The 70,074-nt window shown below is 46.4% G+C and overlaps 5 protein-coding genes and 1 long non-coding RNA gene across 12 annotated transcripts in view; 2 read left to right on the forward strand and 4 right to left on the reverse strand.

Annotated features, from left to right (window-relative positions):
• Positions 1–2,248: 2,248 nt before the first annotated feature.
• On the reverse strand, positions 2,249–4,152 carry ascl1b (achaete-scute family bHLH transcription factor 1b). Its single transcript, XM_035396413.1, has 2 exons — positions 3,263–4,152; positions 2,249–3,097 (listed from the first exon to the last, which is right to left on the reverse strand). The coding sequence occupies exon 1, from the start codon at positions 3,864–3,866 to the stop codon at positions 3,267–3,269; it is 600 nt and encodes a 199-aa protein (XP_035252304.1). The 5' UTR covers positions 3,867–4,152; the 3' UTR covers positions 2,249–3,097; positions 3,263–3,266.
• Positions 4,153–15,524: 11,372 nt separating this feature from the next.
• On the forward strand, positions 15,525–22,411 carry irf7 (interferon regulatory factor 7). The gene is made up of 9 exons (XM_035396683.1): positions 15,525–15,676; positions 16,998–17,154; positions 17,666–17,834; positions 18,740–18,831; positions 19,463–19,517; positions 19,822–19,962; positions 20,412–20,795; positions 20,932–21,047; positions 21,386–22,411. Exons 1-9 carry the CDS (start codon positions 15,669–15,671, stop codon positions 21,530–21,532), a joined length of 1,269 nt encoding a protein of 422 aa, XP_035252574.1. The 5' UTR covers positions 15,525–15,668; the 3' UTR covers positions 21,533–22,411.
• A 3,353-nt stretch (positions 22,412–25,764) lies between these two features.
• Positions 25,765–38,037, reverse strand: LOC118215181 (malignant fibrous histiocytoma-amplified sequence 1 homolog). The gene is made up of 11 exons (XM_035395664.1): positions 35,976–38,037; positions 33,113–33,983; positions 32,455–32,743; positions 31,466–31,652; positions 31,000–31,178; positions 30,297–30,805; positions 29,773–29,927; positions 28,141–28,318; positions 27,114–27,181; positions 26,943–27,020; positions 25,765–26,498 (listed from the first exon to the last, which is right to left on the reverse strand). Exons 1-11 carry the CDS (start codon positions 35,989–35,991, stop codon positions 26,485–26,487), a joined length of 2,544 nt encoding a protein of 847 aa, XP_035251555.1. The 5' UTR covers positions 35,992–38,037; the 3' UTR covers positions 25,765–26,484.
• A 185-nt stretch (positions 38,038–38,222) lies between these two features.
• On the reverse strand, positions 38,223–57,982 carry phrf1 (PHD and ring finger domains 1). 5 transcript variants are annotated; one of them, XM_035395660.1, is made up of 19 exons: positions 55,371–55,459; positions 53,718–53,978; positions 52,877–52,996; positions 52,114–52,275; positions 51,777–51,979; positions 51,052–51,135; positions 50,548–50,675; positions 49,423–49,514; positions 48,244–48,404; positions 47,522–47,642; positions 46,487–46,632; positions 45,806–45,996; positions 45,032–45,148; positions 44,606–44,760; positions 40,714–43,950; positions 40,422–40,507; positions 39,556–39,735; positions 39,052–39,180; positions 38,223–38,889 (listed from the first exon to the last, which is right to left on the reverse strand). In XM_035395660.1, exons 3-19 carry the CDS (start codon positions 52,968–52,970, stop codon positions 38,734–38,736), a joined length of 5,442 nt encoding a protein of 1,813 aa, XP_035251551.1. In that variant the 5' UTR covers positions 52,971–52,996; positions 53,718–53,978; positions 55,371–55,459; the 3' UTR covers positions 38,223–38,733. The 5 variants fall into 5 exon arrangements, with proteins under 5 accessions (XP_035251551.1, XP_035251553.1, XP_035251554.1 ...); XM_035395662.1 differs by lacking the exons at positions 53,718–53,978; positions 55,371–55,459 and adding an exon at positions 57,847–57,982; XM_035395663.1 differs by lacking the exon at positions 53,718–53,978 and having other exon boundaries at positions 48,262–48,404; positions 55,371–55,481.
• Positions 57,983–58,457: 475 nt separating this feature from the next.
• Positions 58,458–59,808, forward strand: LOC118215518. Its single transcript, XR_004762834.1, has 2 exons — positions 58,458–58,629; positions 59,151–59,808. It is a non-coding gene; the product is annotated as an uncharacterized LOC118215518 (long non-coding RNA).
• Positions 59,809–63,885: 4,077 nt separating this feature from the next.
• Positions 63,886–70,074, reverse strand: part of rassf7a (Ras association domain family member 7a) — a 39,046-nt gene continuing 32,857 nt past the window's right edge. For all 3 annotated transcript variants that reach the window (XM_035396584.1, XM_035396582.1, XM_035396583.1), the window contains 4 exons: positions 69,635–70,074; positions 65,944–66,106; positions 65,648–65,755; positions 63,886–64,102 (listed from right to left, as the gene is read on the reverse strand). The exon at positions 69,635–70,074 is cut by the window's right edge and continues 435 nt beyond it. In XM_035396584.1, coding sequence (XP_035252475.1) covers positions 64,071–64,102; positions 65,648–65,755; positions 65,944–66,106; positions 69,635–70,074 — 743 coding nt within the window. In that variant the 3' untranslated portion in view covers positions 63,886–64,070. The remainder of the gene's footprint in view (positions 64,103–65,647; positions 65,756–65,943; positions 66,107–69,634) is intronic.

Genomic DNA, 70,074 nt, shown 5'->3' on the forward strand with positions numbered 1-70,074 from the left:
AGTTCTGTTTCTTTTTGCGAGCAATACCGATGTAAACAGCCCCACGGCACGTCAGCTGATCATTCCTTACAGAGAACAAGAGGTTAACCTCTTACTCTCCGCTTTTAAGGTCATCCTCACCAATTTTGCATCAGGTTATTTATGGTAAATTCACGGTCAGGAAATTGAAACGTCTGAACATACATCAAAGGTCCGTGCATGAAAATGTCGTTGTCTGAATAGGCTGCACGTGATTGATTAGTCAGTATTTGATTACCCTAAAATGAACATTACCCTTTGCATTGTGAGATGGAATATCATCCCACCGGTTAAATGGCATGAATAAATCTTTTTAAGGGACCCCTTGTAAATTGCACGAGCGTCATCAGGACGCCGATCAAACGGTCGCGCGTGCATTTTTACATACATATGTCGCCTTTGCTTGACAAGAAAGGACAATGCAAAAATAGAATTTCACGCAAGCAATAATGGGGTAGCGGTTCCTTTCTGCGGCGGGTTTCTATTGACTCCGTGGGATATCGGTGGTTATATAAAGACATGAGTAATTGCTGTCATTAATCACTTGTTTGAATTTGTTTGGCTCGGTCGACGGGGCTTATATATACTGTGTGAACGCGAGCCGTCAGCCAATGAGCTGGAGCGCTTGTTTTCCTTTGAGTGCAGGCGCGTGGCTCACACCTGCACGGAAACCCCAAAAGCGGGTGGGTGGCGGTGCACTCAGTAAAAAGGGTATGGACTATGTACACTTATCGGGAAGCCAATAAACGCTACCTCCAGCTTCACAATAATGGCGGGACAACAATGAGTAACTTTTGAGAAGTTAGGCAATTTCTCGTCTACTGTCATTTTGGCAGAATTGGTAGAACTGGATCGTAACAAATTTACGCGCCTGATTTGCGAATAAAATAAACAAATTATACAATATTAAATATCACTAATGTACAATGTCACCGTGTAAACAAGACAACCATGATCAGTAAGAATGTACTTTCAACCAGCAGACTGAACTGAAACTTCAAGAAATAAAACTTCGTGTTGGCCTTGAAGCTCTCAGAGCGTTCAGCCTCTTTGAACAAAATAATTTATTCTGTTCTAATCCTTTATAGGGCACTGGTCGTAAAGTAATCCCCGTCTCGTATAAATGGGTCATCAATCGCTGAATGTCTTTCTTAAATAGAAATCGCAGGGCCAGTGCCGCGCGTATTTTCCTGCCCGGTCGTCATTAATGTGAGGTCCTGGCTTTTGAGAATGAGTCTATTCTACTTCCACAGCTAAAGCTGCAGGTGAAATTCAGTTCGGTTTTCCCCTCCTCCTTCTTTTTATGCTTCGTTTGGCAACGATGTTTATTTACAATAAAAGGGAGGGAATAATGCGCATAATGAGCCGCAGAGACGCGTACAATAGCGCTTACAACGGGGTGTTGTGGTCCCCATTTCGGAGCTATTGGATTGGGGTGCGTGCGCGAGCTGAAAAACGCAGTTGGGATGCAAGTTAGCCGCCAGCACGGGGTGTGTTTAAGATTGATCTTAATCGTGCGATTGGAATTTTGACCCGTTCCATTCTTCTGAGCTGCCCGTCACAGAAGCCGTGTCATTCAAGAAACCATCGCCCCTGTCCTTTAAATTATTGGGTAAAGATAAAAAAGAAACAAATGCGTCCTGCGAAACGTGATGTTAATCTCCTTGTTCACTATGGTAACCAAGTGCGAGCACTGCACTCTTTTAATGGAAGGTGTGTCTGCAGTCTAAGTTCTGCGCAGCTGCGGCGTTTTAATTATCTAGAACGTCGCAAAATCCACCATATACTCCAGAAATGGCCCCGGGCATCCTTGGAGAATATTTTCTGTAGACACACGCTCGCTGATATCAAGTGTTTTTCAGTTTGCGGCCCTTTCTGTTATGCGCTCGAGATCTATTATCGTTACTTTCACTGCACTGCACTGAAAGCGGTTGGACGGGTAGATGCCCAAGTGTGCCACTAATACAAAACGAATACAAGACTTACAAGTGCTCGTGCAGAATGAGTTCGCACAGGTCACAGAGGCCCGCGCTGTAAGAAGAGCCCTCTCGATCAGTGCTCGTGTCTGGTCGGCTGTATTCCATTGGTCAATAGCTTGTTTCAGTTCACCATATGAAAAATGATGTGAAATTACAATAGTTTACCACGTTTTACAACCTTTGTCAAATTAATAATCAGATACAGTACAAAATATAGTATAAATAGAGTGATCTTTATTTATAAAGCCTATTTTACATAAAATATGATAAATCTGTTAAAAAAATTGCATATGTACATTTTAGTATGAAAAACATGGAACACAAGTGCATCCTTTAAAAAAAATCTTCCATACATAAAACACTTCAATCATTCTTGGGAACAAATAGTTTGCCATGATACCAATTCAGGACAAATCGACTATACAAAACACAATAAATCCAGCGGTCTGAACAGCAGGTTAAGACTTAGCCTATCTATACAGAACGGTTCTCGCAGGCGTCACCCTGTACCTCAACACACACACTCGCGCTCGCGGAAGGTGGCAGTGGCAGTTCTTCCAGAGTAAATATCGCTCGCTTTGCGTTTATTTGTTCGTGTGTAAAAAAAAACTTCATATAACTCGATGCGATGTATGTTACAAAAAAAGAGAAGAAAATATACATCAATTGAAATACGAAAGAAAATTGAGTATCACGTTGCTGCCGATTCCCCAATATTGGGAACTGGATAAGCTGTAGTCCGATACTGCTCTCTGTCTCGCGCTTCACTGCGCACCTTCACCTGGCGAACTGGCATCGATTACTAAACTCTCCTGGTACCACGTCACTGTGGAGATACTGACTAGTCCGCACGGTTCCAAATATAATTAATTGCACTTAGTTTAACAATAATAACATTCCCTCCACAGTTTTGGTGGCATCCCTTTGTGTCTCGACGCATTATCCGGCAGGACCGGACGAACTGGTTCCCCCCTCCCACCCCCAAGTTATTCAAAGAGGCGCAGGGGACCCCCGTAATCCTCTTCTCCCGTAGCATGGCAACGGCGATCAGAAGTACCCCGGCTGATTTCCTCTCCAGCTTCAACTTTGCACCTGCGACACTTTTAAAGAAGAGGACAGTTAGTACCAAAGGCAGCGGCTTCCGAAGATTGTCGAATAAATCGAATTATACCAGAGTCAAATGCCAGCTAAAATAACTACTCGGTTTAACATCTGACAGCTGGGCCGTGGGTGGCGAATACACGCGTGCGGGAGATGTCATTTACCTCGTCAGTATCTGTCGAACCAGGTGGTGAAATCCAGCAGTTCCTGCTCCTCCGAACTCAGGTGCTCGTAGCTCCCTTCGTCCGAGGAGTAGCTGGATCGAGGCGATTCTGGATCGGCCGAGTAGGTGTTGGAAATAGTTGGGGACGGCACCCCGCACTGAAACGCAGCTGACACTGCATCGTGTTCGTCCAGGAGCTGCTGCAGGGCGCGTATATATTCTACCGCCGACCGCAGCGTCTCCACCTTGCTCATCTTCTTGTTGGCTGCGCCGTTGGGCACGTGTTGGCGCAGCGTCTGGAAACCCATGTTGACCTGCTTGACCCGGTTCCTCTCTCGCTCGTTGCGCCTGGCGACCGCGACCGGCTGCTGCTGCGGGATACTGTAGCCAAGTCCGTTGAAACTGAGCCTCCTCTTGCACCTGAGGAGTTCCGGCGAGCTTGAGCGCTGTCTTTTCAGCACTTTGTTTTTGCTCTGGTGACTCGAGTTGGAGATGCCACACTCCTGGGCAGAGGCTTGCAACGTGAGGGTCGCACACGCCTCCGAAAGTCCGAAAGAATAAGCACCTTGAGTGATTTGCGTTGTCGTGATGGTGGTGCTGTCCATTTTGCAGAAAAGGAAATGTTGCCTTTTGAAGACGGGATGCACGAACGCACCCTCACGCACGGAAAAAAAAACAAAACAAACGAAAGAGCTGGCAATTGTGCTTCCCGTGGGGCGTGTGGCTGGAGCGCACAGTGGACTTGGATCCAAACCCGAATAGCACCTACTCCACTGGCTGATCTGATGCAAACTTTGGCAGCACTCCTCTTTTTCAACACGCGCCCTACACCCCACCCCTTAAGAGATGCACGCTTCCCTGGAAGGCCCCGCCCCGCTGTGTGATTCTTCTGCTCACCGGCTTCGCGAGCCAGGCGCGTGGCTCGGGGAGCTCAATAAACAATCTAGCGCTTTCACAGCACCAGGAGCACGCGCTGTGCTCATTTACATTCCAATATACCTAGCTTGAAAGCCTATTGGCTGATTCAAACGGTCTGCAACCGGGTGAAAAAGAGTGAAAGAAAGAAAGAAAAATAGGGGAGAAAAGTGAATGGTTTGGTTCTCTGAAATGTCTTTTGAATTTGACAATGTACCCCTGGCAAGACTTCAAATTATCACTGTCTGTCCAATCCCCCAGCCTCCTCTCAGCCTTTTAAATATAAAATACCAAAGACGTTCTCTGGGGTATCCCGGTTACTGCCGGGGAAAAGGAAATAACGGGCAAGCGTGTTTCTCTATAGAATAACTGCTCCTTATAGACCTCGCTTTAATTTAAAGGTAAATATCCTATTAGTGGCGTTTGTCACAAACCACAGCGGGCTATCACACCTCTCCCTTTTCCAAGCAGCCAAGGTGCAAGCGGTGTACGCGCGCATTCACGGCTGAGAGAAAAAACAATGCACGGGCGCATGCAAAATATGCTCAGAGTTAAGTCCTGGCAGGCAAGTTTTTGCATCAAATTCTCTAACGAGCATCGTTGCTCTATATTAGCACATAAAAATAGGAAACTTTTATGGTAATTCTATAGTGGTATTTTCTAAATAACAGGATATAATAAATAATGTCAGGGTTTATCTTTATGAAGTTGAATTTTTCATATTTTGCATTCACAAGTCTCTCCTCCCTATATGCTTAATTAAATAACAACATTCACAGTAAAACGTTCATTGTTAAATCATTGTTATTATTGTTGTCGTCCATTGTTAAAATAATAATAATAATAATAATAATAACTTATTTTGTATAGCCCCTTTCATACAGACTGCAGCTCAAAGTGCTTAACAGGAAAAATAAAAACAAAAGGCAAAAACGGGGAAAAGCACAGCAAACATAATCAGTCACAAGGGTTCAAAACATAGAAGAACAAAACAGTTCAATTGGAAAACATATTGAAATTGAAACACGAATAAAATAAAATATTTACTATGAAAGAGTCAATGAGTAATGAGTAAAATAAATGAGTAAAATAAAAGATAAAAATAATAATAAAAATTTTAGAAAACAAGAATTAAAAATATAAATAAGTATCAATGGGCAGAAAATAAAGTAAAATAATATACATATAATAGAGTAAAATAAAAGATAACAATACAAATTTTATAAAACAAGAAATAAAAATATGAATAAGTATCAATGGACAGAATGAAAATTAATTAAAAGCCAAATTAAAAAGGAAGGTTTTGAGCTGCTTTTTAAAATTGCCAACTAAGTCTACTGTTCTAATGTTTTGTGGGAGAGTGTTCCAGAGTTTTGGTGCATAATAGCAGAAAGCACTTTCACCTTTTTTCCTGTTTAACCACAAGTGCATTAAGTAAGCCCGCTGTGGATGAGCGAAGTGCTCGAGTTGGTACATAAGGTGGTAGGCTATCTTTGATATAAAAAGGTGCTAGGTCATTTAAAGCTTTTTATACAAGTAACAAGACTTTAAAATCAGTTCTAAAAGAAACTGGAAGCCAGTGCAGAGCAGCAAGGACGGGTGTAATATGTTCTCTCTTCTTGGTTTTTGTTAGGATTCTAGCAGCCACATTCTGGATAACTTGGAGTTTATCAATAGACTTCTTGGGCAGGCCGGTAAAAAGTGCATTACAGTAATCCAAGCGGCTAGAGATAAAAGCGTGTATCAGTTCTTCAGCATCTTGGTAAGTTAAAAAGGGTCTTACTTTGGCTATGTTTCTGAGGTGAAAAAATGCAGTCTTGGTCACCTTGTCTCTGTGAGATTTAAAGTTGAGGTCAGCATCCAAGATCACTCCCAGGTTTCTGGCCTCAGTCTGTTGAGCCAGGGTTCCCATCTTTGCTTGCAGCTTGTACTGTGTGGTTGAATTAATGCTGGATATGCTGAATACATGACGGCAGGTGAGGAGGAAGACATAACGAGGCCGCGTTTTTATAATGTGATCATTATAAAACTGTCTAGGTCATATAACGTAGGGCCAGGTCTCGAGCGTGTTTTCTGTAGATATGGGGTTCACCTCCTAGCTGCACAGAGGCGTCTTTAAATAAACACTGTGGTGAATCATAACTTTACCGTGACTAGAGTTTATAATGCATGATAAAATATTGCATTATAAACTGCCTTGTCTATCCAGACGCAGGTAGAAACTATATTATAAAATGATGTTTTGGCAGCTGTCCTAAACCGTTCTTCTGGTATTTTCAATCCGCAAGGCGAAATTGCCATGGTTCAAAGACCATGGTCTTTCTGTGTTTACCACTCCGTTCCTTAGGTAACAACTGAAAGGGCTCTTGACTATTTTGTGTAGCAAATTTCACACAAGGACTGTATATGCAAAGTATTGCTTTGCACGTCACAGCCAATGTAAGTATGTAATTGAAATGGACACGTGACTCCGTGAATCATTGTTTATTTAAGAGCATTTAGACATGCAGACGCTCATTTCCATATCGGCATGCTAAGGTGTACGCGTGCAGTTTTAGGCAAATAGCGGAGAACATGCCAAATCATTAGCGTCATAACACATAACAGTAGTCGACTCGCATAAACCTACAACCTCACGTTAAGAGGTTCTGTAGTTGCAAGATTGAGACAGACGAAGTTGTGCTTACGCAACACAAGAGTCCGAGGGTATAGTGTTCAGTGTGTCCTGGATATTGGCAGACCCACAACAAATGCTCAGAGTATGTTGAGTTAAGATGCCGTGTAAACAGATGTGTTAGTGTGCGGAAGAAGATAGTCGCTCGGATGACTGTAGCGGGTAGCACATCCACCACTATAGGAAAGAGGCTTTAAAAGGGGTTTAATCCCATTTACCATGTGAATGTTACTCAGTAGCCTGTGTGTAATTACTCAACATGAATGTGTTCTTCTAACCTTTACTTTCACAACTGGCTCTCTGTCATATTCAACGAGTTTGTTTTGCCATAATGGAAACTAAATCGTAAATGTATTGCATGTGAACATTTATTTTTGTTTATATAAGTGAAACCACGAGGCAGTGACATGGCCTACACCTACTTTTGTACCGAATGAAAAAAAAAAAACTTTACTATACTTTCGAATATTTGTATTTAATTGAGGGTAGTAGAAAATAGACTTACAGTGACCTCTAGCGGTCATTCGGTCCCGTCTACCAGACTGTTTAGAGATGTTGATTTGCACGGCATTTAAACGCCAAGAACGGTCATTTTGTATTCCATGGATGAAGTGGAAATATTTGTGGTAGATTACTAAAGAAACAGACTCCCCAATTGTCAGTAATCATTAAGTCTTTTTGTTTCGACTGCTTAGGCCCACCACTTCATCATTGATCAGTGGGCGGCTGGGCCTATAACAGCAACAGGTTACCAAATCATCATGAGACCATGATGACCATGACTCGGACGAAATGGCAACATTCGGCAATGAACATCTAAATTAATCTCCGAAAAGTAAAAGAGTCAACTGGCAAAGTGAGGTATAGGTTATCACGAAGCTTTCGTGCGATTTCGTGTGTCAGGGCCTCAATGACTTCGTCGCCACATATATGCATTAGGATGACAAAAATCGGTATCCTCCCCCGAAACAAGTACAGAATTTAAGTTTTCAAAGAATTATGTGGAAATGTTCAAAAGCAATATAATGAACAATCACTCGTTTGCCTTGTACACGTTTCGAAGCTGTTAACTGAAGACTGCTAACCTAACAGGACACATTTATAAACTAATTTGGAAAAGCTATTCAACTACGAAATACGAATTAACCATCTCCTTGCAGTGGCCCATTGAAAGACCTGAGAGAAACGAGCTAATTTGCATGGCCTCCTATATCGCGGTGGTAAGCTCCAGTGAAGGCTATGGGCCGACAGTCCAAACTGATTATCTGTTATCAGTGATTACCTCGCAGGACGGACAACCGTCAGCTTTAAATTTGCCAGACTTACACCCCCGGGAGAACGTGCGAATTGTTATTTGTCCAGTGGGCGATTCTTCAGATTGTACATTTGAAACGTAGGCCTAAGTGCTTGTCCTGATCAAACGCTGTGTACTCAGTCATTTTAAACTTCAACCGGTAGGTGGCAGTCGTAGACAACGCAAGGTAAGCGTACTGCAATGACGTTCAACCACTAAATGAAATTTGTATTAGGTGTTATTTCTTTCGTGTTATTCATTTCTTATTTATGGGTGGAATTGACAGGAAAAACAAAACGTGAGGAGCAGAGCATAAAGAATGACGCATACCTGGTTCCCATTGATAAGACTAAGCAAATAAAACTAGAAGGCATACCTTTTTGACAACCACATCCTTACACACCCCGGAGGGTGATGTAATAATATTAACCGCTGAGTAAGGAGGGGCTGGAGCGGTGGTGATGTTCACTGAATTGTTTGGGTTTCCCCAGCAAAAACCCCTACAGTTTGGGTTATATTCTTTCAGTGTGTGACAGCAGACAAAAGCCCCCAGTCTGTGTGTGTGTGTGTGAGTGCGTGTGTGTGTGAGTGCACGTGTGTGTGTGTGTCAGTGCGCGTGCATATGCATGTGTGTGTGGTGTGTGTGTGTGTGTGTACACGCATGTGTAAGCATGTGTAACCCTTTCTGTACCGTGATCCCATCTCGATCTATACCCCTCTGTGTTTCCCTTGTATAACGGTGAGAAGGGTCATAAGGAAGCTGGTTCGTCTCTCCTTAATGGGCAGACGGTCCTTAAGGTCGAAGGGTGCGGCTGGCTTTCCCTGACGTCTTACTGGGAGAGCAGAGGGAAGTGAAAGCGGCTGAAACGCAGCATTAGCCTGTGCTCAGGCCTCTGCTGGGGGGGGAGAGAGACAGAAGAGTGGGGGCCCCCGTGAGCAGGGAAGAGAGAAGCGTTCCCCTGAGTGAAGCCGCACTTCCTCATTCACACCCCTCCGTTACGTTTGGGACGCCTTCCGCATGCCTGTCCTGTCTCATGCCTGGCCCCCCCACCCCTCCACCCCTCCACCCCCCACCCCAGACCAGCTTACATACTTATGGATGTGTAGAAACACTACCAGCAGTTATGCTCAGTCCTCTTGATGGTATTTATATCCACAGATGGTCTTTTTATGATCTTTGGAAAAATAAGTGGAAGTTTTGCGCTGCCAGCCGGTGGGAAAGCTGCATAATTAGGAGCAGGAAGTGCCCTCTTAATAGGAGCTATCAACTGGACAGCAGCAATTGTTGTTTTTATTCTTCCAGAGAACTCTGGTAGGTATTCTGACATTCTCTTTCAGCAGTATGAATGAAGGCCGGCTCATTGAGGAACTGGCTGCTCTGTATCGCTGTGGTGGTGTGTGAATCACCCAGACACCATCAGCACCTCCACCTGCATTTCTGAAAAGCCCCATCCTCCTGCTTCAGGAGAACAAGTTCCAGTGCTGTGCTCTTGGAGGGGGGGGGGCATATTTAGCCCTTTGAAGAGCAGGTTTTTGGAATGTTTTTTTTTTTTCAAAATTCCATGTCAGTGTTCTAGAACTCTGCTTTCAGTCACCAGCAGTGATTGTGACATCAGTATTAGAATGTTCAGTTAAGAACATTCTAATCACATATTTGTGATCTTGTACCATAAAAAGGTTAAAAGGGTCACTTTCTAGGTAGTTTTTAAATATATTTGAGGTATTTTTTGTTTGAAATTTGGTGTCCAATGCGGGGCTGAGTATATCAAAATCCACCCCAATTTGTAATGTCCAATCGTATGCAACCACGGACGCGTTCATGCTGCAAAGCCCACTGGTGATTCAGGAGAGTGCGATAGTTCAGGTTTAATGCATGTTTTTCGGTTGGCCCAGGCAGTTCATATTATTCTCTTACTTTGCTGGTATTCTCCAAGGTGCATGCAGTTTCAGACTTCTGTAAATATATGAATCTTAGACACAAACTGGGCCAATGAAAAACCTACACCACTGGAACTGAAATACTGTGATAGAAAACCCCAGAACCATCCCTTTAAAATGAAGAAAATGGGCCCTCATGCTGAGCCAATCCGAGGCGAGCTCCTGGCGATCAGCAGCCCACAGCAGACCTGATGTACTAAGAGCTCTCCATACAGCAGTTACATTCCTGCAGCCAATTTTAAGATAAACATTTTTTCCTCTCATTTTAAGAACTAAATTATCTCATAGTATTGTTCATTTTTGGGTTAGTAATATATTTTGCTGAAATCTTTTTTTGTTAACATTTTTACCAGCACCTGACAAGTTAGTATTTCAAATGCACGTTGGACCCAGGTCTGGTCTATAGACCCACCACACAAACAGTAAATTAAGTTAAACTAAGTATGCAACATATGTACGCAGCATGAAACATGCTCTTTGCATCCACTCTTGCCTTAGTGGTGCTGTGGAGTAATTCAGTATATTATTCAGTAAAGTTGAATATTTAGTGATTTAATAAAACAGGTGGGGTTAGGGACATAAGCACATCTGTTTCGTCCCACACATTACTGGTCCAGAGCAGCCTGATATGCCACTACATCGTTTCACCCCGCGGCACTTCTGGTGAAAAAAAGAGAAGGAGAAATGATGAGGGGTTTGAGATGACTGATCTGATGCTAAATGTGTGACATCACTGAACCCCCCGCCCTCAGTGAGGAATTCCTCAGAGTGTTCTGTGGTTCCCCCCCTTCCACTTTCAACCACGGCAAAACTGCAGTGCACGACCAAGCCTGCGTCACCACACCTGGTCTCAGTTCCAAGTGAGCAGAAACCAGGAAACCAGTGCTACCGCTCAGCCTTCATCTGGCCCTAACCTGGCCCTGATATGGCACTGATCTGGCCCCAATATGGCACTGATCTGGCCCTGATATGGCCCTGATCTGGCCCTGATATGGCATTGATCTGGCCCTGATATGGTCCTGATATGGCCCCAATCTGGCCCAGTGCTAATCACTGCAGTCTGCTTCTACTTTGAGTTTATTCACTGTAAGCAGCCAGTGACTCACCGCTGCTGGACTCAGCTTATCATTTACCTTTCTCTTCACTGTCAACCTCTTTCAGATCCTGAGATGAAAAACATGATATTATTATTATTATTATTGTTATTATTATTATTATTATTACTTGTAGTATTAGTAGTAGTAGCAGTAGAAGCAGCAGCAGTTATGACAGCAGTAAGTACTTGATCAGTACCTAAGGCTATATTCCCTCGCTTTCACATTAGCAGGTGAACAGTTGAACATTAACTTCGCTAAAAACCCGATTGTAAATGCCATTGTGGGAAGTCCATAGTCTCTTCTATATCTTGCTTAAGATCTGGGAAACACAAGTTCCATATCTAAGGAATGACAGACTTTGACAGAAACTTCTGTAACGTGTAACAAAAGGAATGTTTTTCCCACCCTTTGGGAAAATCCCTGATTAAAAAACAGTGCCCACAGTGGAGTTTAAGATTAGGATGAGGATTTAGCGCCTGGAAAAGATTCAGCACCTCAGGCAGTCAGATAATGGCCCCCCAGGGTAATACTGACCCTGCTGAAAATTAAACTAGCCTAAGCTGTTTAAGCTCATTCAAGCTGTGTTTTCAACACTTCCAGCTAGTCCACCAGTTGACCAGCCAACCGTCAGCTAATCTACCAGTTTGACCACCAGCGTACTCTATCACTTTAACCAGCTTTGTAACCAGCACTCTTATCAGCTTAACCAGCTTTACTAGCTTTGACCAGCCACGGGCCACCTATGAACAATAAGTGCTGATAACACAGCTTCAGCTATCTTAGAATCCCAGCTGATTTTAGCTGCGATGTTCAGCAAGTTGACTCAGTGAAGTTTAGGAAGATTGGCTCCACAGACTTTGATATCGTGGGTATTCATGTGATTAAGCCCAAGCAAAGCAGTGACTTTTGTATTACAAAACAAAGGGGGATTCTGGTAAAAAACCAAAGCTAACTGCAGTTGTTGTCACGGCAATACGCCCACACTGAGCGTGTGTGCTGAAACAGGTTTGTCCACAGAGCTGCTCATGTCTTTATGTGAGGGGACAGCTGCTGCAGGAAAAGCAGGACTTTCCCTTTTCGCTCGAACGAGAGACTCCGGGAGGAAGAATGAGGAGTGTTCGGTTGGTGGTGAAGGTGAGGAGTGTTTGGATGGTGGTGAAGGTAAGGAGTGTTTGGTTGGTGGTGAAGGTAAGGAGTGTTTGGATGGTGGTGAAGGTTAGGAGTGTTTGGATGGTGGTGAAGGTGAGGAGTGTTTGGTTGGTGGTGAAGGTGAGGAGTGTTTGGATGGTGGTGAAGGTGAGGAGTGTTTGGTTGGTGGTGAAGGTGAGGAGTGTTTGGTTGGTGGTGAAGGTGAGGAGTGTTTGGATGGTGGTGAAGGTGAGGAGTGTTTGGTTGGTGGTGAAGGTGAGGAGTGTTTGGATGGTGGTGAAGGTGAGGAGTGTTCGGTTGGTGGTGAAGGTGAGGAGTGTTTGGTTGGTGGTGAAGGTGTGGTTCATGTAATCATGGTCAGACTAACAGTGTCACTTTGTCCTGTAGTACAGCAGCTGTTCCACGCACCAGCAAACCCTACTGCCCATTTTAATCAGGGAAACTAGAACTGTTTTGCCTGCACTTGTAACGCAAACACACAAGAAGGTTTGTGTCATCTCAACAACAACAAGGAAACAAAAGAGATAAGTTAATGGGACAGGATTTGCAGTCCTGATAAGGAGCAAACGTGAGTTTGCCTCAAGTGCTCCAAAGCAGCCTGGCTTGTTGTCAGATAGAAGGCCCTTCTGCGCTCCCGTATCAGGTGATAAGAGCAGTATCACCTCACTCCTACACACATTCTCAGAAACAAGCCAACGTGTGCGACATTTGAACCCTCATGTACTGAGCGTTCTCTAGCACTGCGTAGTGCAGCCTTGGGCTCATTCATCAGCAGAGAGGAGATTCAAGAGTCATTCATTAGATCAACAAATTAGTATCAAATGGTCACATGGAAACAAATCCTACTGGTCTGTGTCCCCACAGGAGTGTCAAAACCTGACACACACACACACACACACGCTCACACATACACGCAAACGCTCACACACACACGCACACACCTCTTTTCTCTTCATCTCTCATTGTCAGTCCCCCTATCCTTTGGGCGGCTCGTTTAACTGCACTGGCCGTAGTTGCCACTGGCGTGGGCACAAAGTAAAATTTCCAGCGTTGATTCAACCCTAACGCAGGGTACACACACATTATATAAATGACTGTCAAAATAAAAACCTACTCTCAGCTATTGGTTTAATTATACAGGAATTTGGGACAAACCATGATCTGCATCACACATGTAGCAGAAGGAGTCCCCCCCCCCCCCCCCCCCCCCCCCACACCAAGCCCCTACAAGCTTATTTAATGATGCTGTTCAAATGAAGCTCTTTACTCAAGGGTTGGACCTCAGTGCCCTGCCCAGGAATTTGGCTCCAGACTCGCAGTTCTGAGCGTGTCGCGCAGCGGGACAGCTCGCAGGCAGGGGGCGGGTGTTTCCCGTAAACGCGCCTAACCGCCACCAAGAATAATGGAAGCCACTTAGATGCAACACACTGTGACATACAGTATATCAATATATGGGCTTTGTAAACTGAAACCCCATTCAAAAGCATTATTATATGCACTGAAACCCCATTCAAAAGCATTATTATACGCACTGATACCCCATTCAAAAGCATTATTATATGCACTGAAACCCCATTCAAAAGCATTAATATATGCATTATGTATGCACACCCTATTTAGTTGAAGTTCTGAGCTGGAGGCTCCATGATAAATTAAAGTAAATCTTGGAGCACTCATACATGGTGACACAGAGCTCTGTTATGTATTAACATGTATTTCAGTTCTTGTTCGTTTGTCAGATCTTATAAATTCTAAGGGGTCCTACAGTCACTGTATCGGCCTACAAGGAAAGGAGGGTTCTGGTCAGCAGGATAGTCCCTGCCTCACTGTCCAGCAGTGAGCTCCGTGGTGGACCGAGGTGGCAGCGGAGTCCCACAGCAGGTGCTGTCTCCTAGCAACATTGCCCCGCGTCAGCTGGAGGACTCTGAGCTGAAAAACAGGACAAACAGTAAGATGACAGGAAGCTTGTGTTTGTAAACGCACACTGGAATCGATTGTAGAGGTGCTACGGGATAGGTCAACACAGAGCTGCCCTTTTCTCTGATCTGTTTCATGAACCAATGAAATCCAGCCCTGTTCTTACACTAGCCCAGAGGATGATGTAATAATATTTACTGCCTGAGTAAGGGGCCAGAGAGGAGTTTTACCAAGTGTGAAAGGGTCCTGGAGTTTCGGGGTGGCACAGAGGGACTGAATTTCTTCATTTCTGCTTTTCGAAAACGACGGTGAAGAGCAAGACTGCACATGTAAGAACTGCAGGCCTTCTGTGTTGACTGGAAAGTTAAAGCCTGTCGTTGGGCCTTCTGTGTTGACTGGAAAGTTAAAGCCTGTCGTTGACTATCACATATATTCTGACAAAGACAGCTGCCATATCATATTCCTAGTCGGCATTGTTTGGATGATCATAATGGGGTTTTCCAAACAATTAACACAACCTCCACTAATGCACTAATTGTTTGGAGAACCCCATTAAGATCATACAAAATGATCCTGGCTGGAAATGATACCAGCTGTCTTTGTGAGAATATATGTGTCAACGATTTTAGCTGCTATGGACCTCTTTTTAAGATGAGTCTTAAATAAAGTTGAAATGAAAATGAATGATGTGATAGGCTAGGGCCCACCTTATTTCTATTGAATTTGGAGATGTATGTAATTCTGGTACTTCATTCGGATTTTCTGCGAAGTCAGTACTTGCTACTAACTCGGAAGGCTGTGTGAGCTGGAACGAGCGTAACTGGGTGCATGTATAACCCTGTAAAATGGAATGCTTTTTTATTTGCACACGATAATTATGAATGACCGGTCGTCGGTGTTTATGGTACCGTATTCCCTACATATGATTTCTCTAAAACAATATATCGACGTTGATTCGCAAAATCTGCACACGATAAATATGAATTAAAGAATGGCGGTATTTATGGTAGCCAACCATATTTCCAACATACGTTTTCTCATAAGTTAGTATATCAACGTTGATTTGCAAAATGCTTTGTGTTTCATCACCAAACACAAAATATAGCCTACCGATTATGCAACACAGTGTAAACGAGGTTACTAAGATACCTCCGGTGCAAAACCGCGTCAACTTTCAGTTTCGGCACGTGGTTTCTCGGGAAAAGCTTCTGCTCGCAGGTAAAAACATTTTATGTCCGAGATTGTGATACAAAAAAGGAGATAAGGCGGAACCGGAAAAGACGGTCTGCCCATTAAGGGGTGGATGTATGTTGGCGTCACAATCGGTATAAAGTGTTCGCCTGTACACAACAATTGTGACTTTAAATGACGGCGCGTAAGCCTTGTACAACGCGGTAGTCTACGTCCTGGAAACTGACCAACGATGCAGAGGTTTGTTTATATCTGTTTAGATGAAGGCTATTGTATGTGCAAATATCAGCGTGTACTGCTCGATTTATTGTGCAAATGTCAAACCCTTGCAGTTACTGTGCATAATATTGACATTTCAGTCAAGCACATAGGTTACGAGGTAGCTATCGGATAGATATGCTATTTTTGATCATTCCAACAAAGCATATTCCCACAACAGCGTGAATTTAACAAGTTCTGTGTTGCTCGTCTAAAAATGTCTAGGGGAAAAAAGAAGTCGTGTCGCTGAAAGGTTTGATGTTTAAGTAGGCTAAGTAAGCCAGCTACGCCTGTGTATAATATCCCTTACTGGGACAGCGTTTGTAAAATAATTTTGTCGACAGTTTTTAGATGTTTGACGTCATTATCTACATTATAGTAAGTGGACTTTATGCAGGAACTGTGCAGATTATGCGATTCGCTTTTCTGAGTTTGTTTGCGTTCAGCCCATTAAAGACGATATGCAAACCTGTAATTGTGGAGATGTGACAGGAGCCAGCATTGAACTAACTATAATTTACTTGTTTTTATTAATAATTTTTAGTTTTTATTTATAAGATTTAGGCATCGTGAAATAGGCTGCATTTTTAGAAACCAGCGCCTTATAAGCGCCTGTTCTGTTGCCGCACTTTGACAGTTGTACAGACAAGCAAAGCACAGACTTTTGATCTTATCTTTCAAAGCTCTCGTCCGGACGCCGATACAGATCTATAACAATGAAGACCTCCCGTTTTTAAAGAACTATTCACTTCCTGTTTATGTGTTAGTGCACTGAACTCTCTGCTAACGCTTCTACCGCACCTCGCGCTTTAGGTTGTATCGCATAGCCTAGCCGGTATATAATGTATTTTATGAGTCCGTGGCTGTGTATCATGTATTGTGTGATGCTGTGATTGGGTCTGTGTAATATACGAAGCCGGAGTTTAATCGATAATGCTGCACAATAAGCAATTCCCATTGGGTCTGAACCAGATCTGGAACTGATCCAGCAACCTACTGGCTACAAATACCATCACCAGAACAAGTACAAGTACCCATGGTGGATGCTGACGAGGACATAGATCTCATTTGAACTCTTCGGGGTGGGGGGGGGGGGGGGAGGGGAGGGGAATGTTCTTCAGAGGGGTTGAGTACCACCCAATACAACATTATAATAATTGGGGGGAGGGAGGGTGTGTCCCCCCTGGGATGTATGTCCATGGATGCTACCATATCCCCGTCCCTTGTATGCATGTCTTTTCCATGTGAACAGATGTGAACCATTTTGGTTTTTCCATCCTCCTGCTCTGCCTTTCTGCATCAGCTCCAGCAGTAAGCCGCAGTTTGGCCAATGGCTGATTGACCAGGTCTGCAGCGGCCAGTACGAGGGGCTCAACTGGGTCGATAACAACAAGTTTCGAGTTCCTTGGAAGCACAACTCCAGGAGGGACATTAGCGACGAGGACAGCAAAATATTCAAGGTGGGCGGAAACAGTGGACACACGCACCAGAATTGGATAATAATGGCAGAATTTACACATCAGTGGCGCCAACTGCTAGTTCAGGAGATGATGTGAACTTGTAGGATTAGGTAATGTGACAAGAAGGGGTAGTGGTAGAGGGGCAAGAGTAGTAACAGTATTATTATTATTATTATTATTATTATTATTATTGTAGTAGTAGTTGTTGTAGTAGTATTAGCTGCAGCAGCAGTCATTTATGTGCGACTAACACAATAAATGAAGTAAGCTTGTGGTTGTAGCAGTAGTAAATGGTGTAGATGTGTGGTAATGCATAAGGAGGCTCAAAGCAGTTGTACTGGTGCTGGTAGCGTTAGCATTTCAGCAGGCTGAGTGAGCTTGTTGATGTCGCTATAGTAACTGCTGTAGAGCAGCGCAGAAGGTGTGCGCTGGCAGTAGAGGGAGCAGCGGGAGCAGCAGTAATGGCGCTCCAGGAGTCACAGGCACTGAATTCCCCTTCCCTGTCTTTCAGGCTTGGGCTGAGGCCAGCGGGAAAATCAGAGAGAATCCGAACGACAAGGCCAAGTGGAAGACCAACTTCCGCTGCGCGCTGCACAGCCTGAAGCGGTTCTGCCTGGTGGAGGACCGGTCCAAGGACTCGGACGACCCCCACAAGGTGTACCAGGTCCTCAGCTTTGAATGTAAGCTCCCAAACCCTAACCAGAGACTGTTTCTAAGAGACCCACGTTCCATTCCTACTCCTCTTTAAAAAAGAAAGCGAGTGCAGGACAGAGCATACGCCCCGGAGAGGGGAGGAGGGGCCAGGCGGGGAAGCCTAGGAAGTAATGGGAAACTGCCTCTACTGCACATGCTGAGGGCAGAAGCACTTGCTGCCCATTGATTTCACTGTAGAAATCCAAGGTTATTTAACAACAAAAGAAAACCTCACTGGTCCATTTTTTGTGATCATAAACTTCATTATTTGCAGCATTTTGTGAAACAATGGTTGTTTTGCTCCAGAAGGTTTGGAAAAATATTTAGTAAAATGAACATATTTCATTACGTATTACGTATTTTCACAATCTGCTGTTCACATGAAACGTAACAATTGTTAATCAAGTTTAAAAATACCATCGGGGAAGTTTTATTTTTCCTCCAGAAGGCTGATATTCCCCAGTGACTTGTGTTCCCTCAGCACTCGCAGTACAGGCTGGTTCCAGGGGCTTCACCAGCTTCGGTTAGCTGAAGGCGTGCTGCCTGTCTAGTTAAACATGCACGTCTGTGAACCAGACAGGGATTTCCCCCCCCCCCCCCCCCCGGAAACCCGTCCCACTACCCCCGAAGGGCCTCAGAAGCCATCCCTGCTGCGGGAAAGAGCACATGGGGGGAGGGGGGCGGTTCCAATCTTTTCAGACTTTTCATTGGTTGTTTTATTTTAATATATGCCACTGTATAGTCTATAACCACAACTGTGAATAAATACCAACACAGCATCACAGCGTAGAGGCCATCTTTAGAGTAATCAGGCTGGACCCCCACTAGTCCAGACTGCCCAGCCCAAGCTGCACCATCACACTTCACTGCGTTTGATTTCGTTGTTCAACAGACAATTACGAAGAGCCACCAGCAAGGGACCTGGGCTCCAGCTGCCCCTTCATCGAAGATGCCTATGCCACAGACCGTCCCTTAGACATGCAGGTAGAGTATGTTTCTCATGCTCCAGGCGTCTGATTGGTGCTCATAGGCTTCTGACATGCTGGCACTTCTTTCCTGGTCTTTTACCCGCACAAATTTGCACAGATTTTACAAACTTTACAGGCTGGGTTTTCAGCAGGTGGGTCTGTGAAGGTACTGCAGGGGGTCCACGATTGCAGTCTCAAGCCCTCTGGTCTGCGATCGCAATCGGAACAGTTTCAGCTTAAACAACGGCAGAGGCAGTACTTTTATTTATAAACACCCTGACTCGCATATCTGGCTTTAGTTATAAGCACCCTGACTCGCATATCTGGCTTTAGTTATAAGCACCCTGACTCGCATATCTGGCTTTAGTTATAAGCACTCTGACTCGCATATCTGGCTTTAGTTATAAGCACCCTGACTCGCATATCTGGCTTTAGTTATGAGCACCCTGACTCGCATATCTGGCTTTAGTTATGAGCACCCTGACTCGCATATCTGGCTGGCAGGTTGAATGTCTGTGATCGTACCCTAAGGCATCAGCGTGACCTGTGTTCTCATTGCCTCTGGAAAAGACAACACTGTCCCCTTAAATGGGAAAGAGGAACCAATTCACAATAGATGATTATTTCTTTTTCTTTTTACCTCCTAGCACGAAGAGTTACTAAATCACATGGATGGCTTGACTCTCAACAACCAACAGCAAGGTATTACTCCATAACAATGCTCTGGTTATGATTTTTTAAGCATATGTTTATGTAAATGTTATTATTATATTTATATTATTATTTAATTATTTGATTATTGGAAAGTGATTTTATGGGATGCACTAAACTTTAGATATTGGATGACTTTTGGCCCACTCTTGAATATGGTATTTTTTCTACTGTATTGTGCAGAGCTGATTCACTGATCAGGTCCATGTGTCTGAATGTGAGACGGGTTGCATTGCCGTGCAGCTCCTGTAGATTCGTACATTGGCTCTCATATTGTTTTTCTTTGCCCCACCAGATAACCATATTTGGGATGATCCTTTTGCCTGCAATATACCTGCTGTACAGAACCTCTACCCTGATCAGCCAATAGGAGTGGAGCCCCAGCTAATGGGGCAGAACGGCTTGGCCGCTCCAGTGCTTCAGCCGTACAACCCAGGTAAAGAGCACTCGATTCACGGCCATGTTGTGCAGGGGGTAGAGGACCGGAGTCACGGCCATGTTGTGCAGGGGGTAGAGGACCTGAGTCACGGCCATGTTGTGCAGGGCGTAGAGGACTGGAGTCACGGCCATGTTGTGCAGGGGATAGAAGACTGGAGTCATGGTCGCATGGACCACACAGCTGATCAGGAGTGTGTGTAGACGACTGTTTCACAAGTGCACCTGCCAATGTGGCAAGCAGTGCATTATGTTGCGCTTTTTACTGCTAATTCACAGGTAGTTTATAAGAAGGCAATTCATAATAAATTGGTATTGTTTCAATTTGCATGTAATGTTCACTATTCCTGCTGATCTCATCAATGACGTATCTTTTGAACGTAGTCGGTCAGCTTTGTGAAGAAAAAAAGCATCAGCTCACGGGGCAGTATGTGTGCTTTTTGGGAACAGGGTATTCGGGTGTGGACACCCCCCTGCTGGAGATCAGCATTCACTACAGGAGCAAGGAGGTTCTGCGGACGTCGCTGTCCTGCCCGCGCGTGCAGCTGCACTACCAGGCCGAGGACCCGGGCCTGCAGGCCTATCCCGTCTGCTTCCCCGACACCCAGCTGCTGCTGGACCACAAGCAGGTGGAGTACACGCAGCGCATCCTGGCCAGCGTGCAGCGCGGGCTCCTGCTGGAGGTGCGCGGGACCGGTGTGTACGCCATCCGTCAGGACAAGTGTCACGTCTTTGCCAGCACCAGCCCCTTCCCCGAGGGGCCGCACCCCCACCCCACCAAGCTGCCCCAGAAGGAGGAGGTGGAGCTGTTCAACTTTGAGAAGTACTTAAGCGGTAAGATCACTGTCAGATCTGACCCCTGACCCCCGGTTTCACTGTCAGATCTGACCCCTGGTTTCACTGCCAGGTCTGACACGTTTTCATCTGTCTGCCACATCACTTGATTTTTACCCTGAGTTTCTCTGTTCAGATCTGAGGGACTTCGAGAACAACAGGCAGAGGTCCCCTGGGCACACCATCTATCTGTGCTTCGGAGAGAAGTTTCCAGATGCGAAACCGCGTGAGAAGAAGCTGATCACGGTGCAGGTAGGCCCTGAACCCTGCAGCTAAAGATCTATGACACCTGTAAACTTGCAGGTAATGCACAAAGCAGTGACTTTGCCCCTAAATATGCTGTACAGTAATTAATGAAATCTTTTTTTCCTCTCCCCCATTCTCCCTCTCATCCCTTCCTTGTCCCTCATCTTTATCATCTTTTCATTCTCTCGATCACTCTGTCTTCCTCCCTCTCACTCTCACTTTCTGTTGTGGTCTTGTGGTTTGTTCTCTCTCGTTTTCTATCACTGTCTCTCCCCCTTCCTCTCTCCCCCCTCTCTCTCTTTCTCTCTCTTGTTTTCTGTCACTCTCTCTCCCCCCCCCTGCAGGTGGTGCCCCTGGTGTGTCGTTACCTCCTTGAGAAGGCTCAGCAAGAAGGAGCTTCCTCCCTCCACAGCGGGAGCATCAGTCTGCAGATCTCTCATAACAGCCTGTTTGACCTGATCGAGTCTCTCTGTAACATGCCCTCTGTGTAGAGCACTGGCTGCTGGACCTCCCAGTCCTCCACAGGCCTGGGCCTGTCTGAAATACATTGCACGAACGCCACTCTCCCTCTCTTTCCGTCTGTCCCTCTCTCTATCTCTCTCTCTCTCTCTCTCTGTCTGTCCATCTCTCTCTGTCTCTGTCCCTCTCTGTGTCTCTTTCTCTCTGTCTCTATCTGTCTCTCTGTTTCTGACTTTCTCTCTTGGTATCTCTGTCTGTCTGTCTCTCTCTCTGTCTCTCTCATATTACTGTGCAGTTTTTTCTCAGGTAAAGATCAGAATATGTGCCTATCATTTCTAAGAACAGCCAACGCTGGAAAAAATCAGAAAAAGAAATGTCTGTTTTTGAATATCATAACCGGACTCTGAAAGTGTTACCAGATTAAAGAAATATTTCGAATCAAGAATTTCTTTAAGTGTTTGGTAAAAGTTATGCACCAAAGGAGCTTGTTGTGTTTGATATGTGTGTTTGTGTTCAGAGATGACAGAGTAAGCTAGAAGGATGCGTTTCTTCACAACTTGCCTTATTGGTACAGATCTTATGGATAGGAATAGCTCAAAGGTCAAAGGCATTGCACTCCACTTTGAAACGTAACGGCATGTGGTATATGAGTGGTATATGAGTGGTATAGCACTCATTGTGTTTTCTCTTCTTGTGAAGATCAGTCCCTGGATTCTGCCCTGCGGGTTAAATTGGGAAAGTAGGCGGCTGCTCCTCACACACTGTGTGTGAAGGCTTTGATTCATTGTTCTTGCCAGGTCTGCTGTCTCTTTTCTAAAACTGTACTGTCAGTTCTGGAACTATTGTGATAAGTTGTCATAATGTGCAATGTGTCCCTGTATAAATGAATAAAACCTGTGTTTAACATGTAAGATTGGAAAAAGTTTCCTTGGATCTCTGGGCACATACTGGGTCAGTGTTGCATGACTGTTTTAAACAGGGAAAGTGTTTATCCTCTGGCATCATGTCTGCTGTGGCATGTTCACGTATTGCTGGAAGAATGCCTTCCGGGCTCACAAGTGGCCACTGAGCCTCCAGTGTAAATTTGTTACATTATTTACCACTGCTAATGAATAAAACCACACTCTCACTAATTATCCTACAGTTTATTTCCAATGTGACAACTGCTCATTCTAGAGCTCTTCAACCTTACAATTGATGCGGGATATTTAAAATATTGCCTGAAGCAATCACACCAAAGTTTTTTCATAAATTTGGGAGTTATGGGACTTAAGCTACTGTCCCATAGTGAAGGGAAGTAGAAATAGATATGTAGAGTTAAATAAGCTTGCATATATACTGTACTCCCTCCGTTGACAATCTATACCTTTTGAACAGTGTATCCACAGAGAAAGTCAGGCAATTAATTCAAGCTCTCCGGGATCCTGCAGGAATGGGCAAGCCTTTTTCCAACTTGATTGGTAAAGGGGTGGGGCGTTTATGTGTTAATCCGATAGCCTGAACATAACCTGCCCTGGACCAAATTAGCCTTACTGCATAAGTTACCATGGCGATATACCCTGATTTAACAGAGTCAGCTTTTTCCATTCTTCCCTTTGTTTGATGCCCACCCATACAGATGGCACCCTAAGTAACTGCCTATATTGCCTATGCCTAGAGACAGCAATGCTTGTGCGGGCCAAGGCATTACACTTATAAGATGCTTAATTTTAAATATTATGAAGGGCTTAATTCTAAATAATCGAATTACTCGGAACATTTCAGTGACTGTAGCACCTCTGCAAATCCATGTAACTTCTGAAAACATAAATTCCATTAAGAGGAAAACGGACTTTACATAACATAGCCTACAACCTAAACACCTTCGTTTTAACCATTACTATTAATCACAGTAAATGCAGCGTTTGAGATTTTGTTTTAATGTATGTGATTTGACAATGTCTGCAATGTGTAATGCCTCCCCTCCCGTCCCCCTGTTTGCTGTTCCTGGTGGTTTTAACCTCCGTCCGCTTGACCTCCGGGTCTGAGGGAGCTTAGTGAAGTAGCGGGAAACTGTTCAGCACTCGAGGCAACCGAGAACAGGTTCGCGAGCAGAGTATGTTGGAGGCTAATTACGGAGTTGTGTGTTACGGATAATACGGATTTTGTTTTATAGCTGTAGTCTGGGGGAAGTCCCGCTGTAGTGATATATTTTGTGTTTTCAACGCTTCTTTAAACAACTTCCGTCTGTTTGGGAATGAGGAAACGGCACGCCGACAGAAACCTAACTCTCAGCTGGCGGGGAGCGATCATCTCGCGGCTGCTGCTAGGTTTACCCACCATCCACAGGTGAGTCCGTCTGGTTTCCGTTTCAGTGGGTCTGGGGAGTTGGGGACCACCGCTTTAGTCCCCTTCCCAGCCTTTCAGTTCAGTTAAACAAGGGTTCAATACTACACCGCGGCGTTATATAGCCTATTGAACAAACATATTCTGTGTGTGTTGGTTTTTTTTTTTTTTTTTTTTTTTGTGGAAGCAGCGCTTGGTGACATTTCATTGCGTGGTTGAACACCCTAATATTAACCTGAATAGCCTTGTAAAGTACAGCTGGTGCCAGGCTCAGAGTTTCGGCCTGATTGCAGCACCCTAAAGATGTAGAAGCTCTCCAAAACCCAACCGGCACACGTAGGCCTACAGACGGAGCTTCGTTTCCAGTCCATTTAGAAACTGCACATGCTGCTTGCTTATTCCTCTAAACTCTATGCAAAGACGAATTGGAAAAACGCAACCATTACGTGCAAACATTGTCCGGAATTGTTTTCCCAGTTAATGGGCTAGCCGAAATCACGTAATTGCAGCTGCCAGCTTCTTCTTGTTAGCTTTTTACGGCGGTTGGAATCCAGTATTGTTGCATTACCGCCACATAGTGTCTGTGAAGTGTCTGTGAAGTATCTGTGCTGCGACACTTCCCCTCCCCGACACCCTACCCCCTACCATATGTGCAAGTCTTCGAGTTTTGTTGTAATGTTTGTAATGTTTGTATGATGTTGCTATGTGCTGAGGTCTTTCTTCGATTCAATGAAACGAGTGCCCTCTCGTTTCATTGAAAGGACTGTTTTTTTTCCTCCTCCTTCCTCCTGTTCTCTCATTTCTCATCTAATAAGATGGCGCCGCAGATGGCTGCCTCGGTGTGTTGACCAAAACAAATTCCTCGTATGTGCAAACGTACTTGGCAATAAAATACGATTCTGATTCATATTGTGTGTCTCTGAACATTTATTTAAGTCCTTTCCCATAGTCCAATTTTCTTTATGAAATTAAACATGATCCTTCTTCCTGTGCTGTTCTCTACTGCCTTAAGTATCTTCTTAAAAGTCATATCCTCTATCCCCACCTCTCTCAGCTCCTCCATCATACTCCCCCTTTCCCTTTGGTACCTACTACAATTGATTAAAGCATGTTCCACAATCTCCTCTACCTGGCAGTAATCACACACACCTGTAGGGTGCTTCCCAACAACTAAATAATGTTTTATTTAATGAACTATATCCCAGTCTTAACCTTGTAATGATGACCTCCTCTCTCTTGTTTCTAATAATGCTTCTTCTTTTTGCATCAACTTGATTCTGAATTTGGTATAGATGCCTACCTATCACGTCTCTATCCCACCACTGCTGCCATTTCTGTATCCCTTTCTTCCACATTACACCTTTTGCTTCTGCTTTACTTATTTGAATTGCTACCTGTGTCTCCTCTTTTGCTAAAGCCTCCTTGGCCAATATATCCACAGCTTCATTTCCCTCAGCTGCCAGCTGACAGATTCCACTCAATTTGAGCAGTTTTCTACGGTCTTGCCGCTACGTCATACGCGCATGCAAATGAGCGCCCCTCGAGATACGCGAGAACTGGAGAAAACTTCCGCTTTCCGGTTCCATGGATTCCAATGGGAGATTCCAATCAAAAGATTTGGTTCTCCACAGCAAAAAACAGTTATTGGTTGGAAATCAGTTTAAATTTGTTGAAATCAGTGAGTCACTGATAGCGTGTCATTTTTGTTCTATATTCACCTTTCAATAGTTTTATCTGTGACCCCCTATTCCCCCATATAAATGAATGTTTGCATATTTACAATAGAATGTGCATGTCGGTGACTTTTTAAATTTTTTATTTAACCATTATTTAACCAGGAAAACCCCATTGAGATTGAAATCTATTTTGCAAGGGGGACCTGACATGAAACACAAAGTTACCCAACAGGACTTGCACCTAACAAAATGTACAAATATAAAATGTGGAATGAGACAGAGGTGTAACAATAATTAAAAGTAGAGAAGAGGTTAAAAGAGGTTAAAAGCAGGAGCATACTTCGGTCACAGAGTCATACATTGCATGTTTAAAGTCCACAATTGAAGTTAATTTGTCAAGTTTAAAATTCTTTTGCAGATTGTTCCAGCTGTAAGGTGCAAAATATCTGAAACCCATCTTACCGAATTCAGTATTGGGACGAGGGACTTTAAGGAGTATCAGGTCCCTAGAGCGGACGTGATAACTGTGAATTTCTAATTAGCAGACAGCTGAGGTAGGAAGGGTGTAGACCAATTATTGTTTTGTAGATGAATATGTACCAGTGGGTCAATCTGTGCAGATGTAAAGGAGTAAACCCAGACCATTCATATAGGAGACAATGATGGGTTAAAAATTTTGCACCTGTAATGAAACGTAAAGCGTTGTGGTAAACCATATCCAAGGCATGTAAAGCAGAAGAGGAAGCATGCATATAAAGTATGTCTCCAAAATCTAAAACAGGTTAAAAAGTAGCTGTGATGAGTCTCCTCTTAACTTTGTGACTAAAACAAGATGACAGATATTGGGACCTGTCAGAATCTGACGGTAGCTGACTTCATTATTGTGAGCTGTGAGAACTGAGTTCCGATTGGTCAGAAGTGCTCATGGTTCCGCCTCCTGTTTTCAGCTCAACATGCAGGGCATTCACAGACCTCAGTGGCCTTCAGGGGGAGACGACTGCAAGACAAATGAGTTGTAATGATTACTGCGCGATAGCCCAGTGAAAATCTCACTGCTCCTGTGCTTTCAGGTACTGTTTGTGTGTGGCCCTGTCTGCTCGATGGCGGGTAAAACCTTCCGGAACTCACTATCTAAGTCAGTGGTTTCCAAACGTTCTGAGCACCATACCAACTTAATGTGCAAATATCTTTCTGTGATCCACTTAAAATGTGGCCAAACATAGACACCTGTGGAGAAATATTACAGTAAAACATTGCACATGTATATGTCAGAACACTGATTGTGCACTGTAACTAGTGTTGCACAAGCAGAAAGTATATTTGATTTGACTTGTGTAGACATCATTGTAAAGTTGGTAAGTTACAAGATCATTTTTTATCTCCCAAGCATACCTCATCCCCCCTGAATCTCAACAGTTTGGAGACCACTATAGGAACTTACCATGCACGATCATGTGATCTGTAGTGATGTTCTGATTGGTGACAAGCTGTGCGCTGTCAGTTTTTGGATCATTTGGGACTGTGAACAATAAATGCAGATGTATTACATAACCACTACAAAAAGCAAAAATAGTTGTAATAATACTAATAATAATTATTATTATTTTAATACCTTTTGGGAAAAGTAATTCAGTTCGGCAGGTATGGCCATTATTGCACACTAGTTTTTCTTCCTTCACGCTGGATAAAATGGAAAAATCAACAATATTACAGGAAAGACCTAATTTTCTTCAATCAATGAATAAAGCAATTCTTTGCAGTGCTATTCCAACCTCTAGATATTTAAGGTTAGTAAAAGATTTTCTTCGGTTACAGGACAATTTGGCAGTGCAGCGTTTTTGTTGTGACTCAGCCCGTGGAAAATGATAAAGTTAGCTCAAAGTGTACATTACATTTCAGCCTGAATAAAATTTTTAAAAATTAGTATTGCTGGGCCAGTTGTCTGGCAGCAAGCTGTAAAGCGATGGTTCCCAAGCAGTGGAGAGGTTGAGGTGGGTAGTGAGATGGCACATGTTATGTTTAGGCCTGAAGCAGTTCCCATTTAAATATCTCAGTCAAATTAAACACCACCTGTTACTTACAGATCGTACAGCGTACATGCTTCTGTTAACACCTTAAAAAAATACTATCTCTACATTTCAATGTATATATAGCTGCCCTTTAATATGGAGCAGGCCACATAAAATGTCTTCACTTATTAAGGGGGTTGTGGGTGCAGAATGTTTGGGGACCACTGCCCTAAAAGGAAATTTCACTGTTAAATCAGATTTTAATATAGAGCTGAGCTGTCTACTGATTGTATGCTGCAAAAAAAGGCAATTGCATTAAACAATCTTGCAGATATCCATCCCCCATCATGGAAGAATCTGCCCGATTGACACCGTGTGCAGCCCAGGGAAATCCTTCCCTCTCTGTGCAGTGGCACAGTGGCAATCAAAAGAAGCGCATTTAGATTAGTGTTTCAGGTGCATGCAGTTAGGCTGGAAGGATAGGGTCCCCAGTAAGTCACTGCTAAATGCCGAAAAGGAACTCAAGAGACAAGAACAGGAAAAGTATGAAGAAAAGTAAGAATTAAAGCACACTCCACAGCAGTGGAGGGCATAAATAATGGACGGTAGTACTGAAGTCAGGGTACGTACACCTTGTAGATGTCCAGCCCGCCCAGATTGCGAATGTCACTCCACTGGAAGTCGTGGAGGCAGCCTTGCTGTCTGCAGGGACTGCAGGTGATCTGGAACAGGCCGGGCCACTGTTCCGCCAGCTCCGACAGCTTCCACATCACGGCCAGGATCAGGTCCCACGAGCGTCTGAAATCCGCTGCGGGGGGGGAGGGTTTCTTTGGTTACTCGGACCCGAAAATCCGGGTCTAGGCTTGGCCCGAGGTCAGTTCAGTCAGTGCCCACAGAACGTTATTTAACTTGTTGGTACGAATCCTTAGTGGCCATGACGCTGGTGAAGAAGATGTTCCTTTCAAGGTTCAGTGGTCATTTATTGACTGTCTCTGTATTGTCTCCCTTTTTAGTACAACCTTGCTTGATTGCCACTTAATTTATCCAGTAGGTGACCGAATAAGCTTTCTAAGGATGTATAACATGTCTAATATTACTTTGGGAATAGCATTTTATAGCTCAGCATAACCGGAAGTTTTGTCTCATTATAGCTGCATTACGCATTCACTCTGTGGTAGCAGTAAAAGACACTGCACCCGGCAAAACGTTATTGATGGGTTTCGTAATTTCTTGGAAAATATTATTATTCTTGAGAACTTCTGAGCATGACTAAGACATATGTTTCCTGATAGACTCAGCATTGATTTTCTGTCTCTGTCTACTAAACACAGGTAATATTTCTTCATCGATATGTAGGCTAAGTGTTACTGCTCAAAATATTTCAGTTATATACGATATTTTGAACTGAACGACTTAATCAAATTCATTTCTTATTTTTTGCCTAGACAATTGCATTTGTGGCACTTTATTTCTTCCTAAGATATTAATACACTACCCTGTAAGCGACTCCCTGATTTCAACCAATCGTATTTTGTTGTGAAGAACAATACGTTTTGATTGGTTCAAGCCGGTCACTGACTGACGGCTCATTTTAGCTTCACCCATTATATGACATATGGCTTCACTGTCACTAGAAGCTTCTGATTGTAAAACTTTTCACACTGAACATAATTCAATTATTTCACATATTCTGTAGGATAAGGACAATATACAGAATACACTTTCCTATGATCTCACACACATTTACACACACACAATCTCACGCACACATAGTCACAGACACATACACACACAGTCTCACGCTCACACATACTCAGACTCACACACACAAACATACACACACACACACACACAGTCTCACACACACATGCACACACACACACACAGTCTCACGCACACATGCACACACATACACACACAGACACACACACACACAGTCTCACACACACACACACACATACACACAGTCTCACGCACACACACACACATACACACAGTCTCACACACACACACACACACACACATACACACACAGTCTCTCACACACACACACCCACACACACACACACAGTCTCACACACACACACACACACACACACACATACACACACAGTCTCACACACACACACACACACACAGTCTCACACACACACACACACACACACAGTCTCACACACACACACACACACACACAGTCTCACGCACACACACACACACACACACAGTCTCACGCACACACACACACACACACACACTCCTCACCGCTCGCTGCAGGCCTTCTGCAGCGTATTTGTATGTACTGGTCCTCCCCCTCAGAGCCCTGCCTCAGCAGCACCAGAGTGCTACTGTAGCCCAACAAAAAGTAGTCTCTGCCCACCCAGTAGGTGGAATACAGGGAGCAGGCCCGAACGATGAGCCTGCCAAGAGAAGCACATTCAGAAGCACAGCCAGCTGAGCAGCACAGGGATAATGGAGGAAGGGACACATTCAGAAGCAGAGCCAGCTGTGCAGCACAGTGGTTAGGGAACTGGGCTTGCAACAGAGTGGCTGCAGGTTTGATTTTTAGGGGTTGGAGTGCTTAATTCCCAAAAATTTGATTTCCTAGTGATCCAAAGACGAGCGTCCTGCTGAAGTGAGAACTTAAATAAGTACTGGTGTAGTGCCTTCTCACCTGGAGAGTACCCCAAAGTGCTTCCCATTAAAAAAATTCTAAAAGAAAGTAAAAATGATCAAAAGTGAAGATAAGTCAATCAAGTAAAAGAAGTAGTGAAAACAGAAACGAGTACCTGTGGAAGACGCCGTAGGGGATTTCGGGTAGGAAATAGACAGTAACTCTGAGGTCCTCCATGTTGTCCTCTCCCCACATGTTGCTCACAACGCCGGCATCCTTCAGGTAACTGGGGAACAGGTAGGCGGTGTCCCGGTTAACCAGCGTAGGTACCGAGGGCCGGCTGGGACTCCACTCCCTACCTGGGTCAAACTCCTGGGCATTGGGGTTGAGGGGACTGGCAAGTGTGGTGGGAAGGCAGATGTCGAAATGCCTGAGCAAGCACACCAGTTCTCCCTCTTTATTGGTGGAGCCTGCTAGTGCACGCATGATGCTCTTGTCTTTTGCCACGTCCAGCTGCGCGAGGGACCTGTGGGCCAGGGCTGCGATGGCGCTGTTGTGCAGGGTGGCCTTGCCCTTTAGATTGCTCACCCAGGCACCCCTCTGCCTCCCCAGGCTGTTTACCTTCTGCAGGATGTTGTGGGGAATCTCCTCCAAACACCTGACCAGGTCGTGTCTGACCACCGTCTGTCAGAACAGAGAGATGAGAGGAAAAGTTTGTGAAAAGTTGAGTGTAAAGATTTAAGATGCAGACACTGTATAGCTATATGGTTATCATGTGCTGCAAGTGGTTAAAAATGGCATGCTTGGCTGAGTGTACTGTGTCCCAAGGACAGTAATGCAGCCAGCCTACCTGTGGCTGTTTCTGAACAAACCCTCACCTTGAACAGTGTGATGAGGAAGGATGGTTTGGTGAAGACCTTGACCCTCAGGGCCTCAATTTCCTCGTACCACACGATGATCCCGATCCGATGGAGGTAACGCAGTATGCTGTGCCAGTCCTCTGTGTCCAGATCCTTGACGAGAGTGTGTTTCTTAAGTTCATTAATGTCCACAATTCCTGTGCATGTCAGAGTGTTAGGTTAGTTTTCCACAAAATGGATTTGAGCCCATCCTTACTGTTCCTTAAGCTTTCATGATATACAGAACTCTGTGAATGCCCAGAGCACAGTTAACACTTTGCAGAGCAGGTTTTTTGGAATGTTTTTTCAAAATTCAAAGTCAGTGTTCTAGAACTCAACTGCTCTCAGTCATCAGTAGTGATTGTGACATCAGCATTAGAATGCTCAGTTAAGAACATTCGAATCACATATTTGTGACCTCACACCTTAAAATCTCCAAACGTACCATGCTCTGGAGTGTTTTTATTTCTTTTGAGGTCTCGTACGGAAGACTCTGCCGCTTGGTAGCTCTGTGGCAATGTTCTCTCTAAGTTGGGAAACAGGTCCTTGTTGTAAATGTGTTTCAGGATGTGTTCCTGCAGCTTCTCAATCTCTGCAGGTTTGGTGCAGTCCATGAGCATCACGTCAAGCACCTGTTAGCAAAGCAAGAACATTGCATGAATGAAGGTCGTGCAATGTGGTTATTAAAACATATATGTACACCGATCAGCCACAACATTAAAACCATCTGCATTTTTCTGATGTTACAAGCATTGTTTCTCCTGAATATTTTTTCCATTGAGTTCAACAGGAAAATTAATCAGGAGAAACAATGCTTGTAGTATCTACTGCATATCTGGCAGCAGCATGGAGGTTTGAGGCTCATTTGATACCACGGACCCTTGATGACTTAAAGCCATTTAGCCAACAAGTGTGTACTGTATCAGCGTTATTTACAGTTGAATCTAGTCCCACCCCCCATTTACCATAGAGATCCATTCAAATGCAAAGAGTTTTTGTATCGCTTGTAGGACAACCTGACAATAAGATATCCAGACTCTGATGATGTTGATAGGTCACAGACATCAGGAAGTCATGGCATGCAAAGGATATGCAACCAAATACAAAACATGACTCTTTTATTTGACATTATGTTAATTTGTCTAAAACACTGAAATGGGGGACTACGTATGAAAAGTGCTGTAATTACTACATGGGGAAACCAAAATGTAGCTTATAAGAATATACAAACAGACAAACAGAAAATAAAATATTAAATCAGAAAAAAACAGAAAAATATATATATAAATATTACATCTGTTTCAGGGACAGGCACATGACTACTGTACACACTCATAGTGGTCCACCGCAGGTCAGCGAACACCTGTCTCATCTGGGGCGGAAATAGATGGATGTAGTTATACAGTTAACAGCTGAGTGATTTTGCGAGCGTACCGTGAGGTTGTAAGTGGTCAGCTGATAGAGTCTGTTCAGCTGCTTGGTGAATGGGGTGGGGTCATCTTTGTCCTTGATGTTCGATATCCGTTGCTCAAGTTTGGACCTCCTGTCCTCCAGCATGGCCTTGGCTTTCCTGTTTATGTCCTCTTCCTTGAGGTGGGCGTCGGGGCACTGGTCTGCGTGAGTGCCCACGGGCAGCACCACGGAGCACGGAGCCCTCATCATCATGTTATTGATCCAGAAGCTCACGTTGTCTTTGAAAGACTGGGGCTCCGAGATGCTGTAACTACAAGATCAGAGGACAAAGCACCTGTGAGGCCGGACAGCTGGCCACTGAGTGGAGAGTTTGTCCTGAACAGCACTGTGACACCGGTGGTATATGGCAAGCCAGTGCAGTGTGGTGCTTTTCAGAAAGAAGTATTCCATCATATTTAAATCAACAGTTTTTCATTGACAATAGTGCTATTTCAACAGGATTTTTTAGGTAGTCACAGTTCAGATCTGGCCGGAAGACACTTTCTGAGGGTAAAAAGACAGATGTTTCTACTGTCCAAGTTCATTTAAATCTAATACAATTCCATTTCCTGAAACACCGGAAATGAAATGGAATTTACCCACCCGCCCCCCAGCCCCCGAAAATGAGCCGATGGTTCACCTGGCCAGGTTGATGGCGAGGATGACGAAGGCGTGTGGAGTGATGAAGACGTGGTGGGTGAGGTAGTATTCCTCCTGCCCGGCAAAGTCCCAGAAGAGCATCTGAACGCCCTGCTTTTTCACCTCGCATATGTCGATGCCCACGGTGCGGTCGGTCACGCCCACCTCCACGGCATGCCCCGCCCTCAGGCTGCGGCAGAGGGTGGACTTCCCCGCCATGGAGGAGCCCAGGAACATGACCTTCACCCTGGGGGCCGGCTGAGTCTGGCCGCCCGCCCCCATCTGGCTGAAATAGCTCCGCACCTCCTTCAGGCCGCCGGCACACACCTCCTCGGGAGGCCTCCTCAGGGGGTTCCCCGCCGCCCGGAAGTCGGCCAGGCCCGTGTTGAGGAAGAGCTCGGCGGGAAGCTCCACCAGACGGTTGTTGTCCACGTAGAGCTCCCTCAGCTTTGGGAGGCCCAGCGCCCCCTGCAGGTCCCGCAGCCGGTTGCTGGAGAGGTTGAGGAACTCCAGACGCACACACTTCTGCAGGTCGGAGGGCAGCTCGGACAGGAGGTTGCTGCTCAGGTTGAGACGCCGCAGTTTACCCAACATGGCAAACACCCCGTTGGGTATGCATTCCACACTGTTCTGATTCAGGTACAGCACCTCCAGGCAGCCCAGCTCTTTGATCTCCAGGGGGAACTCGGAGAGCTTGTTCCAGGACAGAAACAGTTCCTTCAGGTTTTCCAGCTGGGAGATTAGAGAGACCTGCTTCAGCTGATTCACCTGGAGATCCAGGCTCTCCACCTGCTTGGCTCGGGCAAACAGCTCCGGAGGTAGATCTGTCAGCTTCCTTTTGGAAAAATCCTGTTTTTTTGCCTGCTGGACCCCTGGGTTGTGATCAAATGGTACAATCAGACTGAGCAACACGTTCTCTGTGAAGGCTAGGCTTCCGCTGTGAGTGGCCTCAATGCTTAGATCCCACATATGATCTTTACAGCCGAAAGGAAACTAACAAATGTGCACACAAACACAGGAGAACAGATATCAGTCCTGGGGGATATTTCTCAAAGCAGGTTTAGCTGGATAAGACCTGAGTAAAACCCAACCATGTCCAACCATGTTCCAGATTTGGGAGTTTTACTCAGTGCAGTTATCACACTAATGCTGGCCTTACACTGGCAATATCTTAAGTGATTTAACAGTCTTTAAAATCGTAGTAAAATCTTGCCAGTCCTACCTCAGTGGGTGTGCATACCCCTCACACCCCAGGGTTAGTGCGAGATTGTATTAAGTCTGTGAAGGCCTTTTTCTCAGCTTTACCGTTCTAGGTAAAAATTAAATGTGTTTAATAATTATCATAAGTCTTTTGTCTTGATTTATAATCCTACCTACATTATGAAACCGCAATCCTCCTGCCAGCAGCCAATAGGAGCGCTGTCTTTGTATGACATCAGCACACCGGAGGAGGGCTACGATAAAAAATCTGCTAAATAAACCTGTTGGAGTCTTACAGTGCATGAAGCTGCATGATTCCCAGTCTTTGCTAAATTTAGGATGTGTGGCACTTCTAGGATTAAAAACCCATGATTTAGGACAGATTTGTGGTTAAGAGAGTGTGTCAGAATTTAGTTGTGTAGAAGTCATCTAGTGTAAGGTCAGCATAACTCTGTAATCCTACAGACAGGGTCCTGGGTAAGAACCTAATTTTTATATAAACTTGAAATACTTCGAACACTAAATTATAGATCCCTGCAGATTGCTGACAATTTACTAAACAATTTATATTCCCGCTGATATTCCGTATAAAATTACCATTTAAAAAATGACTGTATGTTGCAGTTGATGGCATTTTAAAAGTTAGCAGAACCCACTAGGAGTGCTTTTGAATTTTTGCGGACTCTAAAGGGTATTTAATATATATTTAATATTTAATAGCAACACTGGCTCTGTGAGGACATACAGCCTCGGTATGTGCTAGACAGCCCCAATCAAACATTTGCCTGAATGCTTCACTTTAAAATATTACATTTATCCACTGAACAGCTGATGAAATTCAGGTTTATATTTATATTGTATATGGAATATACAATATATTAGATATTGAAGACAAAATATGGAAGATATTCAAAGATATTGTTTGAACAGGTAGGTTTTGAGTCAGAAAGAGAATATCATATTTTTTTTGTACATCACATACAAAAGTTTCAGAGCATGATTTCACATGATTGCTTTTGTATATGATAAAGTAATGTGTTGATCATTTGGGTCCTTTAAGTGGAATATGCTTTAAAAAAAATCTAAATTGAAACATAATATGGAGGATAAGGGAAAGTTAATTATTGTAAAAGACTGCAAAGTGAAACTGAAAATAGTATTGTGTCTGAAGAACAAGATTTAAGGTTTCAGTGAAGGAAATAGAAAGTAGAAAAGTTGTCCATGTAGCATTTACCAGTCTACATTTAGTATAAAAAAAAAACAAACACATTTTTTGTTTTATGCATGGTAAAATCTGACACAGGTAAATGGCATGTTTTTCATTTAATCATCCATTCATTTCATTGTAAAATTTACCAGATGAGTACCTTGTGACATAGTTCCAATATCATACATTTATTATAATTAAGTGGTATGCTACACATTTAGCATAAAATACTAACAGCCTGATATTTATGAAGCCAGAAATAAACTAAGAGGCCTAAGAATAAACAAATCCCATTTCCTTTAGAGCCAAGCATGGTGCAACAGAAAGACACCTTAATTCAAGGCTCTCAAATGCAGAACACAGGTGGAAGAGTCCATTTTACAGGTTGTGGGGTTTAGTTACCCTTGGCTGTAATATCGGTACCCAGGTTATTTTTAAAGGGAAGTGCCGTACCTACCCTCGTACTCTGCCATCTCGCTCTTCCAGCACGCGTGCACCTGTTCTCACAGTACCCGCCATCCACTGCCGTCGCTCAGCCTGGGAGGCATTTTATGTAGATGGGTGGGGCTAGGTGCTACTCAAAATAGTTTCACTTTTAAGTTAGTGTTTGATCTGAAGTGCGATGGCCGCCGCCACTGCCTAGTCTCGATTTAAATGCGTCAGGCTTCAGATACGACACAGACCTGAGGAAATGTCAGCGAACTCAACGCCACGTTTAAGCAGTAAATCCTGGACCAGACACGACGGTATCTCTGTGCGCCAGTCAACCGCACATCACAGGGGAAGACAAGAGAAGTCATGTGAAATTCATTTTAAAATACAGAAAATACTGGCTTTACTTACTTCAATAGTTTTTTTATTATTAAAGACATTCTCTAAGAAATATATTTACATACAGTTTGAGTGGAAGCCTCCATTTTACCCACAGTTGAGTCAGCTGCCCTCCAAGTTTATTTTTTCTTTACTATTCGCCCACACCATTTCTCAGCACGAGTTAAAATTATTAGCAAAACACCAGCAAATTACAACACTTATTCCTTTTTATATATATATATTTGTCGTTGGAGTTTGTTCCCTCTTCATGCTAAACCAGCATGATTCCTTTGTGGAAATCAAAAACAGAAGAAAAAAATGCAAGTAAACAAAATGAAGAACATGTATTCGGTCTAAAACAAACATCTTGCTACACAACATTCTCCGGAAGTACAGCAGTGCACTGTGGGTCAGGGACAGATCAGGACGTACAGTCAGCCAGTTGCATCTCGCAGATCTAGAATGATTCTACAGCCAAACCATGACCACGCGCTCAACAGTTAGGCCAGAGAGGGAGGGAGAGCCAGACAGGCATACAGAGAGGCCCTAAGAAAATACTCCAAAGAAAACATTTTGATAAGAGGAAAGAAAAAAGTTATTAAAAACTTGACCCCTTTGGCCGACTCCCATTTCCTTATATGGTCATATGACGGGGTGGAAGAGGGTTCTGCAATGCTCAAACTGCTGGAGGTAGATGGAGTTTCCACTGAATAATCTCACCATGGCACCCCGAGCCTCTAAGCAAGCCCGTGCTCTCCAGCATCATGGTCACTGTGAGGCAAACGGCAGTGACCAACTACACTGGGGATCGGGGGCGGGGGGGGGGGGGGGGGCGTATATCTGCTAAGCCAAGTGATGACATTTCATCTGTCAGCTAAGGGCTCAAAGGTGGGGAAATGGGGGAAAGATGCAGGGGGCCCTGTGACTCCAGAGGTCACATGGATTGGTGCTCAGACCAGCCCAAACACAGGATGCTGTCATCTACAGCACATCCCCACTTCCGCTCAGCACAGAACCACTTTATTTGCAGTCATAAACTGTTCCTATACTTGCATCCGCATGTAAAACAAGTGTCAACCCATATTTCTTAGCACCATTGCTCTATCCTGGGTGGAGTCAATATTCCTTTCCCACAAAAAAATAAGAAATAAACTGATGCAAGAAGCACAAAATATACTTTTTAGGACAGCATTGTGGCACAGAGGCTAGAGGGCTTGACTTCCTGTTTTCGACTTCCTGTTTTGTCCGAACCTTTATTTGAGGTATCATGCCCGGTTTGCTTCATTTAAGATTCATATATGCACAAATGGGACACAGTCATCTGCTAAACTAATGATTTAATACCATCAAATACTTCCAAACAAAAGAATAACAAAAACTAGCCACCATCCTCTATTAATGTCTTAACCCAAACACTTCTGTGCATAAGAAACAGCACCATGGTTTGAGGATGAAAATAACCAAATGAGACGTCAGTTTTTGTTTATAGACACCCCCCAAATAATCAAAATGAATTACCTGTTTAAAATGCTTTAGGACTAAACACATGGGGGGAATACTGTTGATATGTTTGTGTGATTCTGCAGTAAACTGATATGAAGACTGGCAATAAACTCCGGGCGAGAGTGAGGGGGACGTGTAATGTGTGTGTGTGTGAGTGTGTGTTTGTGTGTGTGAGTGTGTGTGTGAGAGTGTGTGAGAGTGTGAGTGTGTGTGTGTGTGAGTGTGTGAGTGTGTGTGTGAGTGTGTGTGTGTGTGAGAGTGTGTGTGTGTGTGACAGAGACAGTGTGTGTGTGAGTGATCAAGAGTGTGAGTGTGTGTGTGTGTGTGTGTGTGTGAGAGAGAGAGAGACAGAGTGTGTGTGCAAGAGAGACAGAGAGAGAAACAGGAGTAACTGATACCATCACAGTTGGTTCACTGTGTTTTACTTTATGACCATGTGACCCACACAGAGCACCTGTAGGCAAAATTAAATATTTCAGAAAACAATGCTGTCATCATCTTCCTTTAAAATATCTACAACGAGAAAAAAAAATGAGGCAGAATTCTCAAAGCCCTTGTGTGTCCTACAGGCCCTCTTGGACAGAATTGATATTAAAGTTATACTGTAAAGAGCTTTCTTGGAGAGGAGGCGGTCTTCCCATGATTGACAGCTGACAGGCAGAGTCTCAGGGCCAAATGAGGGGGTGGCCTTCCCATGATTGACAGATGAAAGCCAGCCGTCGGGGTATCACTGGACCAGTGGAGAAAAGTCTTCCTCAGCTGACAGCGGGCCTTTATGGGGCAGAGTCTCTGGGCCAAACTAGGGGTGGTGGTCTTCCCCTGATTGACAGCTGAGAGCCAGTTTGCAGGGGATCAGTGGAGAAGGTGGGGTTCCCGGACTGACAGCTGGAGGCCGGCCTTCAGGGGGTGTCGGGGTCCTTGGCCTCCCCGCCGTCCTGACTCTTCCCGCCGTCGTCCTTCTTGTGTTTCCGGGCGTGTTTGTACTTGTCCACGTAGGCCTTCACCAGGTTGGCCACTTTCACAGGGTTGATCTCCCCGCTTTTACTATGGCACACCTGAGAAGGAAGAACAGCGCAGTGAGAACGGGCACAGGAGTTGTGCGTGCGTGTGTGTGCGTGTGTGTGTAGTCTGTGCGTGCATGTAGTGTGTGGATACCAACGGTGCCCTTGTCCCGTTGGAGTGCCGCAGACCTCCTTGGTTGCGGGGGATTGGCCTACCTTCTGCACGGCTTTGCGCAGGATGTCTTTGTACTCGTCTTTGGTGATGGTTCTCTTCTGATAGAAGGGCTTGATGGCCAGCTTCACTTCCTCTACGGCTCTCTCCTGCATGTGCAGCTTCTTCATGTACTGTGGAGAGGGACAACATTCTGACCGTCAGTGACCTCAAACACCCGACGGGGCCTCAAACTCGCCAAAACACCCGACGGGGCCTCAAACTCACCAAAACACCTGACGGGGCCTCAAACTCGCCAAAACACCCGAAGGGGCCTCAAACTCGCCAAAACACCCGACAGGGACTCAAACTCGCCAAAACACCCGACGGGGCCTCAAACTCGCCAAAACACCCGACGGGGCCTCAAACTCACCAAAACACATGACAGGGACTCAAACTTGCCAAACTGAGATCAGGTAGAAACTGCAATGTCTAGCTTGGACTCTTAGGCACAGCTGTTACAGCATGTCACAGCACACACTTGAGTTTGGCCTTCCTCAGAGCCTCACCTTGTCTTTCCTGGACGAGTCCTGGGTGTTCTCCTCTTTCATTGAGCCTTGCGCTGCGGAGTCCTGCACGCCGGTCGGGACCTGGGACCCGGACGGTCCAGCAGAGGGCGCCGCTGCCAGGGGTCCTTTCTTGGTCACATGGGGGGAGGGATCGCCCGCTGCAGCAGGCTGGGCAAAGTCCTGCAATGGGCGTCGGGTGGAGGTACCCAGGATTTAGCAATGCAGTGGTTAGGGAACTGGACTTTGAACCAGGGGGTTGTGAGCTTGAATCCCAAGTGGGACAAAGTTTATGCTAGGATACTCAAAAAAGACCTTACATGATGGCATGTACATTGCATGCAAAGCTTGCCAAGCAAAATAATAATAATAATGATATTAATATATTTATCAGTCTACACCCTTACCTTTTATTTTAAGGATATGTGCTACTCTTAATACAGTCTATATGGCACAGCTGGTAAATTTGGCCAGTATACCTATTTAGTCAGTACATTGTTGAATGGAAATTATTTATTTATATCTGAACAACCCAGGAAGGAAGTTCAAACAGTTTTGATTTCTCAGGCACTGACTTTTACTTTCATTTACTCTGAAACCCTTTCCTAGTTTAGTTCCAGTTTCGATCACATGATTCTTCTTTTTTTTCCCAACTCTCGGGACCTCCCAGGGTAGAGGCAGCACAACAACAATGTGCTGCCATCTTGTGGTTGACTGAGTTCACTACAACCCAGTACACTAATTCAAGAAACAATACAAAATCTGCAGGAATTTTACAGGTGTCTCGAGTTAAAGTATTTAAAGTAATCATTCGATCCTGGATCACAGTTTTTGTTAAGGTTTCTCTGTTCAGGCTGGAGTTAGCATACCTGTTTCTGCTCTGAGATCAGGCTGGAGTTGGCGGATTTTCGAGGTCCTTCTTTTAAACCCTGTTTCAGCTTGTGGAGAGAGAACTCTGCAACGTGAGGAATAATCATAGTCATATGTAGCGGACTGCACCTTAATCCCCCAAAATAATTAACATCAGTGACAAAGAGAAGTTAATCAAAGTCCTATTCAATCGTGTATGAATACGCGCCTTGATGTTTCTGCATTTGCAGCACCACCCAGGAGGCCTTTCTGTTAATCATTATGAGGACTTCCAGTGAGAGTGACACTTACTTCCTGTTTTCTCGGTGGCCGGCTGGTCTGCTTCCTGCAGGTTCCAGGTGACCCTCTTGCCCGCAGGTTTGGGCTTGGCACTGGCCACAACTGGAACAGGCACCGTTTCAGGCTTGACCGCTGCTGGAAGCACATCCGTTTTAATCACGGATGCATCCAAAACAGCTACGCCCTTAGCCAAATCCCTCTCCCCTGTGGACTCAGCCTTTATGCTCTTTACAAAGTCCAGGCTGTCGAGGATGAAGTCCACGTTGATGTCTTCATCTGTAGAAAGCTCCTCCTTTTCCTGTTTGGCCAAGTCAGTTTTAGAAGGATGTATGGCCTCGACCCCTGTCCCTTCCTCACACTCTAAAGCAATAATATTCAGGGAAGCACCACCACCCAGCACCCCCTGGTGGCAGTCCTCCAAAGTGGGGCTAGGCTCCCTTTTAACCACCTTGCAGGATGACTCTGCAGATGGTTCTGGCAATCCCAGCTCCGTTTTGCTAGCGCTCTCCAAAATGTCCTCTGTCTTCGCCTCAGTTTCCATAATCACTCTTTCCTGGTTCCTCTTCTCATCTTTTCTCTCATCTTCAGGAGCAGCGAGGGGCCCTTCCTCCTTCTTACCCACAGAAGTGGGTCTCTCCTCACAGTCCTTAAGTCTGCACTCACTTTTGACTGAGCCAGAGGGTACGAGCATTTCGCTACCGATCTCTTCAGGCTCATTCTCCTCTTTGACCGCAATAAGAGAAAAGGGCTTGACACTTTCAGCGTCCTCTTTGTTAGCCTCTTTCTCTGCTCCCTCACTGTGCAAGGTGGGTATTTTTTTGTTAGTTTCTTTTGGGTCCATCCCTTCTTTCGTTGAGCTGAGAGACACAGATCTTCTCACTTTGGTTTCATTAAGGTCACTCTCTTTGACCGCACTGAGAGAGACAGTTGTTTCCACTTTAATTACTTCTGGGTCGCTCTCTTTGACAGCGCTGATAGAGAAGGGTCTTTCAGCTTTAACACCTTCTGGTTCCTTTTTGGGTTTGCTCTCCACTTTGATGGAGCTGAGACGGTCAATTTTTTCTCTCTTCACTTCTTTTGAGTCCCTGGAGTCTTTGGGGTCGGACTCAGAAGATCTTGTTTTCTGAGTGCTCCTGAGTGCTACAGAGTGAGAGCTTTGCGATGGACGAGCTTCACTTCTTCTCTCTCTCGACCGCGACCTCCCTCTTCTGCGCTCTTTTGACCTTGACCGGCCTCTGTCTGTTGACCTGGCAGTGGACTGCGACCACTTCCAGTCTTTCCTTCTTTCTCTGGATCTAGATCGAGATCTGGATCTCGACCGTGACCTGGACCTCGATCTGGTACGTGACCGACCTCGTCTCTTATCCTTCGACTCTTTACTCCTCTTGCTCTCTCTGTGGGTGTGCCTCTCATGACTCTCCTTCCTGTGTTTCCTCCTCCTCGACCGTTCTTCGCTGCTGGAGCGAGACCGCCTCCTGTCTTTCGATCGCGATCGAGACCGTGACCGTCTCCTGTTCCTCCTAGACCGCTCGGAGGCGTCGGAGTGCGAGCTGTCTGACGGGGATCGCGTCCTCCTCCTCTCCTTGGAGTGGGAACGTCGGGCACGCTTTATCTGGCTCTTGCCTCCCGCCTCAGCCTTCCTGCGCCGGGAGTCGGGGCTGCATGAAGAGGACCGCCGCTCCTTCCTCCTGCCGGATGCCCGCTTCCTGTCGGCAGACCTCGACCGAGACTTGGACCTTGAGTGATGGTTTTTGGACGAGCGTTTCTGCTCAGGGTTCACATTCTTCTTGTCATGGTGGCTGGAGACAGAACTGGACCGTGAGCGCGAGCGGAAGAGAGAGCTCTTTGAGGCCTGCAGGTTCTGCTTGATGTCAGAATTTGCCAGGTCCGTTCCTTTGGCTGCCGTGTCAGGCCGCGCTTCTGATGTAGGCTGGGTGCTCAAATCCTCAGGCTTGGATGTGTTCTGCACACCGTCCCTCACCATCTCTGTGTGCTTCACACATTCCAGCTCTTCCTTCACCTCCACACCTTCCAGCACCTCCTCCTTGCCTCCCACCTCATTCACCTCCACACTTTCTGGCACCTCCTCCTTCAAGCCTTCTGGCTCCTTCTTCACCTCCAGGCGTTCCGGTTGCTCCATTCCCTCCGCATCTGAGCTGTCGTCTAGATCCATCTGGTCACCGTCCAGCTCCATCGGGTCACCGTCCAGAGTTTCATCGTTAACACAGCAGCCAGGACCCTCTGCATCGCTGCCCCTGCACGGCGACTCCGGCTCGGAGTGTCGCTCTTTCTTTATCGCTGGCTTGGTGACCTTGGTCACGCCACCTGCGCTCTCCACCTCAGAGGCGCTGTCGGATCCATTTGAGTCGGAGCCTGTAGGGTCGAAGGGGTCGTAGATATCGGTCTTGACGGTGCCGTCCTTGCTCTGCGAGCGTGCTGAAGACAGCAGCAGCCGTTTGCTCTTCAGGCGCCTCTTCCAGGCCTCGTCCCTCGCCGGCTCCAGCGGGTTGCCGAGCGCCCCTGCTCCAGCCAGGCGCCGGGCGCGCCAGGAGTTTCCGCTAGCGTTGATGCGGAAGCTGACTGTGGAAGAGGAGGAGGACGAGGAGCTGCCGGGGTTAGCCGTGGAGCTGGAGGAAGAGGAAGAGGAGGAGTGGGACAGGGAGGACGAGGTCCCTGCTCCATCCTGCCCTGGTCTCTGCACTCTCCCCTGCTCGCCCCTGGAGGCCCCCTGATCCACGGCTTGCTGGCGCCCCCTGGTGCCCGCCAGGTTGTTCACACAGGAATCGGGGAGCCCATCGCCGCTGCCTCTGCTCTCGTCCGACTCGGCCGCCCTCCTGATCTTTGGGATTCGGGGCAGCGCCGACACGTCCACCCATACCGGTTTGGGCGGGGGCTGTCTTACGGAGCCTGCCTCCATCGCCATGGCCACCGCCGTGGGGCCTCTCCCTCTAAAAGTGCCGTTGAGGCGACTCTCTGGAGAGCCGATTCTGGGGGGCAGACCCAGGGGTTCTACGGACGGGCGGAGGCGAGCATCACTGGGTGTGTTGGGGTGCCGGGGGGAAGCGGGCAGGGGCGGGAGCGAGCGGGCAAATGAGGAGGGCCGGTCTGGGAGGCCGCGGGACGGCCCAGGATCTGCGCTGGATCCGCTGGTTCCAGAGCCAGGAGGAGCTCCCGCGTGGATCTGGGCTGCAGGGGAACAGGCGCTCGCGGAAACCCTGGAAACGGCTGCCTTTGGAGACGGTACGCTGACTGAAAAAAGAGAAACCCTGTATAAAAAACTAAATACAGTAATCCCTGAAATGAGTTAAATGTAACTGCGCAATAGGGCAGTTACATTTTTGTTGTACTTGATGGGGATATTATCATTTCATGCTGAGTGTTGTGATATGTATGTATTGCTTCAGTGTGCTTGCTAATTTGCAACGCCTGTCACCAGATCAATCTGATAATAATTATTATTATACTTTTACAATAAGCACATCAGCGTGTTTGGGTGAGACATAAAGTAGAGAATGTACATACATGTAGTAATAATAACTATGACAGGAGTGACACTGTAGCGGTATGTGAACTCACCGGGATTGATAGCCTTTAGGAGTGGCGGTATGTGAACTCACCGGGATTGATGGCATTTAGGAGTGGCGGTATGTGAACTCACTGGGATTGATAGCCTTTAGGAGTGGTGGTATGTGAACTCGCCGGGATTGATAGCCTTTAGGAGTGGCGGTATGTGAACTCACCGGGATTGATGGCATTTAGGAGTGGCGGTATGTGAACTCGCCGGGATTGATAGCCTTTAGGAGTGGCGGTATGTAAACTCACCGGGATTGATAGCCTTTAGGAGTGGCGGTATGTGAACTCGCCGGGATTGATAGCCTTTAGGAGTGGCGGTATGTGAACTCACCGGGATTGATGGCCTTCAGAGAGCCGTCTCTGCTGATGAGCACATCTGAGCTGTCCATCATCAGCATGCTCTGGCCCGACAGGATGCTGCCCAGCAGGTCGGGGACTGGAGCCGCCTCCACAACCGCCTGCGGCTCGGGGATACCGAGGCCCCGCCTACAAGCGCAGTAACTATGGTGATTATCCCCATAACCACGCCCATCAGTGCTGTGATCATGGCAATTATCCCCATAACCCATTGGCTGTACAATTGCATCGGCTAATCGCGGAATTACATGAAACGGCCATGTGACCACGCCCACTAGGCCCATAACCATGGAAACCAGCCCCATAAGCACGTCCATTTCCTGTGCAATCACATCAGTCAGCCTTGTTACCGTGTCAGTGGGACCAACGCTCCACAGCATAGGGGGGCGGGTCGTTTTACCTGGGGAGGCCCACCGGGATTGGCCGAGCCACGGGCTGGTGGGAGCGCAGGGCGGAGCGTGAGAGGCCCTGCCTCTTCACGGCCATCGGGGAGGGCGGTCCTGAGGTCTGCTCGTTCCTTTAAAACACAAACACAGCGAGCTTCACTGCAGGAACGCCACACGCCACCGCAGCACCGTTCAGACTGGACCTGCGTGGACCTGAAACCCGATTCACTCAGCGTGTGGGAGGCAGACCGCAGAAGCTTTTAACTCCAGCTTCTGCTCTGAAGTCAGGGTTTCCCCGGGGCAGATTAAGCCAAGCCCAAAGCCGATAAGCGGCAGCCAGCCTGTGCACACCCGCCCTCACATACACCCGCACTCACACACACCCGCACTCACACACACACACCCGCACTCAAACACACACACACACCCACACGCACACACACCTGCACTGACACACACCCGCCCTCACACACACCCGCACTGACACACACCCACCCTCACACACACCCGCCCTCACACACACCCGCCCTCACGCACACCTGCCCTCATGCACACCCGCCCTCACGCACACGCACACCCGCCCACACACTCACACACACACGCACACCCACCCTCACGCATACGCACACACACACCTGCACTCACACACACCCGCCCTCACGCACACACACACGCACACACGCACACACACGCCCGCACTCACACACACGGGAGGTGTGTTGCCCAGAGTCTGGGGAGTCTGGGGCGCACAGGGGCGCGTGCTCGTGCTTCGCGGCCGGCGGACGTACTCGTCGGGGAAGGGGTCCAGGTCGAAGGGGTCCCCGTACACAGACAGGGCGGCGGCGCCGATGTCGGCCCGCATGCTGCCCAGGGTCTGCTCGCAGGGCCGGTACACCGACGGGATGGAGGCGCTGCGGGTCGGCCGGCCCAGCCCCAGACTCTTAGCGATGCGCGAGCGAGCCGTGGGCTCCTTCACCACCTGTGGAGAGGGGTGGTGGGGGGATACAAAGGCATTAAAACCCCCCCATTAATACACCTACTAAGAGTTAACGAGGGAGGAGTCTGATGCATTGCCATTACTAATACTGCTAAAATTAATTAATGAGAGGATCCAAAGTGGTTACTAAGATTACCAACATTACGTTTATTACCATTACAGCTAATTGTACTTAACCCTTTAAAGAGTAAGATTTTTGGTATGCTTTTTTTCTAGGTGTTCTAGAACTCATTGCTCTCAAGTTACCAGTAGTGATCATGACATCAGAATTAGAATGCTCAGTTCATTCTACTGACACATCTGTGATCTCATACCTTGAAGTGCTGCCAGTATTGCCAGTACTAATAAATGAGGGGGTGCAGAGGGAGGGTGGGGGGGGGAGCGGGGACATTAGTCGTTACAAATTACAAAGGAATGCAGGTCAGAGCCTCTCTCTGTGCACTGCATGTCTTTAACGCGTGCAGCTCCTCACCAGCTTCCTGCGCGATTTCGTCCTCCTGACTCGCCGTCGTCGCCGCCGCCGTCTCTTAACGGCCTTCCCTTTCGCCTTGCCCCTCCCCCCCGTCTTGGCCCCAGTCTTCTCACTCGCCCTTGGCGTCTTGGTCTTCCTTCGTTTACCTGCAGCAGGTTAAACCAACACTGACAGTCTGACATATTCATCGACCTCCGCATTTTGGTAGCTGATCATTGGACTTGTGTCTGCATTGTAATTAGCTCTGGAGGGTGTGTGTTATCAGTGTTATCAGATGCAATGTGCTCTGTAGGGTGTGTGTTATCAGTGTTATCAGGTGTACCTCTGGAGGGTGTGTGTTATCAGTGTTATCAGGTGTAACTCTGGAGGGTGTGTGTTATCAGTGTTATCAGATGTAATGTGCTCTGGAGGGTGTGTGTTATCAGTGTTATCAGGTGTAACTCTGGAGGGTGTGTGTTATCAGTGTTATCAGGTGTAACTCTGGAGGGTGTGTGTTATCAGTGTTATCAGGTGTAAATCTGGAGGGTGTGTGTTATCAGTGTTATCAGGTGTAACTCTGGAGGGTGTGTGTTATCAGTGTTATCAGGTGTAACTCTGGAGGGTGTGTATTATCAGTGTTATCAGGTGTAACTCTGAAGGGTGTGTATTATCAGTGTTATCAGGTGTAACTCTGGAGGGTGTGTGTTATCAGTGTTATCAGGTGTAACTCTGGAGGGTGTGTTATCAGTGTTATCAGGTGTAACTCTGGAGGGTGTGTGTTATCAGTGTTATCAGGTGTAATGTGCTCTGGAGGGAGTGTGTTATCAGTGTTATCAGGTGTAACTCTGGAGGGTGTGTGTTATCAGTGTTATCAGGTGTAACTCTGGAGGGAGTGTGTTATCAGTGTTATCAGGTGTAACTCTGGAGGGTGTGTGTTATCAGTGTTATCAGGTGTAATGTGCTCTGGAGGGAGTGTGTTATCAGTGTTATCAGGTGTAACTCTGGAGGGTGTGTGTTATCAGTGTTGTTTGGTGTGTTTTTGGCGACAGACGTTACCGGTGCGGCGCTTCCTGCTGGTCCCGGCCCTGGGGGTCAGGTCACGCACGTACACCGCGGTGCTCAATCCCGCCGCCACCGCGTTGATGGCGTCATCCAGCCAGGTGGACAACCTGGGAGCCTGTCAGGGAGGGGGGCAGGGGCAAGGGGGGGACACACCAGCACCGTCAGAAGCACCTGGAAGCTCTGAAAGTGTTCATACAGGTCACCTACGAGGTCAGTATTGTACCTCAAAGCAAACAACTTGACTAGGTGTAATTAGCACATTCTATTCCAAACACAGGTCACCTGTTTAAATGGCCTTTGCCTAAAACTATCTGAACACTGAGAGCCAACCGGATGTACAAACTACAATAAGAAGGAAATGAGATGGACGTGTGTGTGCATGCAGACCTCGGGGTCAGGGCAGGGTCAGTGCGTGTGCATGCAGACCTCGGGGTCAGTGCGTGTGCATGCAGACCTCGGGGTCAGTGCAGGGTCAGTGTGTGTGCATGCAGACCTCGGGGTCAGGGCAGGGTCAGCGCGTGTGCATGCAGACCTCGGGGTCAGTGCGTGTGCATGCAGACCTCGGGGTCAGTGTGTGTGCATGCAGACCTCGGGGTCAGGGCAGGGTCAGCGCGTGTGCATGCAGACCTCGGGGTCAGGGTAGGGTCAGTGCGTGTGCATGCAGACCTCGGGGTCAGGGCAGGGTCAGCGCAGGGTCAGTGCGTGTGCATGCAGACCTCGGGGTCAGCGCGTGCCTGTGTGATCCGGTTGCGGTTGACGTTGGCTCGGACCCTCTCGCTCTGCTGCGTGCGGGCAATGGCGCGGGTCGGCCCCGTCGCAGGGGCCCGGGGACGGCTGGTTGTGGGCATCACGTCACCCGCCGCCGCGGCAGACGCACCTGGGGTAACCGTGGAGACACAAATCAACCAAGACTGCACTGACACTGGAAGTCCCGTTTCCCGCTTTTTTTCTCCCAAATTCTAGAATACCCAACATTCCAGCCTCTGATATTGATTCCAGAGCATAGAGAAGCACTGCGTCTCCTTCTGAGCTGGCACTGCTAAAAGCTGTTATTACAAATTCGCAAGTCGGTCTCGCAGATATGAGTCTGAGGAAGACTGTGCACAGCAGACTAACTGCGGCCGTGTGATCGAACAGTGTGGGCAGCGACCGAGTGATATGAGACTGTCCTGCTAGCTGGTTAAAACCCTCTCATCGCTGGCTAAAACCCTCCCATCGCTGGCTAAAACCCTCCCATCGCTGGCTAAAACCCTCCCATCGCTGGCTAAAACCCTCCCATCGCTGGCTAAAACCCTCCCATCGCTGGCTAAAACCCTCCCATCGCTGGCTAAAACCCTCCCATCGCTGGCTAAAACCCTCCCATCGCTGGCTAAAACCCTCTCATCGCTGGCTAAAACCCTCCCATCGCTGGCTAAAACCCTCTCATCGCTGGCTAAAACCCTCCCATCGCTGGCTAAAACCCTCCCATTGCTGGCTAAAACCCTCCCATCGCTGGCTAAAACCCTCCCATCGCTGGCTAAAACCCTCCCATCGCTGGGTGCAACCCCGTGGGGCTACTAGCCGTAGTTAGCACTGGCACCAGACCGCAGAGCCCATCCATGCACCAGGACAAACCACAGAGTCACCTGAAGCCTTGTTTGCTTTTAATGTTAACTTCTGTCTTGGTCCCGTATTCCCTAAATTCTCACTGAGAAATGCATTCCAGAGCACATATTACCAACATATTACATGCGTGAGGATTAAGTAGTAAAATAAAACATCATTCTACAGGCCAAAGGTATCTGACGGGTTCAGGGTTCAAGGCTGTGTGTAGCTGATGGGTTCCTCTCTAAAAGCCTCTTGCCGCCTCCCCCACCCTCCAGAAAGAACGGGACTCGGCAGGGGGCTCGGATTACCTGAGCGGCCATTGTTGGCGGAACATTGCGGGCAGAACCACTCTTCCACAGGCACTGCATCCAGTGGCGGGGTCAGGCACTCCATGTGGTACCTACCATGTCACAGGAAACAGGCAGGGTTCAGGGTTCAGGGTTCGAGAGTAAAAGCAACACTGACCATCATGCCAGTAAAGCTCGACCCAAAGGCTAACGCTCCTATATCTGCACATTAAACATTTTCTGTGCCATAGAAAAAGACAGAGGCAACAAAAGAACTTTGGCCAAAACACACTAGTGCATCGGTCCACAACGCTGATTTTGTCTGAAATGCAGTGAAATTCAGGTTTGCTCCTCCTTCCTTTATTTAGTAAAGTTATGCCTGTGCTACCCTCTTCCTGCCCAATCCCTCCTGACAGTGTGCACATTCTGCATTGTATTTATCTGGGGCCTGGCACCACAGTAACTCCTGTTTCACATCAATGCACCCAGTTTATTACCTGTGAAAATCCAGTGTCTCTCCCTATGCTTGAATGAGTGTAATGAGCCATTATAGGACAAGATGATGTCTTAAAACAGTGAAATACGATTGGCCCTCACTGCAATACTGAAATACGACTGGCCCTCACTGCAATAGTGAAATATGATTGGCCTTCACTGCAGTAGTGAAGTACGATTGGCCCTCACTGCAGTAGTGAAGTACGATTGGCCTGCGCTGCAATAGTGATACGTGATTGGCCCTTCCGGTAGCAGAAAACCCTGATTGGCCCACCCTGCAGTAGTGAAATATGATTGGCCTTCCCTGTAACAGCAGAACGTGATTGGCCCACCCTGCAGCCGTGAAATATGACTGGCCCTCCCTGTAACAGAAGAACGTGATTGGCCCACCCTGCAGTAGTGAAATATGACTGGCCCTCCCTGTAACAGAAGAACCTGATTGGCCCACCCTGCAGTAGTGAAATATGACTGGCCCTCCCTGTAACAGAAGAACCTGACTGGCCCTCCCTGTAACAGAAGAACCTGATTGGCCCACCCTGCAGTAGTGAAATATGACTGGCCCTCCCTGTAACAGAAGAACCTGATTGGCCCTCCCTGTAACAGAAGAACCTGATTGGCCCACCCTGTAACAGAAGAACCTGATTGGCCCACCCTGCGTCGCAGCCGTCGCACAGCAGCAGCCGGTCTTCACGGTCGCTCTGGCCGCACACCTCGCAGTTGGTCTGGTCCAGCTCCACCTCCACCTCCTGACCGGCCTTCGCTGGCTTCTGCAGGGTGATCTGCATGCGTACACACACAGCAAGCCCACACTGTACTACAGGAGAGCTAGCGCTGACTAGAGCTCCAGCTGCAGCCAAACGCCCACACTGTACTACAGGAGAGCCAGTGCTGACAGGAGAGAAATCTAGCATTAACCCAAGAGGCCCGGGCCCAATTAGGCCTGCCCTGGTCCCACTGCTCTGGATCTCGACACCAGAGGCACGAGCCTCGAACCTGTAACTATGGAAACCAGCCCGCTTACATCTCAAAGAGAGTGATTTTTACCAGCCAAGCCCCTTAGGAGCCGCAGTGTCGCTGTTTAATGGCGTAAATGCGGCTCCTAATCCAGCTCCAATGCTGAGAAGTGTGTGCAAAAGGTCTGAATCTGTGACCTACCACTTTCTGAACTTTACCCCCGTGATGCTTCCTCAGGCAGATTCTGTTGAAGACAATCCGGTCAACAGGACAGGAGTTTGCATTCTGAAAAGGGGGAAATGCCACAGACAGTTAGCTTCCACCAGCATGAGCTGCTTGTTCCAGGACATCCACATACACAATCTGAACACACAAGCATTCCTTTCTGTCATGTGTTACTGCAATGACTCATAAGGCATTGCCTTGGACTGGTCAGGAAGAGAGTGCAAGGGTGTCATTCAAATAATTTACTTTATTTGAGCTTTATTTAAGAAGGCAATCCTGAATTACAAATCTCCTGTGCGAGAGAGAGTTTGAAAAACAGACGCCGGAGTTTACAATGACAGAAAATTCTGAGAATTAAATCCTAAACTATAACGGAAACATCCAAAACCATTACGCAATATTTTCAGAGCAGATTTAAAAACAACCATATCAAAATTAATCATTTTACTAAAGATAACAAAATGTCGCAGTTTCAGCAAGTGAATTCATGTATTCCTGGCAGCTAGCCAGTTCTGTAGTCTACAACATTGATATTCAAATCCAGACCTTGAATCCCCAGGTAATTACCTGAACAATTAGTGCTACTGATTGGCCAGACTGTATTCACACCTGACTCCCAGGTAAAAGGAGGGTGGAAAACCAGCTGTGATTTGAGTAACAGGGGAGCGCAAGGACAGATTCGCTCCTGAGACCACACCAACCTTGGACCACTCCAGGATGCAGTCCAGACAGAAGTAGTGCTCGCAGCTCTCGGGCGTGGCCACTGCCTGCTCATGGAAGGAGTTCAGACAGATGGGGCACTTTTCCGCATCTTCGTCTGAGCTCAGATAGGACAGGTCGGTTCCACCCATTGCTCCGCCCACTGCTCCTTCCAGCTCTGCCTTCCCCGGGTCATGCTCCGCCCCTTACGTACAGCACAATCAGGACATGTTCAAGCCAGTGGAGCAGACTGGTGTGATGATGGTAGCCCCATTAAAGCCAGGCATAGCTTGAAATCAATACCAAATTAACACTGGGCAACAGAGCAGGTACTCTTACCATCACTATCTTCCTCCTCTTCATCTTCCTCATCATCATCCTCTCCATCCAGGTTCTCTTCATCTTCCTCTTCCCCTTCATCATCGTCATCGTTGTCGTCGTCGTCTCCACTTTCAGTCTCGCCCTCCTCCGAGTCCTCCCCACTTTCATCACTGTCTTCCTCTGAGTGTTGAGATGAGGGGGAGAAATGGAACCAAGGGCACATCAACCCCTGAAACCCTGACTGATCACACCTGATCACACCTGGGTCAAATACTTTACCTGAAATAATTATTTAGACACCACTGAAAATCCTGCATACTGCTAAAATTCTCAGGGATCCGCAAGCATTTTCAGATTTTACTGGCAAATGTAAAGAATCTCAAGTGAGTATTTGACGCAGGTCTGGTAGTGGTATGAAGCTGTAGCTCTATTTGCTGAATGTGCAGGTACAGACTAATCAGAAAAGGAGGAAATCCTCCTACTCCCTGGAGATACAGTATTTTAGGTGTAGGCTGTTGGTCCTGAAATACTTCTAAGCAATGGCATTCTGCTTAGTAATTCAGAAAGTTCCCAGGCTCTGGTGCAATGTGTCTTAGTTCCCAGGCTCTGGTGCAATGTGTCTTAGGGTCTGTGTAAGGTCTTCAGAGGGTTAATTACTGTATTAAATCGGTCATGGATTTGTACAGGTTTTTTAAGCCATGTTTAATATGCATTTGTTAACCTTTCACCGATCACTGGCCTGCAGACCAAATAAAAGCCGTAGAGCTGAACCGACTCTCACCTTCGTCTGAGACGATGCAGGAGGCAGGCCGCTTGCTCCTCCTGTGGGAGGGGCCCCGGGCCATCAGCTCGTCCTGGCTGTCCTCCTCATCCATGACCGACCATCAGCAACCCCACCCACCTGAGGACAGAAACAGGTCCGTTTCCTAGCTACACACCCTCCTCATCCATAACCAACCCCACCCACCTGAGGACAGAAACAGGTCCGTTTCCTAGCTACACACCCTCCTCATCCATAACCAACCCCACCGACCTGCAGCACAGAAACAGGTCTGTTTCCTAGTTACACACCCTCTCATCGTAGTTTTTTTTTTTTTTTTTTAAAGTAGGCCTAAATATCACAAATGATGTTTGCCTTTACAACACAATCCCTTAAAACTGACTGTAGTGAACAAGTACCAGAATTATCGATTAAACACGGCTCTTAAAATGTGCAGTTAAAGGGATGGTGGTTTTAGCCCGTCAGTCCAGGTCTTACCATAAGCAGTTTAGGCACACGGCCAACAGCTGCCCACCCATTCTAACAAACAGTCTTTAGCAAAACCTGGACTGGCTCAAACTGCTAAGTGTTTCCTGTTTTATTTCTGTCTGTGGTATACTGTTGCTTTCCTTCAACATAAGCTGCAGATCTGAACACCATTGATTACAAGAAGCCAATGTGCTACTGAATGCCTATCCATTAAAGTAAATGGAAAGGGACAGTGTTTTCTACACTGCAGGACTTAAACCCATTTCCCAGTTTCTCATTCAAACAGCTACACTGTAACAAGTGACTCCTTGGTAGTCACTGTCCCAGAGTAAAAATATATATACATTTTTAAAAATCATTAAAAAAACCTTGCCTGACTAATCAGGCTCCAAACCTAACAGCACTGAGTCTGGCCACGTGAGCACACCCAATCAGGCTCCAAACCTAACAGCACTGAGTCTGGCCAAGTGAGCACACCCATGTGTAGTCAGGCTTCCCTCTTTCCAGGAACAGGCTTTGCCACTGAACTGGTTCAGGCAAACTCAGCTGATGACCAATAACAGTGCTTCCCAACCCTCTCCTCAGGCACCCCCAGCTGGATCCAGGTATTTGATGTGTTCCACCTCCAGCACACCTGATAAAGCTAATCAAGGACTTGATTAGTTGTGTAGGTGTGCCAGATCCTGAGGAGAGTGTTGGAACCACTGATCTATAGCATAAGGCTGGCTCAAAGTTCATAAAAACTATCAAATTGCAAGAATACAACTTCATAATTTTTCCTTTTCTATACAAACCAAAAGCTGAGACAGGCAAAGAAGATGCATGTCCAGCTCCCCTACACACGCATCTCAGGTAACAATTTACAATTATCGGTTTCAAATTATGCAAATTACACCATACACATAATCCCTTGGGTAACACAATACACTTTATTTCATGTTTTATTTAAGAGCACGCTGGTTCAGGCCAATACATTTCCTAGTGGCTTTGGGGAGTTTGAAAGCCAATACAGACTATGCAACACGGTAACTTTGAGCCAAAACAACGGCGAACTCCAATATAATCTACCCTGTATGGTTTTTTAAAAAAGATACCATTTAGATACAAACGTTACAGCGCCAGACTATCGTGTCCATTTCAGTCGGTACTTTTTTCTGCTGTACTATGAAATTATTTCCTGGACAGCAACAAATTTGTCCAATTTTATATTTGAACTTGCAACGCTATGGGCTAATATTATTACTGCTTCTGACACATAAAAACTCTTCAGTGTTTCTGCTAGTATCGTGCTGCTCTAGGCTACTACGGTTGCCAACTATTTAAACTGGTCTTGCAGACTTTCCCAAAGCTTAATATTTCTAGCAACAGATTTGTGTGACCGTTTTCTTCGCATGAAAAAACACGTTTCTCTTGATTTACTAAAAAATGTTGCGTCAGTGTCTATCGCTAAATAGTAACTTAGCCAATTTTGATCTCAAATTAAAGCAGACTATTTGGGGTATTAACACGTAAATAAAGCGAGCCACGTCCATAGTAGCATAGCTAAAACCCATTCAACTTTGATTAAAATTAATTTATTGACAAAAAATACCTTGTTTACAAAGCCATGGCAATAGCCACTACCTCATACTACAGAGCCCGATTCTAGCTAGCTAGCTATAACACAGAGCAGCCTATCGCTAAATGCAAACAGTACATTGAATGGTTAGCTCTAGAACTGCTCGTTAGTACCAGGCAAAAAACGCTCCCAATATACAAAATAATGTTTACATAATTACATGTTAGAGGATAATACTCAAACACTATCAAATCAGAGCAGCTAGCCGGTCACTGAAAGCAGGCCTCTTGTGGAGTAACTAGCTAGCTGGCTAACTACCGTTTTGGGGAGAGCTAGTCTAGTCAGCTCGGATCTAAATTCTGCAAAATTAACAAGACAATGCATGTGCCATTGTGCAATCAAACTATGAATCGCTATTCACACACACGAAGCTATGTACGCGTGTTTATGCATATGCTAAACACCTACCGAAATCAGATATGTGAGCCTTAATTGAAGTATTTCGAAGTCCACGGTTTGTGCGTTGACTGACACGACCGGCTGGAGATAGCGGAAATAGCCGAACGTGTTAAAATCACTGTAACACTCTTAAAGATATAGTACGCCAGTTTACGTGTAGTTAATGTGACAATTTGCTTACATTCATTTTGTCAAAATCTCTGATAATACTGGATACTGTGAATATTTCTTATATTCTGTATGTAGGCCTCAAAAGAACGTACGTGTATTCATTCGGTACTGAGAACTGACACGGGCTATTTTACAGTATGGGTATGCTTGGTTGAGAAAATCGCCAATAGTGGAAATAGTTCAATATGATAATTGATGACTGTGATTGATCTGTGTACACGCAGGCGGGAGGTGACGAGCTGCTTGGCTTACTCGTGTTTTCAGAATAAATGTCTTTTGGAAGATAGCCAAATTTAACGGCACTAAAGATGAGACGCCGATTGTTTCCCCCTGCACTATGGGTATATTATTAGACGTGTTGAATAGAAAACAGTGCCTACAATTTCTGTTACATCATTTGTTTTTTAGAATACGCCCTTTGGATAAATAACCTAAGTTCCCGAGTTGACATCACATGGAAAAGGGAAATGGTATACTCTTTATCTGTTTAATCCTAATTTTATTGGATGTATGGACAAAACATGACATTTTCTTTCGGAAATGTTTAGATGGCAAATATTATCATTTGGCTTCACAATTAATCAAAAATGGAATTAATGATAATTAATCACAAACAATTACTATAATATATCACAATTAATTATGTATTTGTTCTTAGAAAAATTATTCATCAAAGGTCAAGGCTTTATAAAGTGATGGAATTGTAAAAAAAAAAAAAAAAATTTTAAAGCCTTGTACGAACAGCAGCTACTCTGTACAGCTCGTCAGATCTAGGTCTGTTCCGTCGATTTACCTGTAATTGTGACGCACTCTTGAGGAAATAAAGTGGGTCCCCAATTAGTCACGTACACCGCAAAAGTCTTAATCCAACTCTAAAAGAGTATGCTATATATATGTCTCCAGAAAGGACCATATGTAGTCTGTTCTGTAAGATTTGATTTTGAAGATTTGAACGCTGAACACTACTGTGTGTGAAACGTGTCTGTGTCACGCAGCATCTCTTTGCGCGTGGGTAAAAATGAAAAATCACTGCTAACCGTGGCTGCAGGAGAGGAGGTCATGGATAAGGTTATGGAGCGAGGCCAACGACATTCACCTGATTTTGCACATTCCCGTGTGGTGCGCGAGGGAATGACAGGGCTACATGGGCTACGTGGAAGCGCGCGCATACGCGTACACTTCAGTGTGTTCAGACTGAGTCATTTTAAAACTGCCTCTGTTTTCCACTCCTTTGGGTAGAACAGAGCACAATATACCGCACACAATGTAAATAAAAATAAATATTACCTGTTTATGTATCCTCGGGTCTGATTAAATGACATTTATTTGTTTTTGGTTTGTTAGGATAAGGTTGACAACAGGAATTCATTCTTGTAACTGGCCACCGATTTTTTTGTTTGTTTTTTACATTTTAAGTTACAAACACGTTTAACTTTCGGGTTCTGCAGCGCCGTTGGATTTCGTCAGAATTTGGTCCATCTGATCTTTTAACTTTAAATTCCAGTCAGGAATAAAGCTCAATCTTAATGCTTAAATAAGTATTCCAATAAAGGACACCCGGCAGTAGGCCTGTCCTTATCTATGTTTCTATGGCAGATAGCCTATTGGTTTAGGCTGTCCGTGGGCTGTAATATTGATATTGAGCGAGAGGTGCATTCATTGAAACACTCGATTTGGGGAAATTAGAAGTTCAGTTATTATCGTATGCACCACTTAAAATAGAGTCATCATTAATGACCGTATAGTACTGTTACGTAAACGGATAGTCTACTAATGCAATTAATGATCATACTAATATAATAATGACTCGCCTGGAATATAAGTTATCGAAATGATGCGCTCTGTTCAGTAATAGGCTAAAATGCAAGACAACTGCAAATAAATGAATACATTTTAAAAATGAAAAGTATAATGGGCTTTTTGTCCCCGCTTCCTTGCATATGGGGAAGGGGGTTTGTAAAGCAAGTTTCTTCCGGATCCATTTTCTTTTCATCGACCTGTTACATCACCCCACGTTCTCACACATGATTTAAAGCAAACCGACACGGGGGGAGGAACAGTTGCACTATTTAGGGCAGGCAATCTGGGTAACTGATCAAATAAAATCTAAGCTAATTGCTAATGCAATAGGAAAAACAAAAAATGCATCGTTCATTGAAATCTACCCCAGTGGCAGAATGAAAACGCACGTGCTGTCTTTAAATGGTTTCCTGTTATTGGCGAATTTAACTGCCTTTGTTCTCCTGGGTATGCTCGCTTTTTGCACGTCCCTAGCCAAGTATAACAGTTTAACGGCCAGTGAGACACCGCTTACTGCCATCTTGTGCGTTTCAGTCAGTCCGTGGCTTTCAGAGATAACGGCTGGACTGCGAACGCGCTCTGGACAGCTTTCGCCCGCACCGCTTTGTCGACGCTGTCGCGCTGCATCCTTTGTACGTGCACATCCTCACTAGCTTCATGGCAACACTGTACACAAATGTACAGAGTTCAACCCACTCTGCTTGCCACGGGTAGAGCGCACGCTCTCCAGTGGGGTTGAATCGTTCCCCCATGGACACAAATTATGAGTACCACATCGACAGCGCCTTTTAAAAAATAAGGTATATGAAAATCACGACCATTCTACTGAGGAAATTCGCATTTGACAGGAAGTACATGACGTGAAAATGGTTCATTCCCAAAGTAAGACGTGCAAAAATGAACGCGCCGCACCCAAACTAACTCTGGAAAATCCACCGAACCCATTGGCGGTATTCGACACACCCCTCACTGGCTGTAATACGATAGGAACCCTTATTAGGCGGGTTTTACTGTGTGGATTTGTCTGTACACTGGTTGTAAGTCATGCCAATAACCATTTCATTTGCATATCCAGGTCAGGTTGTAGACACAGACGTGGGTTGGGCTGTATCAGTGCAACTGTACTGAACTTCTGCGGTACAGTAGGCTGCTATAAAAGACAATGCAAGTTCATTAGAATGTTTTTTTCCCTTGAACAAACTAGCACATTATTATACATATTAAAATAATAGAATCATCAAGACAAATAAATGTATATTTTTTCATAATTTACTTCAAAAGACAACTTCAAATACTGGTGAGTACCTAGCTAATTGCCTGCTATAATTTAGTATTTTCAGAATTGTTATTTACAAAATGTAAATTATGCATAATTTTCTCTAGATGTTAACTATGTCAAAAACAACATTTTTATGTAATTGTCCAAGTCTTATTGAAGAGACTGCCAATCGAAACGTAAATTTAAGGATATAGGCTACCTACAGAATATTGAAAACACGAGTGAAGAGCAATCTCAGTAGCATATCCAGACTGCTTTGTTGTTAAAATGAAAGTTCCAGCTCGCTTCTCAAAATAACTTATGAGTTTATTGGTGGAATGTAGAAGCTGGTGGTAAGGTTGCCACCGATATCGCGGATGCTTATTGTTCAAAAGTCATTTCTGTTCTCAGTTGTGCCGAATGTATTTTGTGGGAATTATTAGCCTATTATTGTTGTTGCTGTTATTATAATTACAATAATTAGCATTTTTTTATTATAATAGTAGTAGTACGTTTTATTGTTCTCATTCATTGACAGTATTTGTATCGTTTTCTTATAGCGCCCATTGTGTAAAGCGCTCGGATCTTGTGATTTCCGAGAGCAGGTAAGCCACTGACTAACGCACATTGCGCTTTCCCACATTCCACTGTGCGTGTGACAGCGGCTAACCAGCTTTTCGGCGTGTCACCGAGCCTCCCCTCTGGTCCAACCGGGAGACAACCGAGCGAGCAGCGGGACAGACCGCGCGGTCATGATGTTCCTGTCTTCCTTTAAATGTGAAGAGCATAAACGGCCCATACCGTTGTTCGCAAGGCCGAGAACTCCAGTCATGTGGAAAATATCGCGCCGCGAACCGTGCGGTTGTGTCTGGGTCCTGCCGAGACGCGCGGTTAGCCCTCAGGGTTCAGAGGAAAACGCAGCAGAGGGCTGCGGGGTAAGCCGTTCGCCCGAGTGACCCGTAGTCGTCTCCAGCGAAACCAAAAGTTAAAAGGGTGAGTGACTCATGGAATTGTGCGTTACGTGCCTATTCGACACGAAGTATTTTTGTCTTGACTTGTTCGTTGAAAAGTAATCCATAATGCCTGTACGCATTTCAACTGTCAGTTCTGATTTATTTCAAATGTGGTGTGAAAATGTGCAATGAACGAAATTATGTAATTACATTACATAACGAACTACTAGTTTTAGGAGTTTAATAAATTGCCTTATCTATGTCATTTTTGTGTAGTGTTTTTTGTTTAGCGACGCCGTTTGTTTCTAGCAATTGGAATAAAATGCATTCGATAGCTTATACCGCCATCGGTAAGCATGGGGCTAAGCGTGGTGCAAACCGGCCGACTTTCGGCACATAACTCTGCCCGGGTCCGCAAGCTCTAGCTGTAACGTGTGAAAATTCTGCCGTTCATCCTAATTATTTTCACTTTCACAGAAGCTTATCTTCCCCGCACTAGAATCTGCCAACCACTTTGAAATGGTTCACGGGCCACTCGACCGACTGGAAAAATATGCACGTGGTTCGTCTGAAATAAGGGGCACACGCAGCGCGCTCTTTCAGAGCAAATAATTCAGGTGGAAGGGCATCTTTGCGCGATAGTCACGGCCTAATTTTCCGCAGAGCATTGCAGGCCCAGTGTAAATGGAGAGCGACACTATGTGTCGGGAAGGGGGTGAGGGTGGGGGGCTCAGATAGCAAGAATGACGCCAGCAGTTGTGATCCACAAAAACGGATTTTCTGAAGATTGGGACTGCTTTGATTGTCATGTTGCTGTCCCGGAGTATCTCGATGTGCGACTGCGCAGATAACTACGCGAGGCTGTTTTTGCATTTGGGGCTTCAGCCACTTTTTGTGGCCATTACTCATGGAGTTTCTTAAAGTATCTTCCAGTCTGTGCAGAAACAGCTGCTGCCGTCACCAGCAGACCCGGATTGCTCCCGTTTTTCTCCGGTAAACCCCGGGAATATGACGGACCACACGGAGCCTTCACACCGCGGACTCGCAGCATTTGGACACGCGTCCATTTGCGCCTGGAATGCGGACTCTGGGGCTAATGCGAAACCTAGCCAAACCGGAGACGTTCGACTGGGGAGGTGGATTCACGAGCGGATTCTGCTGAAGCCCCTTCTGGGCAGCCAGCTCTGATTTTGCTGTGATTTCCCTTCATAATAATGTGCTGGGGTTCCCCCACCAGAGTGCAGGTCTATATGCGTTATTGCAGGGGTGCACAACAGTGGCCAATCCCTTTAATTGGCTCAGTCTTATTATGATCAGACTGCAAGTGTATCAAGATTTCACAGTGCTCAAGCACAGGGGTGAACCAGCTGATTTTATACAGCTGTTGGAAAACTAAAACAAAGTTTAGTCAGAACAAAAACCAGCACGCAGACCAGCCCTTCAGGACCGGAGTTCTGTACCCCTGCTGTAGGGCCAGAACTCAATTTCACAGTTACCTGCAAACTCACAGGTCTTAGTGTAGCACAGTGGATAGGTTACCTGCACACTCACAGGTCTTAGTGTAGATTACCTGCACACTCACAGGTCTTAGTGTAGATTACCTGCACACTCACAGGTCTTAGTGTAGATTACCTGCGCACACACAGGTCTTAGTGTAGATTACCTGCACACACACAGGTCTTAGTGTAGATTACCTGCACACTCACAGGTCTTACCTGTACACTCACAGGTCTTAGTGTAGATTACCTGCACACTAACAGGTCTTGGTATAGTGCAGTGGATAGGTTACCTGCACACTCACGGGTCTTAGTGTAGATTACCTGCACACTCACAGGTCTTACCTGTACACTCACAGGTCTTAGTGTAGATTACCTGCACACTAACAGGTCTTGGTATAGTGCAGTGGATAGGTTACCTGCACACTCACGGGTCTTAGTGTAGATCACCTGCACACTCACAGGTCTTGGTGTAGATTACCTTTACACTCACAGGTCTTGGTGTAGGTTACCTGCACACTCACAGGTCTTAGTGTAGCGCAGTGAATGGGGAACTGGGTTCATAAGCCCCAAATTGCAGGTATGACTCCCAGGTGGAGCACTGCAGTTGCGCCCTTGGTTAATATTCTTAATCACCATCATCTTCAAGCTTCATTATATACCCAGCTGTATAAATAGGTTTAATGTGAAAGGTCATAATCCTGGATAAGCGCGTCCACTGATGTGTGCTGAGCGTTCTGGAGCAAAATGGCTGCCGTGCATCACCCAGGTGGGGGCTACACATCAGTGGTGTTTGTGGTGATTTTCCCCCTCATCACTGTAAAGCATTTTTGAGTTTGAGAAAAGTGCTGTATAAATGCCGATTATCCCTGTCCAAACCAGCTGCATGCCCTACATCACAGAGTGAAACTAAATCAACAGTCTCTTTCAGGATTTAGCTTGCAAGGACCCCAGAAATCCAGGGTTAATGCTCAGACATTTGCAGTGAAACAACATTTGGATTAGCTTCTGACTTCAGCTATATGTGTCATTTTCTTTTTTCCCAAACAGGAGGCAGTTGTAAGTACAGATATTTGTAAGGTGTCTGTAGCGAAACTGTGTCCCATCCATGCTATCCATCGCTCTGCCTGGGTATCTCTCCCCCATACTTACACAAGTGGGTACACTGGGTGAATGAGGCACCCCCGGTGACGTTAAACTTGAAAGTTTCCCATAATTCTTGGCCATCGGCCAATAGGGTGACTCTGCTGGGAGCTAAGCTGGACTGAGGGTGAGGGTGGAGGTGTAAGGGACTGAGGGTGAGGGTGGAGGTGTAAGGGACTGAGGGTGAGGGTGGAGGTGTAAGGGCAGTGGGAATGCGTGCGTGCTGTAATGATGGAGCCCGCACGCATCACCGTGGGCGGTCTGCGGACAAGCTTCAGAAGATCCAAGAGTCACATGACAGCTGTGGCAGGCAGCCTTCATCAGACCTGCAGCTCTAATACCAACAAAAACAGCTACACCACCTCTGCTCCTGCACCCCCACTACTCCTGCACCCCCACTGCTCCTGCACCACCTCTGCTCCAGCACCCCCACTGCTGTTGCACCACCTCTGCTCCTGCACCCCCACTGCTCCTGCACCACCTCTGCTCCTGCACCCCCACTACTCCTGCACCTCCACTGCTCCCCACTGCTCCTGCACCTCCTCTGCTTCAGCACCCCCACTACTCCTGCACCTCCACTGCTCCCCACTGCTCCTGCACCTCCTCTGCTCCAGCACCCCCACTGCTGTTGCACCACCTCTGCTCCTGCACCCCCACTACTCCTGCACCTCCACTGCTCCCCACTGCTCCTGCACCTCCTCTGCTCCAGCACCCCCACTACTCCTGCACCTCCACTGCTCCCCACTGCTCCTGTACCTCCTCTGCTCCTGCACCTCGACTGCTCCAGCACCCCCACTGCTGTTGCACCTCCTCTGCTCCTGCACCTCCACTACTCCCCACAGCTCCTGCACCTCCACTTTTCCCCACTGCTCCTCCACCCCCCCACTGCTCCTGCACCCCCTCTGCTTCTGCACCTCCACTACTCCCCACAGCTCCTGCACCTCCACTGTTCCCCACTGCTCCTCCACCCCCCCACTGCTCCTGCACCCCCTCTGCTTCTGCACCTCCACTGCTCCCTACTGCTCCTGCATGTCCACTGCTTCTGCACCTCCTATGCTCCTGCATCTCCATCCTGAGATAATCTAGGGCCAGAGGGGAGAGCTGTGAGGGCTGGGTGTGTTTAACCCAGATGAGTTATTTATACACCAGAGCAGACACTGTGGGCCACTGTTCTCAGCTAACGCAAGCGGGTGGGGGGTGGGGGGGACAGTGGAACACTGTCCATGATGTACACGCATGTGTAGTGTGCGTGTGTGTGCGTGCATGTGCGTGTTTTGAGTGTGTGTGCGCGAGTGTGTGTGTGTGTGAGCATGTGTGTCTGTGCGTGTGAGTGTTTGTGTGCATGTATGTGTGCATTTCAGTGTGTGTGTGTGCGCGAGTGTCAATGTGTGAGCATGTGTGTCTGTGCGTGTGAGTGTTTGTGTGCATGTGTGTGTGTGTGTGTGTGTGTGTGTGTGTGAAACAAACTGGGCAAGGTTGCATTTCCTGATGCTTTTGGATTTCTTCAGATTCCCGGAATGTCATGCCCACCATCAGTGGAAGATATCCCCTCCAAAATGCAGTGCATTCTGGGAAGGGGCACATCTCAAAGCTCAAAATGCAATGCATTCTGGGATGGGGCACATCTCACTTGAGGGAGAAAAAACATTTCTAGAACAGTGAGAAGTGTGTGCAACCCAGGCCAGTGCAAACAGAGTCCTCTATTTCACAAAGAGACATCCTTTAATATATATATGTATATATATACACAAAATAATTCACATTAAGTTTCATATTTTACAGTAAATACATACTTTGCTATATATACATATAATAACAATATGGGGTTAAAATATGTGTGAAATAATGAGTGAACAGTGAACACATCCTTGGACTTGCGATTCCTGTTTTATCTCCAAGACGCCTCCCTGGATGTCAGGACTGCAAGACACACAAAAATAACCAGTGTGACGCCACTATTGTTTAGTTTCAGAACATTTGAAGGGGGGTGGGGGTAGGCAGGGGGCTGGTAAGTTTTTAAAAAGTTCCTCTGGGAAAAATCCCAGCTGCCCCCCCCCCCCCCCCCATCCAACCTCTCAAACATCCGAGAGCCTTTTAGTCCCATTACTGAAGCCCCCGCTATGCACAGCACCCAGGACAGGGGGAGAGATAGAGAGAGAGGGAAGGAGAGAGGGGGGGGGACAGGGAAGGGAGGGCTTGACACCAGCCAGGCAATCAGAAAACACTGTGTGTGTGTGCGTGTTTGTCTTGTGTGAGTGTTTGTACGCGTGTGTGTGTGTGTGTGTGTGTTTTCATGCATGCGTGTGTGTGTGTGTGTGTTTGTACGCGTGTGTGTGTGTGTTTTCATGCACGCGTGTGTGTGTGTGTGTTTGTATGCGTGTGTGTGTGAGAGTGTGTGTGTTTGTATGCGTGTGTGTGTGTGAGAGTGTGTGCGTGTGTGTGTGTGTCTACACTCTCTTTGTCTTTCACTCTCTGTCTCTCCTCTGTTGATGGAGGTGATTCACTAGAGTGCACACAGTGTGCCTGTGTGTGTATGTGCTGTGCTTCTACACGACAGCCGCTGTCTTACTGTCCAAGCTGCCTTCACACACACACACACAGACACACACACACACACACACACTCACTCACACGCACGCGCACACACACACACAGACACACACACACAGTCTCAAACACACACACACACACACACACATCTAACACACTCAGCCCATGGCTCTGCTCTCAGGCCAGTATTAACGTCTTCACTGTAAATCATTATCTTACTGTGAAGCACAGTGACACGGCATTCTGCTGAGAGAATGAGAGTGAGAGAGAGAGAGAGAGAGAAACAGAGAGAGAGAGAAGCAGAGCGAAGAGCTGTTAGCCTGTCTGATCTGAGCCTCCCCAGTGCAACCATTAGATAAATTAATAATGAATTAATAATGAATTAATAATGAATTAATAAAGCGCTGGAAAGCTCTGTGTCCCACTGAAGCGTTGGATTAGTCAGAAACCAACGCAAGCATCAGAGTCCACACAGGAGCAGGAGAGGAGAGGAGAGGGGAAAAGGAGGGAGGACTCTACAAAAGAGAATAAAAAGGCAAAGAAAGAGGGAGAGATGGAGAGGGAATGAAAAGGGGTGAGGCTCAGCCTGGAGATCAGAAGACACTCACTGTGTCCGGGATGTAGAGAAAGAGCAAGAGAGAGAAAGAGGTAAAGAAAAGAGTCAGAATGAAAGAAGAACTGAAGAATAAAAGAGGGGGTAACTGGCCCAGAAGGAGGGAATTTGGCAAGGGGGTAGAGGGAGTTCACGCTGGGCCTGGGACGTCCCCACAGCGGCGGGGGGCGGGGGGTTGCTGTATTTTTTTGGAAGGGCGGAGTCAGGTTTGAAGCGGAGGGCAGGCAGGCAGGCAGACGTGCAGGTGGCGGGGCCGGGCGTGGCCGAGCGGGCCTGGCCGAGCGACTCTCACACATACACACCCTCAGGGTTCAGGCTGGAGATCAGGGGGTTCTGCAGATTTCGGGGGTTTCCCATGAACTGCTTGGCCGTGGGGCGGGGTGGCGACTCGGAGGGGTACGAAAGGGAGCCTGTGGGGGGAAAAGAGTGAATTTACTGCTTAACGCTGAGAGTGGGGTGGTGATGGGGGCGGGGCTTCTTTACAGCTGGAAACCTGTATCCGGGTAACTGCATTATCCGACAAAAACAACAAGCAGCTGCTTATAATCAGACATTAAAATGAGTGTGTGTGCTTGAGCCTGTTAATGCAGCAGCTCACCTCCATTGCTATATCCGTCCAGCTGCTCCGGCTGCTCCAGCTGCTCAGGCTGGTCTGTGCGAGCCTGTGATTGGCTGGGCAGGGCGCCCGTCTGCTGGATGAACTGCTGCAGGTTGCACTGCCTCAGCTCCTTGTTCAGCTCATCCAGCTCCTCATTCTTCACCTGGGGGATGTGGGGGGGGGGGGCAGGAGAGAAACAGCGCTGTCAGCAACACACCTGCGAACCTGACACACCTGTCGCTGTAGGACTCCAGGGCCTGCTGATCACTCAGCCATTTCACTTATTCAAATTCTTAATACGGTGCATGTTGTAACGTGTGTGCGCGTGTGTGTCTGCGTCTGCATGCGTGTGTGTGTGTATGTGTGTATGAGTCTGTGAGAGTGTGTATGTGCATATATAAATTGGCCAACGTTTTAATATCCCCCCCCAATATAATAATACATGCATTTTGAGTCATTTGACTGTTTTTGTATTGCTGTTTTCTATTTTGTATATCTTCCACAATTTCCCTCCCTAAGACATTATTTCAGAACGTGGAAATACAGTGACTCTGAACATAAAAGCTATAAGACAATAAACTGCACAGTAAGGCTTACCAGTACACCTTCGTTTTAGCATTTTATGTAGCATACATTTTATATTTTATGTAATGCATCCCACACAGAAGAAAAACAACATATACATCCTTCAGTTCACGTTTTTTAAATTGATCAAAAAGCTGAGGGCATCAATATTATGAATTTAGGGGGACACGGATGTTCATATTTCTAACACTCACTGCCCACAGGAGGGCGCACTCTTTTGTAGAGTTAGAGTTACTGACTTCCCGTCACTGCTCGTGTGGTGACCAGCCGGCTCGTAGAGCAGTTTCTTTTATATATTTTATATCTATTAGTGTGTTATTTATTGTGTATGTCGCTCGTGTTACGTTTATATCCACCTGGATATTGTGTTTGACGTTTGGCTCCTTATGTTGCAGTCTTAACGTATTTTTGGCGAGGTTATTTTCGTGCTCGTATATTTTTCGTCTCTGCTGCACTGTATGTTATGTCTGTTTTTTCTCTCTCTCCTGTAATGTTTTACTTGTTAATCGTACTACTCCACGTGCCTCTGCAATTGCCCCTCGGGGACAAATAAAGTGATTTGATTTGAATTGAATTGAATTTGGTGACTGTGGTGCATATTACAGCCACACGGGGGCACTGGTGCCCATAACATTCAAGTGGAAGCCGGGTGGACAAGTCTTCAAAGTAGAAGCGTCGCGTGTTTTGAACAGAAGGCACAAGTAAGTCCGAGCAAATAACTAATCTGTACACTTCCCTTTCCTGCATCCTTTACCTCGAGACAGTAGGAAAACAACTATATTGTGCTTTAAACTGTGAACGCATGCTTTTTAACATCGATTCTGGCGCGATATATTTAGCGTAGTAATTCACACCTGGAGGCGCTATTCAAGTTCAATTACTTCAGTCCATTATTCACTATCGGGAGACAAGTCGAGACTCGCGGCGTTGCTCGCGCGCCAGACGCTAGTGCCCCTTTTGCACACAAAATTGTGACAATCCGAAAGTAGACAAGCAGCTCAAGGTTTAACTTCCGTTTATATACAAACACGCATCTCCACTACGTCATATTCGCGCGCACGTTAGTGTATGTACATAGAATATCCATTAAGAGAGTATAATATGTGTGTGTGTGTGTAAGTTCACGTATAGCCTGTAACACAAAACATAGCGTCTCCATACAGCGGTAGCGTGTGTAAATCACGGTGCCTCGCGTTTCTCTCTGAAGCAGTCTATCACAATGCCTGCTGTTTTTTATTTCACCCATTCGTTCTCTTTCAAATCTTCCTTTAATAATCACAGTTACACCTGCTGTACTTCTTCTGTTGCATGTCATTTTATTCAATTAAAATGGGCTTTACTGGCCTGGCTGCACATCAGCACAGTATTGCCAAAGCAATTGTTTACGTAGACTGTAAAACAGCAGTCAACAGCCATATCAACAGCAATTATGCAAACGATAGGGTGCTTTCACCCTTAATTATAACAGGGTGAGCGGTGGCGGTGGGGGCTTTGTTTTATCTAGACCTAATGTTTGTGAAACAAGCAGGGAGACGGTGAGCCACCAGCTTCCTTTAGAGTTATTAGGAAAGGCTTGCAGAGATTTAAACCTCTTTTGAGAAGGAGGGGGTCATTTGTGATGCCCACGGGTGAATTACGTTGAAAAGTATCTGCAGACTGACGGTTCTCACAGAAGAGCAGCTCTCAAAAACGTGTGGGTCAGCGTTCTCTCTTCTGTTCGTGGTTTTCACACACAAATGTGACAAATACCTTCTAGCTACTGACGAGCAAGCCACGTGCGTGTGTGTGCTTGCTTGTGTGCGTGCGTGCGTGCGTGCGTGTGTGTGTGTGTGCTTGCTTGTGTGCATGCGTGCGTACGTGCGTGTGTGTGTGTGGGTGCTTGCTTGCTTGTGTGTGTGTGTGCTTGCTTGTGTGCATGCGTGCGTGTGTGCATGTGTGTGTGTGTGTGTGCTTGCTTGTGTGCATGCGTGCGTGTGTGCGTGTGTGTGTGTGTGTGTGCTTGCTTGTGTGCATGCGTGCGTGCGTGCGTGTGTGTGTGGGTGCTTGCTTGCTTGTGTGTGTGTGTGCTTGCTTGTGTGTATGCGTGCGTGTGTGCATGTGTGTGTGTGTGTGTGAGGGATATTTTAGATATGCGCTCACATGAATGGTGGAAGGAGCTCGTGTTTCTCTGCACGGGGTTATTAGCTGTTTACTCAGGAACATCGCCTGTAAGGAACACTGACATAGGAGAGGCCCTTTCCAAAATACAGCAAACACGTAAAACCTGATCTCAACCCGACCCTTCAGGATCCATACACCCACAGCACCTGACTGCTCTCAACCAATAGAATGCCGTTGGTCCAGATTTAAAAGCTCTTTGTTTTTTGTGTTAATAATGTCAGAGTTTCAGCATTATCCGCTGTGGGCCAGCGGGGGAAAGGGGGGGGGGTTTAAGGGGGGATGGTGGCGCTCTTGCTAGGTGGGCTAAGCAGGCTGGGCCTTAACGCACGACAAGGGCCTAAATGCTTCAGACTTTCCAACAGAAAGAAAAACGATTGCCGGAAAGCACATCTTATTCATTTTCACAGATTTACACGGCTGCCAAACCAGAGTTGGCCTCATTAGTGACAGCAACAGCTGCCACGCCAGGGCATTGCTGTAGCTTACATTATCCTGCTTGCTGTCACCCACAAAATCATCTTTAAATTAAATTTATTATCATTCATAGCTTCCACCACAAATACAGTTCCAGTAAACAACACAAACGGCTTTTAGTATCCTAGCAACAACAGACAGACACACACATACACACACACACACACATACACACACTCACACACACCATACATGCACACACACACACACACGACAAACAAGCTAGCATGCAAATTTTTTAATTTTTTGTAACCGACAGAGCGGTGGTGTAAATAAGTCTGCAGGTACTTGCACTAAAGTAGCGGTCCTTAGGATGGTAAATGTGACCCCCTCTGTGCAGTGTTAGAGGGGGTGGGATCTGAGAGAGACACGCCCCTCTGTCCAGTGTTAGAGGGGGTGGGATCTGAGAGAGACACGCCCCTCTGTCCAGTGTTAGAGGGGGTGGGATCTGAGAGAGACACGCCCCTCTTACCTGCAGCACAGCCTCTGCTTCCCCCAGCGCTTTCTCCATCTCTGTGATGGATGCCTCCAGCTCTGCCCCCTGGTGCTGCTGGGCCTGTAGCTCCACCCTGACGGTGCCCAGCTGCTGGTCGGGGGTGGGGGTGCGGGGCCGGGAGGAGGCGCGCGCCTCCTGCTGAATGTCGCGCTCCAGCTGCGCAGAGCGGCTGTGGAAGTCGCGCAGTCGCCGGCTGCAGTCGTCCATCTTGGCGTGCAGGTCGCCTAGGCGACCGCGCAGACGGCGCTCCGCCTCCGCCTCCGCCTGCAGCTCCCGCTCCAGCACCTCCTCCAGGGCCAGCTCCGCCTCGTTCCGCCGCGCCTCCTCCTGCAGGAGCTCCAGCTCCTCCCTGTGCCGCGGGTCCAGCGCCGGGGGCTGCTCCCACACCTGCACCTCCTGCTCCAGGCCCTCCAGCT

The sequence above is a fragment of the Anguilla anguilla genome, chromosome 16, assembly GCF_013347855.1.
Source record: "Anguilla anguilla isolate fAngAng1 chromosome 16, fAngAng1.pri, whole genome shotgun sequence".
Lineage (NCBI taxonomy): Eukaryota > Metazoa > Chordata > Actinopteri > Anguilliformes > Anguillidae > Anguilla > Anguilla anguilla.

Coding starts and splice junctions, on each gene's coding strand:
- ascl1b (XM_035396413.1), bottom strand. CDS start 3,866: ATGGACAGCACCACCATCACGACAACGCAAATCACTCAAGGTGCTTAT.
- irf7 (XM_035396683.1), top strand. Junction 17,835..18,739: donor CCAGGTCCTCAGCTTTGAAT/GTAAGCTCCCAA, acceptor GTTGTTCAACAG/ACAATTACGAAGAGCCACCA. Junction 19,518..19,821: donor TCTCAACAACCAACAGCAAG/GTATTACTCCAT, acceptor TTGCCCCACCAG/ATAACCATATTTGGGATGAT.
- LOC118215181 (XM_035395664.1), bottom strand. Junction 30,806..30,999: donor TCCTCATCACACTGTTCAAG/GTGAGGGTTTGT, acceptor CTGTTCTGACAG/ACGGTGGTCAGACACGACCT. Junction 29,928..30,296: donor CCCTACGGCGTCTTCCACAG/GTACTCGTTTCT, acceptor TTCTCTTGGCAG/GCTCATCGTTCGGGCCTGCT.
- phrf1 (XM_035395662.1), bottom strand. CDS start 52,970: ATGGATGAGGAGGACAGCCAGGACGAGCTGATGGCCCGGGGCCCCTCC. Junction 51,980..52,113: donor AGAGGAGGAAGATAGTGATG/GTAAGAGTACCT, acceptor GCTGTACGTAAG/GGGCGGAGCATGACCCGGGG. Junction 38,890..39,051: donor TGCGCAAAGCCGTGCAGAAG/GTAGGCCAATCC, acceptor CTTCCTTCTCAG/GTGTGCCATAGTAAAAGCGG.